Raw genomic sequence first — 69,318 nt, 5'->3', positions numbered from 1 at the left:
AGAATAGATTGGCTCAAGAGGATTTCCAAAGGAAGGGATCACATGCTTAACCACTCACCTTAAATCCGAAAGGATGCAACCAAATGCGACAACATTGATAATAATCCACTAGTCTGTATCGCAAATTAAAGAAACACATCGAATTATAAGTAGTTGAATGATCCCCTATGCTGTAACTAGTCAACAGTTAACGAATATATATACTACTAGTAATTGAATTCCTAAACCTAAAACTAGACTAACGTACCAGGACCTTTACTAATCAAATTAACTCCATTACCTGATCAACACCACATTGAAAATACCACCATCACCTCTCGCCTTCACGCACGGCACACACACAGCACTACATGCACGCACCTATCTCTCACTCTCTCCAAACAAAACTCTAATTTTTCTAATAAATGAAGAGGAGAGCCATAAGGGTAATAGAATAAAATACTTATAAGAAAAGTGATCAAAGTCTTACCGAAGAACAAAACTTCTCGACCACTACTGCTCTATTTCGAAGAACTCTCAACTGCCGCTTCTCTCTTCCTCCCTCTCGTTCTAAACTTTTTGAATAAAACAACCCTACTTCTCAAATGTTTCCTCATCCTAACAAACTGCCCACGTTCAAACTTAAAACTTATCTTGTCTATTTACACAATCAACCCAACATTATTCTTTACGTTAACTAATCACTTGCGGGGACCCATTCACAGTTTAACCAAACTTAGAATTTTAAGCGATACGTGTACCTGATGCCAAAAATAAGCAGCCCAACATATATTTTATTTTAGCAAAAAGTTTGAACAGAAAAATAAAAGATTTAATTATTTGTTTCAAAAATATTTTTTTTTTTTTTACTGAAAAAGTGGGACGTCAATCCCAATTCGTTTATCTAATATTGAGAATCTAATTTATTTATTAGGAAGTATAATAATTACACCTAAAAGTAGTATACTTTCCAATATTTACCCTTACACTTTTTTGAAAAATTACATTATATTTCAAAAAAGTAAGGACAATTTTTTTTTTTTATCCATTTAAAAGTTAAACGGACGAACAAATTGAGACAAGGCAAAGTCAAAAAATAATCAAACAAATCGGGACAGAGAGTATCTTTGTATTAACATAAATACACAACCCCACGATCGGGCATGTTGGGATCGAAGAGAGAAATTGCAACGTGCTTCCAACATTAAAGGGTTTTTATTCCTTCTTTTGAGGAAGAGTAAAATATTGATGTGAAGGTGGAGGAGAGAGTCACTCTGTAAACGACTGTTAGGGATGAAAACGCAAAAAAAGAAACAAGGCAGATGCCTTTGGGATTTACTTGTTCCCTTCTCTTTTATTGTTCATTTCAATCATTGTGCAACCAAAAAGTCAAGGAACCCAACTTAAGAACACAACCCTGGACTCAATTGTGTTCGGAGATGTATGGGGGTCCACGTTCACCAAACAACTCTATACATAGCTGTGTCCAGAGTTGAGTTTTGAAGTTGGGTTCCTGACATTGCTCTTTTGCTAATGCGCAAAATTTTTGGTTCTAGTTCTACACAATTCTGCTACCACATCTCTCATGCTCATTCGTTCCCCAGGAGATTGCATTGAGCATGAAACTCCAATTGTCAGAACTGCAACCAAGCACTCCTTGATTTTGCCTTCCCTCGCGGTTGTGTAGTCATCATCACCTCCAACTTCTGATAAAAGAGAAGGTTCAGCAATCTCCATCACTCTTTCGGGCAGTGCGGTCTTAGTAAAATGATGGAGGTTTCGACCATCCTCGAACATGGTATCAGTAGGTCTCCTTCCTGTAAACATCTCCATTAAGAGAATTCCAAAGCTGTAGACATCACCCTGGATCGATGGCTTACTTCCCATGCCATACTCTATATATACAGAACAAAGAATCGTGATAGATCATGTTAGTTGCCATAGGAGTTTAAACTTCACGTTGGTTTCAGTTCAATTGTTAAAAGAAATGATGTTGAAATTTCATAAGCATTTGCAATAAACAAAACAAAGGAAAGAGTAAAAATACACGTATGAGATAGATAAGCTTACTTACCTGGAGCAATGTAGCCAACCGTTCCTCTTATCCCAGCTGAACTTGTTTGAGAAATAGTAAGCAGGCTATCCGTCAAAAACGTTGCCAATCCAAAATCGCCCACACGAGCAGTCATGTCATGACCAAGCAGAATATTACTTGGTTTCAGATCACCGTGAACAATCGCTGCTTGGCACTGATGGTGAAGATACTCTAGTGCAGATGCCATATCAATTGCTATGCTTAGTCTCTGAGTCAGACTTAAACTTCTTAGGTGTTCAATCTGGTCACCTTCACTTTTGTGCAGCCACTCCTCAAGGCTTCCGTTGGGCATGAACTCGAAAATTAGTGCTTTGAAATCCTCCCCTTTGGAATCAATACTTGAGCATGTAGTGATTATCTTGACGAGGTTCCGATGTCGAATATTTCTCAACGCATTGCATTCAGAGGTAAAACTCTTGGCAGCTCCTTTCTCTCTAAGTTTGAGTACCTTCACTGCTACAGCCATTGCTTCGCTTCCTAGAACCCCTTTGTAGACAAAACCAAAGTGTCCCTCACCAATCAAGTTAGCTGGTGAGAACTGGTTAGTTGCTTGGACAAGCTCTGAATAAGAAACTTGTTTAAACTGCTCATCTGTTGGCAACATGATCGAAGGGCTACTTTTCGGTCTCTTGTTCCTGCATAAACAGCCCAACAAAAATGCCAAAAGAACCAAACACGAAATAGCTACTGGAATTGCTATTTTGATGGCAAGAGTTGTTCCTCTTTTCTTTGTTACAGCTATTTGACAAGAAGGAAGTCCCAAACTCTTTATGCCTCCACACAGTTTTTTGTTCCCAACAATTGAAAATGCACTTATATTTCTAAAAACCCCTTCATGTGGTACCTCACCGTCGAGGTTATTGAAAGATAGGTTGAGACTTTGTAGAAGAGTGAAATTCTGCAAGTAGGTTGGAATTTGACCTGACAAGTTGTTTCTGGAAAGATCGAGGAAATGAAGGCTCTTTAGAGCGCTCAAAGCCAGAGGAATTCTCCCTCCGAATAAGTTGTCCCTCAATCTAAGGGACTCCAGCATTATACACTTGGAAAGAGTACTTGGAATTTCACCAGACAATCCATTACTCAAAACATTCAAGAGGACGAGATTCCTCATGTTACCAACCTCCACGGGCAAGGGTCCGGTCAGAGAATTTTGGGCCAAACTAAATGAAAAAATAGTAGAAAGGCTTACAACTTCCTTTGGTATAAAACCGGTTAAGTTGTTGCCGAACAGGTGTAGAACCTCGAGTTGCTTACACTCTCCCAAACTAGGAGGAATGTTTCCACTCAAGTTATTTGTGTATAAATACAATCGCCGCAGTTTTGTGATATTTCCAATTGTTTCAGGAACTGCCCCTGAAATTCTGTTATTAGACAGGTAAATTTCCTCCAGTCTTTCAAGTTTGCCTATACCCTCAGGAATTTCACCGCTGATCGAGTTCATGAAAATCCTCAATCTCGTAAGGCCGACTAAATTTTTTACTCCTTCAGGTATGCTCCCTGAAATCTGGTTAGCTCCTATGCTAAGCCATTGTAGAGAAGTTGAAAAATTAGCAAGTGAAGCGGGTAATGCACCTTTGAACCGGTTAGATCCTAATTCCAGTACCTGGAGATTGCTGCAGTTAGTTAAAGAAGTTAGAAAGCTGAACCCTTCTGCCTCATCCGTCTCTAGTTGATTTTCGGCAACTGATAAATTTTCCAAACCGTTTAAGCTTCCGAGATTTGTAGGCATGGTTCCTGTAAAATTACAAAAACCGAAATTCACGTCTCGTAGTCCCGAGGCATTTGATAAAGAAATTGGCAAGTGACCGGTGAACTGGTTATGGCTGACATAGAGGCCAAAAAGATTGGGAAGAGTGAAGCCGATATCTTGTGGGAATTTGCCATAAAATTGGTTGCCGGCGAGACCTAAAAGAAGGAGTGAAGAGATATTGTAGATAGAAGGAGGAACCTCCCCCGATAAATTGTTTGTACCAATCTGGAAACTTTCCAAATTCAGTAGTCTCCCTAGTTCGGATGGGATGGTTCCTTGGAAGTAGTTTCGTGACATTCTCAAGTGAAGCAGAGAAGACGCATTTCCTAACCAACGTGGGATGCTGCCGGTGAGTCCATTAACAGATACAAAAAACCCCTTGAGTTTGTTTGTTGATAAAGAACTCAGCTCCTCCGGGATTTTGCCAACTAGATTGTTGTACGCCAATCTGATAACTTGAATATCCATACAATAGGACAAGTTGGTTGGGATCTCCCCTTGGAATGCGTTGCTGCTGAGATTGAGATATCTAAGCTGAGTCAAGCGACCGAACTCCTGTGGAATTATGCCTTGAAAATCGTTGTTTTCGAGATTGATCCCTCTGAGAAAGCTTAGGTTTCCCAAGTGAGGGGGTAATGAACCTGTTAACTTCTTGCCTTGTAAATCAAGGAGGGTGACTCTTCCGGGATGTCGGGTGCTGCACGAAACACCCTGCCATTTGCAGAAATGGATAGAGGTGTTCCATGAGGCTGTGAGGTTGAGTGGGTCTTGGATTATTCTGTCTTTGAAGGCAAGCAATGCGAGTCTGTCCGTTTCGTTCCCGATTGATAATGCAGCAGCTACTGAAGAAGGTTTTAAATTTGCTGGGTATATGAAGAGGGCAATGTAAGCTAGGAAGAAGCTTGTCATTAGTTTTCTCATCATGGCCGGCAAGACTGGTGGAATAGGAAAGTGCTAAAGCAGATTGCGGATGTAAGCCAACTACCTCATGCACCTGTGTGTATGTATAAACTTGTACGGTATGTAATTGTATTGGTCAGCTTTACCAGTATTTGCAGGGTTCAAGCAAACCCATTGGGATAAAAAAAAAATACACTAAGATTTTGTATTTTTTTTTATACTCCTATATATTTTGATTTTTCTTAGCTATTGTTGTACTAGGTTATTGGTGCATAGCCAATATATTAATATAAGTGAAAATCTACTTATGACAACAAAATAAAATTATTCAAGCTCAATTTATTTTTAATCAAATAAAAATCTGCATTTAAGATAGAGTTTTGCATTGCGAAAAACTTCTGCACGGTTTTTTTATCATCGTTGAACCGAAATTCTAAAACCGCCGCAACCGTCTAGGGTGGCGAGACTACAGCGGCTAGCATTTTCCAGCATAATTTGGTTCACCTATAACAATGGATTGATATTATTAAAACATGTTAGCGAATAGCAACAAGCATTAGTGGACCTGAAAAAAGAAGGTCCATCCATTGAGACTTTCAAAAGTGCCAGCGGAGGCCCATCCTTCAGCAATAAAATATTGTTTCCCTGATGCTTATCCACTGACACCGACCTTGTCCATTTTCAATTCAGATTTGAAAGAAGGGAAAAGATATTATTGAAAATTATACTCCAAGGATTCTCCTCATTTACATAATGCATGTCTCATAGACCAAGAATATTTAACAACTGAATGCACCACTTAGACGTGGGATTTAACACACCTTCATACAGCTTGGAAAGGTAAAACAAGAGGGAGAAAATTATTTTTTTATTACAATCGGTTTGGTAAACGGGAAAAGTTTTTGTCCTAATTCTAGACAATTCCGCAACCATATCTCTCATGTCCATTCGCTTCACAGGTGATTCCATTGAGCATGAAACACTCCTTTATTTGGCCATTTTCCGTCGTTATGTTTTCATCGACGCTAGGAAGCTCTGACAACAGAGAAGGATCAGCAATCTCCATCACTCTTTCGGGAAGTGAGGTCTTAGAAAACTGATGGAGGTTCCAGCTGTCCGTGAATATCATATCCGTAGGTCACTTTCCTATGAACATCTCCAGTACGAGGATTCCGAAGCTGTAGACATCTCCCTGAATCGACGACCTACTTCCCATGCCATACTCTACGTGGATGTATAAAACAAGGAATCGTGTCAAATCATGTTAGTTGCCGCAGGACTTTAGACTTCAGGTTAAGTTTCAAGTCATTTACATTTGATAAGGAATGATTTTTGACATTTCATAACAAAAAATAAAAGATGGATGCATAACCATTTGCAATAAATACATGATAGGAAAAAAAATCAATATAAATAGAAGATAGATGAACTTAGTTATGCGAGCAACGTAGCCAACTGTTCCTCTTATTCCAATTGAGCTTGTTTGAGGTTGAGAAATAGTGAGTAGGCTATCAGATAGAAACCTTGCCAGTCCAAAATCGCCAACACGAGAAGTCATGTCACGATCAATCAGAATATTACTTGGCATAATGCACATCTCACATACTCTCGTATTCATTGTTGAAGAAATTAAATAGCCATCCTATTTAAAGAACTTATTTATGCCACCATCCTAGTGGGTTTGAATCATTAAGTTCGCATCCTCAAATACAAATAAACCCCATACTGCCCTTTCTCTCTCCTAATTTTTATAACCTCCTCACCTAGAGTTCCCTCATCTTCAGTGTAGAGACCCGTATTTTTGAGGTTATATTTTTTCTTTTATAAACGTACGGCCCGTCTAAATAGACAGTACGGATATTCGGGGTGACGTGTTCGTAAAAGGATATAAAGGTAATTATGTGAGAGGTGCATGTGTGAGTGTGTGGTGCGAGAAGCGGGGGATTGCTCCCCACTTCTATAATTCTTCCCAGGAGAATTATTTCTCCTCTCTATTCTCTCATTCTCTCACGACTGTCTCTCTCTCCTCTCCTCCGAAACTTTCTCTCCTCTCTTCTCTCTTCGATTTCATTCACCTAGGGTGAGATTCCGGACAAAACCCGAGTATTAAAGTTGCTATTCGGAGTACGGGCTTTCCGAATATCCAAGAAAAATCATGATCGGACCTCGTGGAGCTACGGTTGACTGGGTCAAAGGGTCGGGTTTTACTCAAAACCCTTGAGGTAGGGATTTCTCATTTCTATTATGTGTGTATGTGTTGATTTGGTGTTTGAATCGTGCCTTAGATCGTTGTTTTCGTTGTTAGAAATGTTCTGATGGAGTCTGAAAATCGTGCACTGAAAACCCAGGTCCTACCGGTAGGAATTTTGGTCCTACCGGTAGAAAAGCTGTCCAGTAATGTCATTTTCGTGAAATCGTGGTCTCCTACCGGTAGGAAATTGTGTCCTACCGGTAGGAAATGAAAAATTCAGCATTTTGGCAAAACTTCGAACGGGCATAACTTTTTCATCCGAACTCTGTTTTGGGCAAATTTTATATCGAAATTCATGTACCGGAAATGTACTTTCCAATGGTGGTGGTCTCATCTTCCAATTCTTAACCGATAAGATTTGGCAGCCAAAATAAGATAGATATGTTCGTATACGTTGGGAAATCCTTTTTCCTTAGAATCGTTTGGGTGAAACATGGGTGTTCTTAGGTTCCCCTGAGTACTAGTTGAATGGTTTGACGAGGCTAGTGGTATTCTTAACGCTTGGTAGTGGTCGTTGGGTTCCGTATGAGTCGTTTGACACCGAAACGAGGGTTTAGAGAATATAAGGAGTATAGGTGGCCGAAGGTTGTATGTGTTGACATGCGAAGTGAAAAACGAACACATAGAATATTTCTTTGAGTTAAACAACGCTAGGCATGGATACATGAGACATTTCCTTGTGTTTGATATGTGGTACACCTCTTGCGTAACTTATACGATTTTGCGAGTTGCAAGGTGGAAATCTATGAACTCGTTGTGAGAGTTTATCTTTTGATGTGTGAGTGCTTGTATGGTGATGAGAAACTACTAATGTAACGATTGCGAGTTGATTGAGATGAAATTATCTGTACTACTTCTATGTGAATGAGTTTTTGTTGTGAATTCATTATATGTGACTGAGATGAATGGCTAAATTGTAAAGTATATCGAAGGAATTGTGGTATGGTGACCTTTGATGTGTGACTTGAATTAGCTCCATCAGTGAGGACGGAACTGGTGGGGAGTATCGGGATTTCTTAATTGGCCCGACAGGAGCTTTTGCTCATGATACAGAATGATGAGGAAATTGTGACACGATGTGAATGGAAATGGGCTATCATTGTGAAAGTGTAAGTAAGTGATACGAAAGACATTGGTGTTGCGATTCTTTGATTACGATAGTTTCATAAGTCAAGATATCGGATTGGTGATTCAAAGTGATATGAGGAACAGTGGTAGTCATGAGAAAATCATATAGATAGTAAGTCCTCGTGGTTGAATTAGAGTTTTGGTGTGTAGTCACGGTACTTCATTTATGTCTTCGACCTTGGGAAAATTACTAGTTGTGTTTCGTTTCTTCATTTGAGATACCGTACCTTGCTTCTGTTATTCATTCCACCTGTCATTCCATTCGTATATAATAGTTGTGTAGATTTCTCTACTGGGCACGTGTTTGCTCAACCTACCACTTCAGGTTCATTGCAGGTCATGGTCATGGTCATGGAGTACTTGGAGTGCATGCTGACATTATCGATTAAAGCTATTTTGGAGAGTACTTTATTCTTGTATAACAAACGACTTTGTTATGAAATTCCTACTTTGAAAGATTGTATTCGTAGACCAATTTATTGAATCGGAAATTGTATTGTATTTTGGGGTATTGTACGTACGATTGTGAGGACTTTGTATTTCAAATGGTATTGTTAATTTATGTTGAAAATCGAGGGCGTGACATTCAGCAAGACAGTTATCAACATACCCACAATTTTTGGCTTTCTCATTTACTCTTTTCAAGCCGTGAACTTCCACACCAATAGAAACACCATTTTGGTTCAAAGCTCAAACCCATTTCTGTATAAGACCCATCTCCATCAGTCAAATCTTCTAATCTTCTATCTCCTGTGTCTTTAGCATCTCCAATTATGGCATTGTCGGCTCCACCACGGCCAGTTGTTTTTTGTACAATTTTTTTACTTTTCAAACACAGTTTTTTGAAAATAGGCCAAGATAATGGCGGCTAGCATTTTCCACCATAACAAGCATTACTGGCCATGAGATCAACCACCATTTTTGGACTGAAAAAACAAAACGGTCATCCATTGGGACTTTTCAAAAGTGCGACTGGTACTGGTGGAGACCCTTCCTGGAGCAGTGTAGATAGATAAAAAAGTTGGCACCCTGTTTTCCAACATGTGAAAGGGTTGTTTCAATTTAGCTTTGGAAAAAACGGGGAAGATTTTAATGGAAAATTTCTTCTCCTCGTTGAACTAATTTGTCAAAGTTTTTTTCACAATTGTTTTGTTTGCCACTCTGAGTTTTGCAAAACAATGCCTGTAAAAACTGCACAATATCAAAATTTGCTCGATTATCATTTCCAAGTTTCGCCCAGGCCAAAAGGGGTTTAACCGTTTAAATAAAAGATGTGTCTCCATGTTATTCTTTATCGGTTATGCAAGAGTTCTTCACATTAAGCAAGAACCATGTATGAATATAGTCCACAAATACAGTATGCCAATCAAAGCAGACAGTCAAATGATATTTTGCGGGGCAATTGAACGTTGGGAGTCGTTGTTTCCTCATGGAGCGGTCATTCTGGCCAAACCACATACATTTGGTGTCTGTGTTGTGCGAGTGTAAACCACGAACCCGACACATTTTTAATTGAGAATTGTGTATGTAATTATTGGAGAGTCCGTCCACTCGTTGGGCAATAAATCCCCCATGTGTAACATATCCCCACTTTGTGGGATAAAATAACCGATGGCGATTTAATATGATCCGTACGTAATACTATTCTTTTAAGTGTCAATCAAACACTGAATATGTGATCCCTCTGAATTCTATACAATGTATTCCCCATCCTAAAATTTTGGTCGTTTTTTCCTTTCTAGCATGTTACTTAAGTTGTCCACTTTGACCAGTCAAGGAAAAAATATTAAGTTATTTTCTTTCTTGACCTTCATACTGTTGTAACGAACGCTATGAATGCAAGCTAAGAACGAGAAATTGAAAACTAAACAAGAAATTACAAAGACACAAGATATACGTAGTTTCCCAAGATGGGTACGTCCACGGGCGAGGAGAGAGAGAATTCACTAACCAATGTGAAGAAGAGATATAAAGAGCCGGCTGTAATCCGTATCTTTAGAAAAGCCACAATATGATAGCCCAAAAGATAATTCCTAGAAATTTCCCAAAAGCCCTATGTATAATAGGCTACAAAAAATGGGAACAATATAATTAACCAATGTGGGACAAAAGAATACAAGGCATTCCCAACAATTCTCTACATTGACTTGAATTCCACTGAACCAAGTCACCAAATATAGCTCTCCCCTTCTAACCTCTCACTAGCAAAATGCCCCCAAGGGGCGATCAACTGTAAATACCAAGCAAGCCCAAGCAATACTTGAACTTGGCAACCAGAACCGATTTAGTCAACATATCTGTTGGGTTATCTGTCGTACCCACTTTCTTCACCTCAACTTGTTTCTGTGAGATGATATTCCGAACGAAGTGATGCCTGACATCGATATGGTTGGTCCTTTCATGATACATTAGATTTTTAGTCAAATGCATAGCACTCTGTGAATCACAAAATACTGAACTCACACTCAGTGCAAGACCAAGCTCACAAAGCAAACATCTCATCCACAATGCCTCCTTCACAACTTCAGCAATGGCCATATACTCTGCTTCTATTGTAGACAGCACGACTGTAGCCTGTAAAGTGGCTTCCCAACTAATGGCACTTCTGGACAGAGTAAAGACATAACCTGTCAGAGACATCCTCTTATCATGGTCACCGGCAAAATCCGAATCAACATAACCAACAGCATGATCACCAGAATTAGCAACCCCAAATAATAGACCAACACCTGCAGTTCCGCACAAATACCGTAGTATCTATGTCTCAGCCTCCCAATGTGTCTTTTTTGGACGCCCCATATAATGACTAACGACACTAACTACATGTGAAATATCACGACGAGTACATACCATAGCTTACATAAGGCTCCCAACTGCGCACGAGTATGGAACCTAAGACATATACTTCTTCTCATCCTCCGACTGTGGTGACAACTCAGCTGAAAGTCGAAAGTGTGCCGCCAAAGTGGTACTGACTAGCTTCGAGTTCTGCATGGCAAAACGCTCAAGCATTTTAAGAACATAAGACTTCTTATTAAAAAATAATTTGCCAGCTACTCGATTTCTGCAAATCTCCATACCCAAAATACGTTTTGCCGCACCTAAATCTTTCATCTCAAATTCACCACCTAACTGTTGTTTCAACCTGTTGATTTCTCATACACTCTTGGCAACAATAAGCATATCATCAACATACAACAGTAGATAAACAAATGAACCATCTGGAAGTTTTCAAAAATACACACAACTGTCATATTTACTTCTTGAATATGACTGGCTTATCATAAAAGTACCAAATCACTTATACCACTGCCTTGGGGATTGTTTGAGGCCATACCAAGATTTACGAAGTAAACAAACGTGATCCTCCATACCAGAAATAACAAATCCCTTAGGCTGACGCATATAAATCTGTTCCTCAAGCTCGTCATGCAAAAACGCAATTTTGACACCAAGTTGCTCTAACTCAAGATCATAACATGCAACAATAACAAGTAAAGTGTGAATGGAACTATGTTTTACAACTGGTGCAAATACCTCATTGTAGTCAACACCCTCCTTCTGGTTGTATCTTTTCACCACTAGCCGAGTTTTGAATCGAGTGTCTTCTACACCTGGAATATTTGGTTTGTACTTGAAGACCCATTTAAACCCAACAATCCTCTTCCCTTCCAGTGGTTCTACTAACTCCCATGTCTGATTCTTCTGAAGAGACTCAATCTCCTCATTCATTGCAACAAACCATTGTACAGACTCAGTGCTCAAAACAGCTTTCGTATAGCTTGAAGGCTCCTCATACTCAACTATTTCAGCAACTGATAAAGTATAGGCCACCATCTCAGAATAAGCCGAATACCTTTTGAGAGGCTGAATCTCCTTCCTTGGCCTATCTTTAGCAATAGTGCGTGGTTGCTCAACTAACGCATCAACCTATGTGTCTGAACTCTTGAACTCCTCTTCAATTGGCTTCTCAATGTACTTCTTCCCTGAGTCAGAAGATTCACTCAAAAACTCCACCTGTTTTGGAACTCTATTCCTGAACTATATCATCAACCTGCTTAGACCCTTTAATCAGATAATTTTCATCAAAAGTCACATCCCTATTGATCAAAAACCTCAAATTATTAGAGCACCATAACCTGTACCCTTTGACACCTGCTACATAATCCAAGAAAATACACTTCTTGGCCAGCGGCTCCAATTTACCCTCATTCACATGAGCGTAAGCTAGACACCCAAAAACACGCAACACAGAATAATCAGCTGGATGATCTGACCATACCTCAAACGGACTTTTACACTCAATAGCAATCAACGAAGATTTATTCACCAAATAGCATGTTGTGGAACGGCTTCAGCCCAAAATTCTTTGCCCAATTCAGAATTAGACAGCATACAACGTGCCTTCTTTAAAAGAGTCATGTTCATTCGTTCAGCCACACCATTCTGCTGAGGGTTTTTTCTCACTGTATGATGCCTCACAATGCCCTCATCATTGCAGAACCTATCAAACTCGCCAAGACAAAACTCCATACCATTATCAGTTCTCAAATATTTTATTTTCTTACCAGTCTGATTCTCAATCAAAATTTTAAACTGTTTAAATGTATTAAAAGCGTCACTCTTATGTTTCAACATATACACCCAAACCTTACGAGAGAAATCATCGACAATACTCATAAAATAGCGAAAATCACCTTTAGAAATTACCTCTGCGGGACCCCAAAAATCCAAGTGAAAATAATCCACCGTGTCTTTGGTGCGATGAACAGCTGTACTGAATTTCACCCTGCATTGCTTGCCGTAGACACAATGCTCACAGAAATTTAGCTTCTCAATTTTCTGGCCATATAGCAAACCCTATTTGCTCAAAACTATCATCCCCTTCTCGCTCATATGCCCAAGGCGCATATGCCACAAATGAGTCAAGTCTAAATCTGAAACCTTGGATGAAGCAACCGTTGCTGCAGCACCTATAACTGTACTGCCCTGGAGTGTATAGAGGTTACCACGCTTCTGACCCTTCATCAGTACTAATGCACCCCTTGAGACTTTCAAAACTCCACATTCACCGAGCAATTTGCAACCATGAGAATCAAGAGCACTCAGAGAGATAAGATTTTTCTTCAAATCCAGAGTATGTCGAATCTCACATAAAGTCCTAATAATATCGTCGTGCATTCTAAGCTAAATCGTTCCTAAACCAACAGTCTTACAGGCCATGTTGTTGCCCATCAAAACTATACCATAATTGACCGCCTCATAAGTAGAAAACCACTCTCTATGCGGACACATATGGTATGAATATCCAGAATCCATAATCCACTTGGTATTAGAGCGAGAATCGCCCTCTGTAACTGATAACACATTAACTGGCTCATCTAAACTTTCAGCAATTCCAGCAATTACTTTACCCTCTTTCTGGTCTTCTTTTTCCTTCTCTTTAAGTTTTAAACAGTCACTTTTTCAGTGCCCGGGTTTCTTGCAATAATTTCATTTTCCCTTCTTCTTACCTGATGACCTAGATCTTCCCCTATTACTCGACTCCTCCCTTTCTATTGTTCTTCCCCTAACAAACAAACTCTTTACATGTGTATCACCCTCACCTGACACTTTTTTCCTCAATTCTTTCAAATATAGGCTAGCCTTAACATCTTCCATGGATATTGTGTATTTGCCATACAATAGGGGTATAACAAAGTGCTCTTACAAAAGTGGTAAAGAACATAACAAAATTAGGGCTTGGTCCTTATCCTCAATTTTACTGTCAATATTTTCAGATCCATAATAATACGATTGAACTCGTCTAAATGATCCTTAACAGGTATACCTTCTCGCATACAAAATGTATAAAGACGTTGTTTGAGATATAACATGTTGGTGAGCGACTTCGTCATATATATGCCTTCCAACTTCAGCCAAATTTCTGCTGCTGAAGTTTCTTCTTCCACCTCGCAAATAACATCATCTGCCAAACTCAACTGAATAGAACTCAGAGCTTTGGCATCCATATCATCTCAATCTTCCTCTTTGATTCCAAAACTAGTATTGCCTAACAAAGCCTTGTGCAATCCTTATTGGGTTATCAGAGTCTTCATCTTTACTCTCCAAAGACTGAAACTGCTGCTCTGCCCATCAAACTTCGCAATCTCGAATTTAGCCGCCATAGCCACAATCAGAAACGAAACCCTAATTTTTGCAACCTAAGACTCTGATACCAGTTTGTTGTAACGAACGCTATGAATGCAAGCTAAGAACGAGAAATTGAAAACTAAACAAGAAATCACAAAGACACAAGATATACGTGGTTCCCCAAGATGGGTACGTCCACGGGCGAGGAGAGAGAGGATTCACTAATCAACGTAAAGAAGAGATACAAAGAGCCGACTGTAATCCGTAACTCTAGAAAGACCACAATATGATAGCCCAAAAGATAATTCTTAGAAGTCCCCCAAAAGCCCTATTTATAATAAGCTACAAAAACGAGAACAATATAATTAACCAATGTGGAACAAAAGAATACAAGGCATTCCCGACACATACAGTATTCAAATTCAAACAAGAAAATGAAGGGAAAAATTCATTAGGGCATCTCCAACCCAATACCCTCTAAGACTCCATTTTAGATTATCAAAATAGTGTTTTATGATTAAAAAAAAAAGTAATTAGAGGATTTTACTTTTCATCCAATCTCCTACCACAAATCTCTATATCCGTCTTTTACATCTCCATTTCAACCATTCTTTACTTTTTCTCCAATCCATCTCTAAAACTTCAACATGGAGAATGAATGTGACATATTAAGAGGAGATTTTATAATTTATCTTCTCTTTTGTTCAACGTTTGTACTTTAAGAGGGTATCTTGGAGGGACTCATCGTTCTTTGTAGAGATTTGTTCTCCAAAATAGAGGGGTAGTGTTCATTTTTGAAGACCCAAAAAAAATTTGTAGACCAAATCTCTAAAAAAGACAATGAGTCCCTTCAAAATTCTCTCATAAAGTACAAAAAAAGAAGAAGAAAAGAGGGAATAATTACAAAATCCATTTTGTATTTTAGAGTTTTCGAGTTTAACAAACCATCATTGCATTTCAAAGAGGGCAATTTTTGGAAATTCAATTGTTTCAAAGAGTGATGATTATGCTCTCTTAAAATGTTGGATTCCCAAAGAGGGACTAAAATTTTGAGACGGAGAGAGTATCTAATATGTGCTTAATTATTCAATGGCCTTGGGGCACCGCACCTGGTGCCCCAAGCCCCTTTTTCACCACATATTGTGGTGGGATCCACACATTTTGCCTTGGGTTCCACCATAATGTATGGTAGAGAAAGGATGGTGCCCCAAGAGCATTGATTAATTTTTTCTAATATGCATATCCGGTCAAACAAATAGACCCACAAATAGACCCAAGGGCAGTACTGGCCATGAGATCCGCCACCATTTTGGACAGAAAGAAGAAACGTTCATCCATTAGGACTTTTCAAGGTGCGAGTGGTAGTGGTGAAGGCCCTTCCATTTGTTGAAATCGATATCGGAGGAGCCATTTTGGATAAAGTATGGATTGATATGGGCACCGGTGGTAGTCACACTTAAGCTGAAGTGAGTCTTTATAATGCCGATTCTGTGGGCCTAGTTGCAGAAGAGCAACGCTACAAACACACATTTAAAAACAATTTCGGACACAACCGTGTCTTGAACCATTAGATATACATGGATTTACATACGTCTAAAAGTTTTAGAAAGGGTTGCGTCCAGAATTGTGTTTTAAATGTGTGTTCCTAGACTTTTTTGATTGCGGAATGGGCAAAAGCAAGTCAAATTTATCTCTTTGTAGCCCCTTAGACTTTTGGTGGCGGAATGGGCAAAAGCAACTCAAATTCATCTCTTTGTCAAAGAGGGCAAGAAAATGCGAGAAACTTTTTAGTATACTGGGGATACCAATACCCTTGGTATCCCTTCTGGTCCGTTTTCAATTTTTCAACCATTTTCCGATCACACTTAGATGATCGACTCCGTTCAATTTGCAGAGTTCAACGAGAATCATAATCATATCAAAAATTGTGTTCATCGGACTTTAATAGATACATGATTGGCACACGTGAAAATTGAAAAAAAAAAAAACAAACTGGGTTCCGATTCAATGTGGTTTTGGATCCAGTTTTGGTTTTCTTCAATTTTCATGTGTGCCGATCATGTATCTACAAAAATCCGATGAACACGATTTTTGGTATGTTTAAGGTTCTCGCCAAACTCTACAAAATGAACGGAGTTGATCATTCAAGTGTGATCAGAAAATGACCGGAAAATTAGAAATAGACCGGAGGGGATACCAAAGGTGTTGGTATACCCAGTATAAAAAAAGTTTCTCAGAAAATGCTCAGTAAGCTGGCCCGCTATCAATTCCTTTGACAAAATGGCTGGACCTAAGATTTGATTTGATTTGTTCTGTCCTAACTAAAACATTCACGGGAAGGGGTAGACAAAATGGCTCAGTTATTGATTGTGTCCAACTGTCCATATTGATTTTGTATGCTTGTGAAATGAGAAAGTGTATATGCAATGTGTACATGTATATACCAGTACATGACAAGCAGAAATGAGAGACTTTTATGTAAGGCTTTAGACTTCAACGGGAAGAGAATGAGAAGGATGTTTCGTTGAGGCTGCCAACCATATCAATAACTTCAACCCAAAATGTCCCTGTCCAATTTGAGTTTTGAGGGAGGTTTTTGAGAGTAATGAATGAAGAGAGACGGATAGAGAAAATTTATCAGAGACCGTGCCCAGGGATTTTGAGACCCCCAAAACGAACAGTATCCACGCATATGATATCTAGAAGATCAAGGCACAAGCAAGTGGGTAGATTGGATGCAGGAGCTTTTCTTTTCTTTTTTTTCTTTTCCCTCAGCGGAAGTCCATATGTTAGTTGTAGACGTAATCTTTACTGTTAAATACCTAAATTAACGTACATAGTGAGTACAAGCTATACAAATATTAACTCCTGAATTTCAAAATAATTAAGAATACTATTCTGTCCTTACGTTTAGAAACAGTGCTTGTGAAATAACCATTATGATAACAGGACTGTCAATTTGCAATATTAAGCTATCTATTTCCAAGCAAACTGTCCCTTACTGAAAGCAGTTCCTTCAAAACTTGCTTCATGTCCATTCTGTCGTGCGGAAATTCTGCTGAACATGCAACTCCGATTTGAAAGACAAAAACCAAACACTTATTAACCTGTTCACTTCTCAGGCCACTCCTAAATGAAGTACTACTTGCAGCTTCTCCTACTACTTGGTTATGCAGGGCAGATTGATCCACAATTCCCATTACTTGATCTGGCAATGAGAGTGCGACGAAATTGTGAAGGTTACAATTATCTTTGAATTGGTCATCTGTTGGTCTCCTACCGGTGAAACCATACTGCCCATTCCATATTCTGCACAATCCGATGAGCTTCAATTATTTTTCTTAGACCGTGTTCGGATCAGCATTTGTGCAGGGAGTTACCATCACATGCACAAATCCACGATTGCAAAGAGACCATTTCATGTGCTTGTGAAGCAAAAAAAAATTTGGAAAAGAGATTATACCAATTTGAAGGGGCCACAATGTAGCCAATTTAGAAATCTGTTGTGAATTGTTCCATCTAATCAATGGAAGGTGCATTAACCTTTTGTTTTACCGAAAAGGCACCGCAATAACAATATATAATAAAAAAACATGCACTTCTCAGAAGAGTGAATCTGAAACTTACCTGGAGCAGCGTATCCAATCGTCCCTTTCATGCCGAGTGAGCTGAACTGATTGAAGTTAGCATCATTGTTGAACTTTGTAAAAAGCCTTGCCAAACCGAAATCACTCAAGTCAGCAGTCAGATCATCATCTAGAAGAACATTGTTTGGCTTTAGATCACAATGAACAACGGGAGTTTGGCACTGATGGTGAACATAATGCAATGCAGAAGCCACGTCGATTGAGATGTTTATCCTCTGGAGAAAGTTTAAGCTTCTATTTTGAGTCATTACACCTTCTGGATGCAGCCACTTCTCCAAGCTCCCATTTGGCATAAACTGGTATACTAAAGCTTTGAAATCGTTCCCCTCAAAATCAATAGATGAGCAAGCAGTTAAAACTTTTACGAGGTTTCGATGCCTTATGTTTCTCAAGGCTTCGCATTCGGCCATAAAGCTTTCGGATGATCCTCTCTGTTGAAGGTTGAGTACCTTTATTGCAACACTTGGTTCATCTGGACCAAGGAATCCTTTATACACAATCCCAAAACTCCCTGAACCAATCATATTAGTGGAAGAGAAACCACCAGTCGCATTTCGGAGCTCTTCGTAAGAAATTTTAGGATATAAGAGCCCTAAAGAAGGAATAGGATGAGGTTCCTTCCTCAAATTTCTTCTCCAGATAATTGGGAGTAAAGCTAGAAACAGAGCTAAGAAAGAAAGTAAAATGGTAAATGCCAGTATCAACTTATGAGCAGTATGTTTCCTTGGTTTCTTAGACTGCTTAGGGCATGGATGAAAATGCAGCTCTGGAATTCCCCCGCAGAGGTTCTGGTTGCCGGAGAGTTCAATGGCACTAGCATTTGCGAACACTCCTCCTGCTGGAACCTCACCCCCAAGGTTGTTATACGAAAGATTCAAATTCTGTAAAGAGGAAATATTGACCAGGTAAAGTGGAATTTGACCATCCAAGCTGTTGTTGGAAAGATCTAGCTATTGAAGGCATGTCAAATTACCTAGGTAAGGAATGGTTCCTTGAAACGGGTTGCCCTGCATGTAGAGTTGTTCCAAGTCCAAACAGGACCCTAGCGCACTAGGAATCTCTCCAGACAATTTGTTGTAAGAAACATCAAGTCCAGTAAGAAATCTCAAATTTCCAACTTCCACTGGTAAGGAGCCAATCAAGGAGTTGTAATACAAGACACCCGTCAAGAGGGAAGAAAGACCCATAAGTTGGGTGGGTATGGTACCATTGAGTTTATTGTAGGAAAGGTCTAGGTACTGCAGATTTTTACAGTTTTCAAGACTTGAAGGTATGCTTCCTTCTAAGGCGTTGTTTAGCAGAACAAGATCTAACAGAAGGGTGACATTTCCAAGGGAAGGGGGAATCTCCCCTGTAAGCAAATTTGCATCCAAAGAAAGTACTTTTAGCTTTGGAAGTTTCCCAAATGAAGCTGGAATTGTACCTGTTAACAAGTTTAGCGTCATGCTCACTATCTCCAAATTGATCAGGTTTGCAATCTCAGGAGGAATGCTTCCATGTATATAATTTCCGTCAATTCTGAACCATATCAACTGTGTTGACAGATTTGCTATGGAAGATGTTAATTGACCTTCAAACTGGTTGTTAGCGATGTCCAAATGTTGTAGATTGCTGCAATTCGCCAAAGAAGTGATCAGGAAACTCAAATCATCAACACCACGAGTTCCAAGAGTGTTATTATAAATGTTGAGCAACTGTAAACTCTGCAGGTTACCAAAACACGAAGGTATGGTGCCAATGAAATTATTACAATTCAAGTCTAGTTCTTCAAGAGATGAAGCATTCGACAGAGAACTCCTAATGTGACCAGTGAATCTATTCTTCCCCAAAATAAGTGCCTGAAGGTTTGGAAAAGCAAGACCTATGTCGGTCCTTAAACTGCCAGAGAAGTTGTTTAAAGCCATACTTATAACAATGAGTGACGACAATACTTATAACAATGAGTGACGACAAGTTGTAAAGTGAAGCAGGAAATGAACCAGAAAATTTGTTCACTGCCACCTCAAATACCATCAAACTTCTCAATTGGGCTACTGCATCTGGAATATCTCCCTCCAAACTGTTGTATGTTAAAATAAGCTGTTGAAGTGACGAAAGATTTCCAAGAGAACTTGGGAACCTTCCAGTGAGGTTGTTGTTTCCCAGATAAAGATATACAAGTTTAGACAATGACCAGATTTCAGAAGGAATTTCACCTTCAAGATAGTTCTGCTCCAATTCAAGATCTATGAGATTGGAACACCGAGACAGATTGACAGGAATATAGCCTCCGAGATAATTGTTGCTCAGGTTCAAAGTTTGAAGCCTGCGCAAGTGACCTAATTCTGGGGGAATGCCACTGGAGAAGAAATTTCCACCGAAGTTGAGGATTCGAAGGAAAGATAGATTTCCTATACTGGGTGGTATGGTTCCAACCAGCTCCCTCCCTTCGATATCCAAAACGGTGACCCTTTTGTGTTTTAGGCCACATGTGACTCCAATCCACATGCAGAAAGGGAGCGAGTCGTTCCAAGAGTCCAGGACTCCAGTTGGGTCCGCAGTTACACTGGACTTGAACTCGAGCAACGCAAGTTTGTCTGTTTCGTTTCCAATTATGGCTGCAGAAGCATGCCGTGAATGTGACAAGCTGAGGATTGAGGCAAAGTTGGCATAACAGAGAAAAAACAAGAAAAGGCCTAAATTTATCACATGAGGCTTCATTTCGGAGGGAGACAAATGAGAAGTTTGGTTATACATGCAGAACAAAAAAACTTAAGGCCTTCTTATATCAGATGTCCGGTACAATCACTACAACGTGCAAAGAAAATTTGCAAATAAATTATTTGAATTGTCACATATCAGATTGTAATATCTTCAAGTCTACCTCTTTGAAGGAACATTTTTTACCTATATTTGACTAGGAAAATTGAGCTAAACCGCAATCCTTTTCTAATTTTATTGCACCCATCAGTCGGTCGCATGCGTCAAATTAAGAATAGTCACCATTGCAACCCTGTAGATTCCATCACATATAGAGAGAGAGCATTTTAGCCGATCACAAACCTACCATCCCGGAGGTTGACTCTGATAAATTCGTACAGGCCCCTGTTTGTGATCGAGATACGGATTTGTTTGAACCAGTCAACAAACAAATCAGTAACAAATTTCTATCAAATCACAGTTGCCCAAATTTTTGATATTGTATTTGTCTCTTGGGCACAGAAAAGGTAAAAGTTGTTGAGCTTTTCAAAAAATTGGTTTGTGTTTTGGGGATTGCCTGGAGAAACTTTTAGGTATCCCGGGGATACCAAGCTCCATGGTATCCCTTCCGGTCCATTTCTCATTTTTCGACTATTTTTCGATCACATTTGGATAATCGATTTCGTTCATTTTGTAGAGTTCGACGAGAATCTTAATCTTGTTAAAAATCGTGTTCATCGGACTTTATTTGATACATGATCAGCACATATGAAAATTAAGGAAAACCAAAACTGAGTTCAAAACACACTGAATCAAAACCCAATTTTGGTTTTCTTGTAGTTTTCACGTGTGCCGATCATATATCAAATAAAGTCCGATGAACACAATTTTTGACATGATTAAAGTTCTCGTCAAACTCTACAAAATGAACGAAATCGATCATTCAAATATAATCGAAAAATGACTGAAAAATAAGAAACAGACCGGAAGGGATACCATGGGGCTTGGTATCCCCGGTATACTTAAAAGTTTCTCATATATATGAGTGGAGTCCTACGTTCGAAGCTGAGAAGGAAAGGGTTAATTGTTCACGCACGCTTGTTCGCAATGTGCTGCGGACTTGGCACTTGTGCAACGTGGCGCTACATCATAGCCGTTCATTTTTTGCTGTACAGAACAATGATCAAACGGTTGGTATTCAAATCAACCCGATAGGATGGCTACGATTAAGTAGGCAGTTAGTGGCGGTTGTAACGCGACTGTTTGAACAGTTTCTGACTGTTACAAATAACTCAATTCACGAATTACTCCAAGTATTTACTCACAATAAGGCCAGTTCTAGTTATTACTTTTCTGGGTTCTAGTATCTGCAGAATTAGAATTCCAGTGCTTGTTTAAGTTCATGTATCCAAAAGTATATTTGGTGGTTCGTTTTCGTTTGTGCAAACGCAGATGAAGGACTGCATTGGATCTTGAGAAACAATTTGCTGGAACCCAGTGAAAACCGGTTGGTGAGGGCGAATAACATCTCAAGGATTCCTAGACATCTACTCCGAGGCTTGAGCACCCGAGGCCTCGTCAAAGTGCCGCTGTCTCCATCCTGATGGCTGCCGCCGATGGGTGTGAAAAGGTGACACCCAAACCCTTGCGATGTTTCTTTTTATGTATACGTAGACCTCGTGTGTTCGGCAAGCAAAATTCCTTTCCTTTCAATAGTTTAGTGGGGCCAATTTATAATGGCCGAAGTCCCTTTTAAAAAGGGAAGTCAGAATTCTATTTTAGTAATAATATTGGGGAGGAAGCTATGGTACACAGGGTATACCGTATGTTTAAATTATGACAATTTGTGATTTTCATTATGCCGATTTTTGGTTTTGTAATGCATATTTATGATTCTAGTTACGACTTGTACATTAAAATTTACCTGTTGAACAGGTCATTAGCAGGTTACCCATAATTAAAAAATATTATTATTTTGTAACCATAATTATTCGTACCGAAATCTATAATACTTGTACCCTAACCAAATATATGCGTACAATATCAAAAATTAAATAATGTTATCCACAAATGTTATAACAATATCATAAATTGGCATTATCTTACCACAATGAATCGTACCAATTTTTTTTTACTCGTATGATATTCCGTAACAAAATCAAAATATGTCGTACCAGAATCAACAATTGTTATAATCAAGCAAAAAATATTTGTAAAATGCCACAAATTTTATAAAATAACCACAATTATTATGACAACACCTAAAATTGTCATTTTTTTTAACACAATGTGTCATATCAAAAGAAAACATATTTAAATACCACAAATTATATAACAAACCATAATTATTATGACAATACCATAAATTGACGTTTTCTTACCACAATGTGTCGTACCAAAGGAAATTAATTAAAATATTCCGTAATAACACATGTCTAAAATACCACAAATTCAGTAATATAACCAAATTTGTTATGACAACACCATAAATTGACGTTTTCATACCCACAATGCGTCGTATAAAAAAATTCAATCAGAATATTCAATTAACGATAGTTATAATCAACAAAATATCATACCACAAATTCAATAATATAACCAAATTTGTTATGACAACACCATAAATTGGCGTTTTCATACCCACAACGTGTCGTATAAAAAAAATTCAATTGAAATGCTCAGTTAACGATAGTTATTATTAGTAAAATACCATACTGCAAATTCAATAATATAACCAAATTTATTATGATAACACCATAAATTGGCGTTTTCATACTCACAACGTGTCGTATAAATTAAATTCAATCGGAATATTCAGTAAACGATAGTTATAATTGGAAAAATACAATACCACTAATTATTTTCAATTCCCGCCACATTATTTTTTTAAATTTTAAAATTTTCACCATATTATCTTAATTTTTGATTCCCTCTATACTATTTTTTCAAATTCTTATTTGTCCCTACACAATACCACAATAATTTAAACTAAAAATGAAGTTCTCGCACAAAATTTTCATCCAACAAATTCACCAAAAAGTAAGTACTATACCCAAATTTTTGAATACAACCACAATTTCCTCTCAAAATATTGTCTAAATCAAATTCTTTTTCTACAAAATTTAATTCAAAAAATAAAAATTCCTTCGTGGAAAAATGAGAGGTCACTAAAAAAATAATTATCATACTGTCTCAAATGCATACACTTTCGACACTAAAATGGAGTACAAAAAAATAAGTGTGAATATTAAAAAATAGAGTGTGAAAATTACTCCCCTTTTTGTAATTGGTGAAATTAATTATATTAATATTCAATCTTATTAATATTCAGGGCGGTGCACTTAACAATTGGCACTATATATTTGACACATGGATCGGTGTCAAACCTTCACCCTATGAATACCAATCAAAATTTAATGGTGGTCCTTGGAACTAGGTCGTGAAAGTAAAATCTAAATAATTTTGTAAATTTATTGTCATTGTACTTTCTTTCAAAAAAAATTATTATAGTCGATATATTGATTTACACCAATGACATAGGCTACAATATGATCTACAAGTGTAGGCCCAACACTAAGACGGAGTCATTTGAGGTCTCTGTCTTCTCAAATTTTTAGCCTGAAAATAAAGCCCCTACATACAAGAAAATATTATATAATTAATAGCATTTAGAATTACAAATTCTTAATTGTGTACCATAGTGATAAAGTATTGGAGTTTGGACATTTATCTAAAAGATCTAAGGTTCATGTCTTACACCCTTCGTTCCTTTTTTTTTTATGTTGTTATTTTTTAAGATAAATTACATAGTTAGTCCTTAAAGTCTCATACTTCAACAAATCTCGTCGTTCAATTTCAATACAATAGTAAAATATAATAATGCACCATCTGAGCCTTACGTAAGGTGTTTTTTTATTTTTTATTTTTATTTTATCAAAATCGTCTATCTTTTACATAATATTAATTAGGTCATTCGTATCAAAAATGAAGTTGATGGCTTATAGCTAGACACTTAATTGGATGGAAAATATCATTCTATTATTCAATTTGTGTGCCGATGATAGAGCTTTCTAAACCTGATTGAGACAAAAATTTACGTAGGTGACTTAATCAACAAACATAAAAAATTCAACGGATTTGATCGTCATTATTGTGTCATAGTCGCATGACTACGTTACATTCAACTACAACAGAGAACTAGGTTTCATACAAAATACTATAAATTGACTGTACAGTCTAAATGTCGTTAGTGAGTGTATTTTTAAAATGATCGATCAGGACTGTTAGGATGTTAAGTTATACAATATTTAATTTGTGATATTTTAGATATGTATCTTGCTTGGGTATAATAATTATTGATTGTGCTACGATATATTTTGGTCTTGTATCTAGTATCTTTTGATCGATTTCTTTTGGTATGACACATTGTGGTAAGAAAGTGTTAATTTTTTGTGTTCTCATAACAATTGTGGTTATGTTAAATAATTTGTAGTATTTTACACATGAGGGAGAGGGAGAGAAAGTCAAGAGGAGCGAACAACCTGTTACCTGCTAAGCCATTTTTTTATTTTATAAATTGATTTAATAAATGAGTGGTCCGGATTATTTACTTTGAAATCCAAGAGTTTAAAATCATGATGCGTACGGTACACCCCCTAATAAGGGGTGTGTGCCATAGGACTACCCTAATATTGGACCACTAATTAGCTAAATTAGCTAAATCAAATCCTCACTTCGCACCTTCAAATTTCGGCCAACTTTAAATTCAAGGGCGATGTCGCACTTATTATTACAGATCAACGGCTGGAAATTTCGGCCAACTTTGAATTCTATTTTAGTAAAAAATTGCTCAGTTCGCCCTTATGAATCAAAAAGTAATACTTACCGATATCCACTGGAGCTAATTTTTTACAAGGCCTTATAAATAATATTCAAAAATTTATGGATATTTTTCTAGATTTTTTTGGGATCCGAAATGGGGCCAAACGCGTTTGTCTCTGCATGGTTCTCTGCAAATTGTCTCTGCTCATAGTTTTTTGTTTGTGGTGGTTGTAACGCGACTATTTGAACAGTTTTTGACTATTACAAATAACTCAATTCTCGAATTATTCCAAGTATTACTCACAATAAGGCCAGTTCTCGTTATTACCTTTAGGGTATGTTTGGTTGGATGGAATCAAGATTGAAATGAAATAGTTATTCTAATAACTTACTTATTTCAATGTTTGATTCACCGTTGAATAATGGAATGATAATTTCAAATGGAATCATTATTCACCTTAGTAAAAGAATTGTCATTCCATCCAAAAAACTAAAGAATTATTATTCCATTTCTTTATCACACCAAAATTACTTATGCCACTCCAACATTCATTATTGTCACACCAAAAATTATTATTGCCTCTCCAAAAAATGTTATTGCCACTCTAAAAATTACTATTGTCACTCTAAAAATTGCTATTGCCACGCTGTTCCATTAGAGATGAAAATTACTATTCCTAAGCACAACCAAACATGAGAATGAGAAAGATTATTTCATTCTCAATTCCTCCAATTCTATTTCATTCTTAATTCCATTTCTATTCACATTTCATTTCATCAAGCGAATTGCAGCAGAGACAGCAAGCATAGTAGGAGGAGGAAAGAGCATTGCAAATGAAAATCGCACAATGGATGAGGTAAGACTAACTTCTCCAGCAACAATAAAAATTCACTCTATGGGGATCCAAAGGCTATATTTCACATTTTCTGCAATTTGCAGGACACAGTAGAGCTGTCAACGAAGTTACAAATGGGAATGACAGTAATCTTGTTGAACCCAAAATTCACATTGCTTGACAACTCCAAATGGTGATGAGGAAAGGATACATAACTGGGTATCACATGAAATGAATGTCTTGTCTGATGGCAAGGATACAGAGGTATCACATGAAAAGACCATATCAGCTTATGAGGTCCCTAAAGACGCAAAAGAGCTAGAGAAAGGAGTAGAATATGGAGAAAGAGAAAAAACTGGGTGAAGGATGTCAAGAAACAGCAGAAAGGTCCATATTGATGGATACCGGCAAAAGTTCACTAAAGAAATCTCAGAGTATACTTTCAGGTGTTGGGTCAGAAGTGAAGCATTCAATTGCAAAGGTGAAGAAAGTCATAACTGGTAAATCTTCTCATCCAAAGACCTCATCACCGCCAAGTTAAGAGGAAGAAAAAGAGCTGCACTCCACTCCAGGAGTTGAACCAGCTTTCTAGTTGGTTTAATATAGTAGAATTCTACCACGAAGGGCTTGTTTGTCGTCCCTTTTTTTTTTTTTTGGTAAATGCTTGTTTGTTATCTTTCATCTGTGCTAAGATCACCCGTTTTAGAATGTGGTTGTGTATTTGTCCAATTTGACTAGTTCAGATTGATTACTTTTAATACCTTCTATTTTTATATTCAACAATTTGTGCAGGAAGGACTTGTTTGTAATATCATTTGTGCTAAGATACCAATTCTGGAGTGTGGTTGTGTCTTAGTCCAAGTTGAAGTAGTTCAGAATAGTTACTTGTGAACAGCGAGTTAAACGGTTACAACAAAAAAATGGTTTATAGAAAGGCACAAGGTCTTCCTTTTTTCTTATTTGGTTAAGTAAAATGTTGGGAATGGGCGACGTAGCTTCTCCCTATAAACGTGGCCAACTAGTTACCCATCCATTGTGTAATGTTCAAGGCTAACTTCCTGTCCCGATTAGGATCGTCAACACAGGGCGCTCTTGCAAGTTAGTTCATCACTGAGAAAACACAGCCCGTCACCATTGCCCCACCTAGGTGCGATTGGGACTAAGGGCCCTCCTCACAACAAAATCCTTGTCCCCTGTCTCATTCACTCTCAATCTCATGGCATTCTCTTTTTGCTTTCAAGGTTTTCTCCAAGCATATGATCCAATATTTCATTATGGTTAACCTCTTTTACAAAACAAAACAAAACGATACCAGATAATACAAGGATACTACTGATTGGTAAGAAACAAAACAAATAGGGAAATAAAATAAGAATTCAGAAACATGGCAGTGTAAAAGTTCATTAGATATCAATTGAAAAGTAATCTAATAATTCTTTTATTACTGGCAAAGGAGAGAGATGCACCTGTTGTTGTCGGAGAGAGAATCTTAGAGAGAGAGAGAGAGAACTGGGCAGTTGAGGGACGGCGGCCGGCAACCAAAACGAACGGCAATAGAAAGCCGGAACACGATCTTTATTTATGTCGAGAGACACTACGTCGTTTCATTCTCCAACCTCCGGCCTTCAAGATGCGAGGTTTCTGTTTAACAGAACGACATCATTTGTTTTCAATACTTCGTATCCTGAATTTGCGTCGTCCCACTCCACTAACCTCCAAATTCAAAATCCGAACATCAAGACCAGTTTTGTAGGTCTTTCCAAGCTGATTTTAAAGATCGAAACAGTTCACCTTTTAGATCTCGTCGATTCATTATCAACCAACAAAACTGAATTCATCGGATGGTGATTGATATACGTTTGGAACACGTATTTGTTGCGAAACAATGGAAAAATTAAAGTGTGATACACTGAATCAGGACGGGAAGATCGCGTCTTCACTCTTCAGTATGTTTGGCATTGATTCAATGTAGCCAAACCCATTATTATAAACGCAAAAACTTAAATTTACTTCTCGATGAGATATTGATTCTAATTTGATTACGATGAATTTCACTATGTTTAGTTTTCTTGATGATTTATACAGTATGAACAATTTAGATCTAAGAAATAAACCTGATATAATTCAATATTTGATAACTAAAGGACCATGACTGTGTTAAATAGACTTCGCAGGTTCAACCTGCGAAGTGTAATCGACTGAAACTCGGGCTTTACAAAGGCGACTATGCTTTGGCATATAGTTCAACCTTTTTCCCCATTGGTTCGTCGAGCTTCGAATCAGAAGGGGAAATCCATGGCCAACCCAATCACTCCAGAGCCCGACCCATCTCTTCTTTCCCCCACAAAAGTCAAAATCCTTCTCTCCTCGTCTCTCTCATCTTTAGCATCCAACCCGATTAGTAGGGATATTTCCATTTGTTCTTGGGCTCCACCTGTTTCACACCTTTTGTTTGCCGATGAAAGAAGGGAAAGTCTTCAATACACACCCCTTTAAGGTGTGTACCATATGCACCTATTGTGTGGTTCATATTGTGCCACCTCATAAAATATTACTTGTAGGACCAGGCACCTTCTATTGGTTTAAAGAGAGTTACTTGAGAAACCAGGCACCTTCTGTTTCTTCACTAGATTCTGATGGACCTAAACTTCAGGCTTGGATGAAATGATCTCCAGAATTATTCTACCATAGGGCTTGCTATGTTGACTGTTGAAACAAGCAAAATATGTATAGGCCGTTCTCCCGTTTACTTCCCATCGTTGCTGCATATGAGGTCATATATGAACTTAACCTCAAAGGGCTTATTTGGTTGTTACTTATTCGTAGTAATGTAAGTCGTCCTGTTTGATTTAGAGAACCATTTGAATTGTGAGTGATAGAAATTTATGTCCATTTTCTGTCTCAAACAACCTTTATAGTGTTAGTGTTACTTTTAGAATGACAGTGTTAATGTCTGTTGCATAAATTGATAGCTTATATGACAATCTCATGGTACCTTCTCATTTGTTAAGAGCCATGGAATGTGTATACATAGACTGTATCAAGAGCAACTGTATATGTAATGTACATTTTCTCCTCATTTTTGTCAAAATCCCTGTGTACATGTATATATGACCAGCAGAAATGAGAGATTTTTATGTAAGGCTTAGACTTCAACGGGAAGTGAATGAGAAGGATGTTTCGTAGAGGCTGCCAACCATATCAATAACTTCAACCCAAAATGTCCCTGTTCGGTTTGGGTTTTGAGGAAGGTTTTTTAGAGTAATGAGTGGATAGAGATAGATAGAGAAAATTAATTGGAGACCGGGCCCAAGAATTTTGAGACCCCAAAACGAACAATATCCACGCATATGATATCTAGAAGATCAAGGCACAAGCAAGCGGGTAGATTGGATGCACATGCTCTCTTTTTTCTTTTTTTTCTTTTCCCTCGGCGAAAGTCGGTATGTTAGTTGTAGATGTAACCTTTACTATTAAATAGTTAAATCAATGCACATAGTCATGACTACAAGCTATACAAATATTTACACCTCAATTTCAAAATAATTAAGAATCCTATGTTGACCTCACGTTTAGAAACAGTACTTGTGAAATAACCAATTTTATAACGAAATTTTATACTAATGAACTAGATAAGAAGAGTACAAAGTCTGTTATTTAGAGATGAAACACGAAGCACTTCGAGCCCTTGCTTGTTAAGAGAGTTGACTTTGATAGAATATTGGAGTATTTTCAATTTCATATTTCAAAACCCAAAATGGGTCTTCATTCAAACCAGCAAAAAAAAAAAAGGGAAAATTTCAAAAAAACCCCTGAACTTTCTGACAACTCGCAAAAAAACACCTGAACTTTCACTATTAACAAAAAAACACCTGAACTTTCTGACAACTCGCAAAAAAACACCTGAACTTTCACTATTAACAAAAAAACACCTAAACTTAGCATTCCGTTAACAATTAGACCCCTGCCGTCCAATTCCGTTAGTTTGTAACGGATGGAGCTAACGGAAGGCGTTAACTTTTTTTTTTTTTACTTTTTACATTAAAAAATTACTTTTAACTCTTTTTTTTTATTGGTATATAAATATGCAATAAAGTTCTTTTTTTCTTATTATTTATCGAAAATTACTTTAACCCTATTTTTTATTTTCAAATTTTACCTTTCCCCCCTCTCTCTCTCCCCCTTTTTTTCTTATTAGAATCGACTCCACACCACCAATTAACCCCACAACCAACCGCCTAAGCCTTAGCCACAATTTCAGAAATTCAAAAGTTCTTTTAACCTCCTCTTTGTAACCTTTTCATTTTTTTACTACTTTTACTTCCAAAAATTACTTTTAACTCATTCATTTTTTAGTCATAAATAAATATGCAATAAAGTTCTTTTTTCCTTTCTCTTTTTCAAAAATTATTCACCCCCATTTTTTAACTATTACGAAAATTATTTTAACACCCCCTGTTTCCCCGCACCCCGCCCCGTTTTTTTTTTTTTACTTTCAAATTTAACCCCACAACCAACTGATAGAGGAATTTTGGGTTTCTCCAAACTGATCGGTGGAGACAAGAGGAGGGAGGATTTTCATCAGTGGAGAGAGAGAGTATTTGAAAGTAAAAATGGGTCTTAAAGTTATTATTATTAATAGTAAAGATTACAGTTAAAGTAATTCTTGATAAATAATAAGAAAAAAAACTTTATTTCATATTTATTTACTACTAAAAATAAAGAGTTAAAAGTAATTTTGGAAGTAAAAAATATAAAAAACAAGAATGCTGAAAAAAAGGAGGTTAAAAGCAATTTTGAATTTCTGAAATTAGAGCTAGAGTTTTGGCAGTTGATTGGTGGAGTGGGGTTAAAGTTCTAAAAAAAAAAAAGAGGGAGAGAGAAAGAGAGAGAAGGGGAAAGGTAAAATTTGAAAGTAACAAAAAAGATGGTGGTTAAGGTTATTTTTGTAAATAGTAAAAAATAGAGTTAAAGTAATTTTTGATAAATAGTAAGAAAAAAAAAAGAACTTTATTGCATATTTATTTACCAATAAAAAAAGAAAGAGTTAAAAGTAATTTTTTAATGTAAAAAGTAAAAAAAAAAAAAGTTAACGCCTTCCGTTAGCTCCATCCATTACAAACTAACGGAATTGGACGGCGGGGGTCTAATTGTTTACGGAATGCTAAGTTTAAGTGTTTTTTTGTTAATAGTTAAAGTTCAGGTGTTTTTTTGCGAGTTGTCAAAAAGTTCAGGTGTTTTTTTGTTAATAGTGAAAGTTCAGGTGTTTTTTTGCGAATTGTCAGAAAGTTCAGGGGTTTTTTTGAAATTTTCCAAAAAAAAAAAGAGAAATCAATAAGACTGGGTTTTCCGACCCATCCTTTTGCAGTCAGCAATGTAAAAATACTACACTTTGCACTAGCTGTGAACTCTCTATGGGCCTCGACACAGATTACGACATCGAAGTAGAATTAAAAGGGGGCGAAATTTCACATCAAAAATGAGCATCTAGCGTAACAGAAAACCTCATTCACATTAAAGAAAACCGGAAAATGCAAGAGTTTTAAAAAAAAAAAAAGAAAGAAAGAAAGATTTCGAAACGTGGTACAACATCAAATAAACTCTATGCACATTGTTGGATCAAGTGCTAACCAACTCACCTAGTAGCAGTTGCTGTTAGGGGAAGGCGCAACTTAATCTTTAAACAGCAGCACAAAGACCTGCACTAAGTAGTAGTCGGATATGAGGCGCTTCGCAATGCTTTTCATGCAGTACTGATGGGTAGAGGCGGTTAGTCCTCCATGTGCTTGCCTCTCACCAGCGGGGGCGTCTCAAATACAGGGTGGATGCTAGCCCCATAAAGTCAACACACATGATACAGTATAGATCCATTGGAACTTTAAAACCTTATTGAGGCACACTTCCACGAAATTGTCCCTTACTGAAAGCAGTTCCTTCAAAACTTGCTCCATGTTCATTCTGTCGTGTGGAAATTCTGCTGAACATCTAACTCCTATTTGAAAAACAGAAACCAAACACTCAGCCTGTTCACTTCTCAGGCCACTCCAAAATGAAGTACTACCTGTAGCTTCTCCTACTACTTGATGGTGCAGAGCAGCTTGGTCCACAATCCCCATTACCTGATCTGGCAATGAGAGTGCGACGAAATTGTGAAGGTTACAATTGTCTTTGAATTGGTCATCAGTCGGTCTCCTACCGGTGAACATTTCCAACAAGAGAATTCCATAGCTGTACACATCTCCTTGAGACGAAACCATACCACCCATTCCATATTCTGCACAACCCGATGAGTTTCCATTAGTTTTGTTAGACCATGTTCGGATCAGGATTTGTGCAGGGGGTTACCATCACACCCACAAATCCACGATCATAAGACCATTTTCTGTGTTAAACAAAGGTTACATATTTGGAGAGACTTATACCAATTTGTAGGTGCACTGATGTAGTCATGTAGCCATATAAAGTCCATTGGAATTTCCTTTTGACCAAAAAAACAAAAAAAGAAATTCATTGTGAGTAGTTCTATCTAACCAATGGAAGCTGCATTAACCTCTTGTTTTACCAAGAAAGGCACCCCAATAACAATATTACTAAAACATGAACTTCTCAGGAGAGTGAATCTGACATGTACTTACCTGGAGCAGCATATCCAATCGTCCCTTTCATGCCAAGTGAGCTGAACTGATTGAAGTTAGCATCTTTGTTGAACTTTTTAAGAAGCCTAGCTTGCCAAACCGAAATCACTCAGGTGAGCGGTCAGATCATCATCAAGAAGAACATTGCTTGGCTTTAGATCACAATGAACAACGGGAGTTTGGCACTGATGGTGAACATAATGCAACGCAGAAGCCACGTGGATTGCGATGTTTATCCTCTGGAGAAAGTTTAAGCTTCTATTTTAAGTCATTCCATCTTCTGGATGCAGCCACTTCTCCAAGCTCCCATTTGGCATAAACTGGTATACTAAAGCTTTGAAATCGTTCCCCCCAAAATCAATAGATGAGCAAGCAGTTAAAACTTTTACAAGGTTTCGATGCCTTAAGTTTCTCAAGGCTTCGCATTCGGCCATAAAGCTTTCGGATGATTCTCTCTGCTGAAGGTTGAGTACCTTTATTGCAACACTTGGTTCATCTGGACCAAGGATTCCTTTATACACAATCCCAAGACTCCCTGAACCAATCACATTAGTGGAAGAAACCAGCAGTTGCGTTTCGGAGCTCTTCGTAAGAAATTTTTGGATAGAAGAGCCCTAAAGAAGGAATAGGCTGAGGTTTCTTCCTCAGATTTCTTCTCCAGATAATTGGGAGTAAAAGTAGAAACAGAGCTAAGAAAGAAAGAAAAATGGCAATAGCCAGTATCAACTTATGTTTCCTTGATTTCTTAGGTTGTGTAGGCCCGGTAGGGCATGGTTGAAAATGCTGCTCTGGAATTCCCCCACAGAGATTCTTGTTGCCATAGAGTTCAATGGCACTAGCATTTGTGAACACTCCTCCTGCTGGAACCTCACCCTCAAGATTGTTGTACGAAAGATTCAAATTCAGTAAAGAGGAAATATTGACCAGGTATGGTGGAATTTGACCATCCAAGCTGTTGTTGGAAAGATCTAGACATTGAAGGCTACTCAAATTACCTATGTAAGGAATGGTTCCTTGAAACAAGTTGCCCTGCATGTAGAGTTGTTGCAAGGCCAAACAGGACCCTAGCTCACTAGGAACCTCTCCAGACAATGTGTTGTAAGAAACATCAAGTGCAGTAAGAACTCCCAAATTTCCAACTTCCACCGGTAAGGAGCCAGTCAAGGAGTTGTAAGACAAGTTAACACCTATAGAGAGGGAAGAAAGACCAAGAAGTTGGGCGGGTATGGTACCAGTGAGTTTATTATTGGAAAGGTCTAAGTACAGGAGATTTTTACAGTTTCCAAAACTTGAAGGTATGCTTCCCTCTAAGGTGTTGTTTGCGCTCCGAAATCTAATAGTAGGGTGATATTTCCAAGGGAAGAGGGAATCTCCCCTGTAAGAAAAAAAATTTCCAAATAAAGTTCTTGCAGCTTTGGAAGTTTCCCAAATGAAGCTGGAATTGTGCCTGTTAAGATATTTTCTCCCAGGCCCACGACATCCAAATTGATTAGGCTTGCTATCTCTGGAGGAATGCTTCCGTGAATGTAGTTGTCTCCTATATCTAACCATGTCAACTGTGTTGACAGATTCACAATCGAAGTTGTTAATTGACCTCCAAACTGGTTTCTACTGAAGTCCAAAAATTGTAGCTTGCTGCAATTTGCCAAAGTTGTGAGGAAACTCAAATCATCAACACCACGAGTTCCAAGAATGTTACCAGGAACATTGAGCCTCATAAACTCTTCAGGTTTCCCAAACTGAAAGGTATGGTACCAGTGAAATTATTAAAAGTCAAGTTGAGTACTTCAAGATATGAAGCATTTGACAGAGAACTCCCAATACGACCATTAAACCAATTTTGCGCCAAAGCAAGCACCTGAAGGTTTGGAAATGCAAGGCCTATGTTGGTCCTGAGACCGCCAGAGAAGTTGTTTATAGCCAAAGATATGATACTGAGTGACGACAAGTTGTAGAGTGAAGCAGGAAATGAACCCAAAAATTGGTTCGCTCCCACCTCGAATATAATCAAACTTCTCATTTGGGATACTGCATCTGGAATATCCCCCTCCAAACTGTTGTATGCTAAACTGAGCTGTTGAAGTGACGAAAGATATCCAAGAGAACTTGGGAACCTTCCAGTGAGGTTGTTGTTTCCCAGATAAAGATATACAAGTTCAGACAATGACCCGATTTCAGAAGGAATTTCACCTTCAAGATAGTTCTGCTCCAGCTCAAGATCTATGAGATTAGAACACCGAGACAGATTGACAGGAATATAGCCTCCGAGATAATTGTTGCTCAGGTTCAAAGTTTGAAGCCTGCGCAAGTGACCTAATTCTGGGGGAATGCCACTGGAGAAGAAATTTCCACCGAAGTTGAGGATTCGAAGGAAAGATAGATTTCCTATACTGGGTGGTATGGTTCCAACCAACTTCCTCCCTTCAATATCCAAAACGGTGACCCTTTCGTGCTTTAGGCCACATGTGACTCCAATCCACATGCAGAAAGGGAGCGAGTCGTTCCATGAGCCCAGGACTCCAGTTGGATCCACAGTTACTCTGGACTTGAACTCGAGCAACGCAAGTTTGTCTGTTTCGTTTCCAATTATGGCTGCAGAAGCATGCCGTGAATGCGACAATCTGAGGATTGAGGCAAAGATGGCATACGAGAGAAAAAACAAGAAAAGGCCTAAATTCATCACATGAGGCTTCATTTCGGAGGGAGACAAATGAGAAGTTTGGTTATACATGCAGAACAAAAAAACTTGAGGCCTTCTTATATTAGATGTCCGGTACAATCACGGCAACCTAGAAACAAAATTTGCAAATAAATTATTTGAATTGTCACGTGTCAGATTGTAGTTTCTTCAAGTCTTACCGCTTTGAAGGAACTTTTTTTTTTTTACCTATATTTGACTAGGAAAATTGAGCTAATTTGCAATCCTTTTCTAACTTTATTGCACCCGTCAGTCGATCGCATGTGTCAAATGAAGAACAACCATCATTGCAACTCTGCAGATTCCATCACATAAAGAGAGCATTTTAGCCAACATCACAAACCTACCATCCGGAGGTTGACTTTGATTGTAAATTCTTTCAGGCCCTGTATGTGATCGCGATAGGGATTTGTTTGAACCTATCGCAATCTTATACAAGGGCTAGAAAGAATAACATAGTTCCATCTTGGTTTTTGCCCAAAAATTTGTTGGGAGTCTAATCCGCCTGAGATCTTCCTTGTGCGCGCAGGCCCAATCCGTTGGGGAGTATCTACAAAGTCCACACCACATTGCTTAAACCCAATATACATTGAATGGTCTGATCCGCCTGAGATCTTTTGTGTGCGCGCAGGTCCAATCCGTTGGGGAGTATCTACAAAGTCACACCACATTGCTTGAACCCAATATACATTGAATGACCAATATCCACTTAAAAGGCTAAGCCTTGTAAGTGGTGAGTCATTCAATTGTATATTAAAGTTCAACTCTTTTTCTATTTATCCGATGTGGGACTCAATTTTTCACACATATTCCCAACAATCTCCCCCTCATGTGTGAACCATCCATTGGGCATAGCTCCCCCTCAAGATCCTCTTGACTCCCCCTCATCCATGATCCTTATTCTCCAACACCGATTTAACCCCGGACTTCACCACACCTACTTCATCTTCTGCTTGCATCTTTGCTCCATCGAGAGCCAATTTGGATTTTTCTCGCTCCACCGAGAGTTTCCGTGCAGGTCCACCAAATCAATTTGAGTCCGTCCAAAGATCGTCAGCCATCGGCTCTGATACCACTTGTTAGGAGTCTGATCCGTCTGAGATCTTTCGTGTGCGCGCAGGCCCAATCCGTTGGGGAGTATCTACAAAGTTCACACCATATTGCTTGAACCCAATATACATTGAATGACCCATATCCACTTAAAAGGCTAAGCCTTGTAAGTGGTGAGCCATTCAATTGTATATTAAGATCCAACTCTTTTTCTATTTATCCGATGTGGGACTCAATTTTTCACACATATTCCCAACAGATGTTTTGTTGGGGTCCACCCATAATGGTGGGGTTATTTTGTGTAACACCCTTAGTGTTGGGTGTTGAGCGTATTTACCCTTGGAGTCCCTTATATATAGTTGTAAACCCTATTAGGGTTAGTGCGTGACATAATGTGAAGGAGAGGGTGAGGCGAGCGTGAGGGGCCGGTCTGTGGCCTCCCGGAGAGGAACCGGTGTGTAGTTTCTGGAGAGTTTTTTCATCTTTATTGTATATTGTGTAAATATATAATCAAATGGAGTTTTTCTCTGAAATCACTGCGTTATTTTTGTTCATGGTGTTCTTCACGGTCCTAACAATTAGTATCAAAGCGAGATTGAAGAAGAGGGTCACCGGAAAAACCACGGGTTCGATTTCTGAAAAAAAAGTTGCTCACGAATCTCGTGTTTTGTCACCCGAGGAAGAAGCACGAAGCAAGGCCTAAGCTGGGTTCTCGGCCGAACCATTTGAAAACTCAATCAGACCAGTAAGGGTTGTGCACCTCATTGAGATGAGTCTATAGGAGGTGACGAGGTCGAGTTTCGTCACCGGATGAAGGCTCGGGAGCCATTCGATCGCAGCGGGCGAACTCGGCGACGGGTAGAGAAGCTGTTTTGAAAAGCCCGAGGTCATGGATGATCGAAGATGAGTTTTGAGCACTGGGTTGTGTTCACCTCGAGGAGAAAATCACGGATTGGGCCAGCACGTCGCCGGAGGAGCTCGGAGGTGGCAGCAATGGCCGTTCGAACGGCAGAGGCGAGTCTGCGTAGAGGCGGTTCAAGGGTGGTTCGTACCAGGAGTCGTCGGATGCGAGATTTGAGCACGGGGTTGTGTTCATCTCGTCAAGACGAGCTCAGGAATGGTCGGAAAATCACCGGGTGACGCCGGAGGGAGCCACACGCGCCTCTGGAAGCGGCGGGGCGTCAGATCTACGCGCGCGTGTGTGTTGCACGCGTGGGATCGTGGCTGGCACATGCCAGCAGGTGGATGGCACATGCCAAGCGTGCGTGGTCAACGCCCAGTCAGCGGTCAACGCTGACGGGGACTGCCACATCATACGCCATGTGGCAGACATGTCATCGACACGTGGCGCTGCCACGTCATCAGAAGGGATCCGTTTGTGTTCCACGTCATTCGGTCAACGATGACGTGGCTGGTCAAACGGCGAACGGGTCAACTGGTCAACGGTCAAAGGTTGACTGGTCAACAGAGAATATTTCGAAAATATTTCAGATTGGTTTTTCGCACTTTTCGGAGCAGTTCGAACTCCGTTTTTCACGAGTGAGTAGTCGATTTTGACTATTTCGACGTACCGGATGCAACCACGCGCTCCGTTTTTGGATTGGGGGCTCCTAAGCTGATGCGAGTGCTTAGTGGAGCATGAAATCGCGTGTTTAGAGACGATTTGGGTTGCGAGGAGGCTTGTCTGAGCAACATGGATGTTCGGGGTGATCTGTTGCGGGGCTAATAAGCAGGGATACTTTACATTCGGGCTAGATTGCTCGTTTGGTAATGACACAGGCGTTTATTGGAGTGATAGATCGATTCCGATGGACATCCTAGATGCTGGGAAAGCTAGGAATGGATCGAGGATGGACTGAGTGACAGGAGAAGACCCGAGAGAGATGACTGAGAGTGGTAGGATGCACTGGGAGTGGCAGATGTGATGAAGACCTATCATCAGGAGTTGCAGTTGTGATTTGGGCTGCATGAGGAGGATGATGATGGGCGACCGATACATGCTTGTGGATAGTACAAACACATGGAGCTGATGTTTGGTACTAGACAAGCAGTATGAGTTTTTGTGACGGTGAACATGTGAAGCAACAGTTGCGGAGACACACAGGAGGGGCACTGAAGTACGGAAAGTCATGACCTGAGATATACAGGAGTGTCGGTTACCAAATCAAATTGTGTGTGGAATAGTCTGCAGACGGCGGGCAATTGGTTGTTTGGGAGATGTTCACGGAAGCTTCGGACAGAGGAATGGAGATGGAGACCAGACGATGCATCACTGGGATCTCTTCCTTTGTGGATATTGTCACTGGATTCTCTTCAGGATGTTCAGCCGCATAAAGAGAGATCGAGTCACGGATCGTGTCCTGCGAGGATGCGAGCACTCTGGTCAAGAGGGTGCTGGCAGCGCTATGGGTTTAGCCTCAGAAGATCTAGTCTTGCAATGAGACATTCAGTCAGGCAGGAGTACTTCAGTGAGGGGGTGCTGGCAGCTAGACTTGGAGTGACACAGGCGCTTTGCTAGAGAGGCTGGACAGATGCAATGATTGCCCACTCTAGGTAGAGGGGGGGTGATTGTTGGGGTCCACCCATAGAGGTGAGGTTTTTTTGTGTAACACCCTTAGTGTTGGGTGTTGAGCGTATTTACCATTGGAGTCCCTTATATATAGTTGTAAACCCTATTAGGGTTAGTGTGTGACATAATGTGAGGGAGAAGGTGAGGCGAGCGTGGGGGGCCGGTCTGTGGCCTCCCGGAGAGGAACCGGCGTGTGGTTCCGGGAAAGTTTTTTCATCTTTATTGTATATTGTGTGAATATATAATCAAATGGAGTTTTTCTCTGAAATCACTGCGTTGTTTGTGTGCATGGTGTCCCTCACGGTCCTAACAAAATTAAGATGGGAAAAGATAATGGATAGTACACTGGTTCATAAATGTATTCACACCGGGCACTCTCTGTTTGAAGCTAATAGTTAACACAGAACAAGTTATTTAAGGAGTAATGAATTGTACTATCATTGAAGGAAGTATCTGAGTAACAACTTACGAAATTGCATACCGATCAGCTGATGGTCTTCAATAAGCAGGATACCCCGGCTCAAGGAGTATAGCAATCCGTCACTGCAACTGATCAGCAGATTAATAGAATTCATTGTTGACTTGTCTTCTTGAAGCTTAAAATAAAGGAAAAACCATGGGTTATACTTATAACAAAGATAAAGAAAATAAAGAGAACAATAAAATACTTCAGCTGAGTACGTACGTTCGTGTTCCTATTTAATTTGAGATTTAAAGGAAGAGAAAAATAGCAACAAAAAAAAGTATATTGTGCTCAGTAAAAAAACGTTCACACCTTTCTCATAATGTTCCTTCTTACCGAATGCAAAGTTTCTTTGGCCAACATGGAAGAATGGGCTTTTTCCTCTTAAACAATTGAATTATGTACTCTTTAAGCTTTATTTAATGCATGCTCCAATTCAACACCCAAAAAAAACAACTTCTTCAAGGAATAATTGTGTCCGGAATCGTTCTATGTACGCAAATCTACGTGCATCGAATGACTCCAAATGCATTTGGAAGCTCTGTTTCTAGCACCGCCGGGGAAAAAGAAATTCAGAGTGCTAAAGAGTTCCTTCTTTCGCTTCTTTTCTTTTCCTTTTTCCTTCGGGTTTTGGCGGTTTGTTTCCCAAGAACATTCACACTGCTAGGGTCTTAGGGACACTCGCACACCCAAAAAAAAAATGTGCTTTCAGTTTTGAACCTTTGCCAAGTTTACCTATGAGATGAGAAAACTATTACAGCTGTAGTAGTATAGACAAAAAGTATACGAGTACATACACATAGGTACATAGATTAAGGGACAGATTCAAGAATATAGCGTAGTGGAGGCACCTATTAATTATAATGACGAAAATTTATTTTTGTAATCAACCACAATAAGATCGTACAAAATTAAAACATGTATTACAACTACAAAAGTTTATAACGCATATTTTAAGTTAAATTAGGTAAAAATGAGCACAAAATCTCATACAAAATTTTTAAAGTATGTTTTAAATAAACATCGACAAATTTTAGAATAACGGAGCTAGTTTTGTTAATGACTTTGTTTTACAATATTTCTCTCAGACGGTTAAAAATAAAGAGAATTAAGAAATAATAGCTCCAAATAGACAAACAACTCGTAAAGCAACAAGTATAAAATACACCATATGATGAAATTCAGACATAAAACTAATTATATATGTGTTTTTTCAAAATATATGCAAGTATGTCTGTTTATATATTAGCACACTTTTATAATTATGCTAATTTATATTATATATATATATATATATATATATATATATATATTAATTTTGAGCGGGGTACGCGTTCGAATGGGGGCACGTGCCTCCACTTCAGTCCAACCCTGCATATATACGTGTTTTGGACCCATATCAGGTCTTGAGAAAATGATCTGAGTTTGTTTAGAATTCTTGAAAAAATAAACTCAATCCGATATCAGTTAGATTATTTACAAAAACATCCATCTTTGTTTCCAGGCTAGCCTAGATTATGAAGAAAAGTTGAAATTTTGTTAATGTCTTTCCCAATTTCTGATTGAGTTTATTTGTTACAAGGACCAAAACAAATCATTTTGAACAAAATAAGCGGCTCAGATAAATATTTTGGACCCGAGACGGGTCCAAAATGCATATGTACGCGATATATGTACATATGTGCATGTATCTATAGCGAAACTGATAGTAGTATAGAAGACCTGAAAAGACGGAGGAGGAAAAGGGCTACGTACGATTTTCGCCACAGAAATGATTCAAAGAATAAACAGATCCCTACTCAAAAGCTAGATCCAATCTCTCCTCTCTGTCCTGCACACTTACCTATATATTGTCATCATCACACCCAGCTCAAACCATTGCCCCTCTCTCTCTCTCTCTCTCCCTCTCTCCATCACTGAACCTGCAGAGCTTCGAGTGATGGGAGCAGCAACGGAATGGTCCACCAGGATCGTCGCCCACAACCTCACTGGCAATACTTTTGCTCCTTCGAGAGCTCTTGTCAAGAAATCCCAGATCAACTTCTTCCGATTCTCGAGTATTGGGGTTGGGTTCTTCTCTCTCTCTCATCCCATCTCACTCACACTCAAGACAGTCCAAAGCGTCGCATCCTCAAAAACAGAGGTAGTAGGAGTAGTATTTATCACGTTTCTCTTACCCTTTTTCCTTGCAATGGGATTACTCATAATCATCATCTTGTTTAAATCACAGGTTTCCACGGGCTTCGACTCTGCTTATGCTGGGACCCAAACCATAGGTATAAACCTTCTCTCTTTCGTACAATTGTCTTCGAAAATTAACGAAGTCGTTAAACAAGCAAGCGATGTTGTGTCCGTTAAGCTGGGAATCGTATCCATGTTTTCCCACCACGACTTGCATTTTGTGTGCTGAGTGCCAAGGGAAAAAATAGGACGGCGTCCAAAAGGGTTATATCCGTTGATACTTGATAAGTTGGGAAAGCTGCTACCTTAGCTGCATCTTTGACTCATGAAAGATTATGGCTTTCCCTACTTTCCCTACCCGGGGATGCTGCTGAGCAGCATCTTGGTCTAACGGGGCCAAGTGCCGATTTGACCGTTCATCTCGACACAGACGGCTCAGATTGAATCTGAGCGCGTACAAATCTGAGCCGTCGATTGCTCGGCAAAGATCCGAGTTGTCGATTGCCGAGATGAACGGCCGAATGGGGTGCTCGGCCCTGCTGCCAAGCACCCCCGCTTGACAACACCTCCCATTCCACTTTCCCTTGCCTGGCTTTCTTACCTGGTGGGAACTGTGTCTCGTATAGCTGAATCATATGCATTTGGGGTAAGAAAACAAATATTGGAATTCCAAACGATAAAGACATTGCAGACTAAAATCTAAGTAAGTTGTTTGCCTCATTTCCAGAGCCATCAAAGACAGTTCATGTGAAGTTCCAGTTGCAGCAGGAGTGTTTCTTTGGGGAGCAATTCCTTCTTGTGGGAGACGACCCTATGCTAGGTTCCTGGAATCCCTCAAATGCTATTCCCCTGAACTGGTCAGATGGGCACTTGTGGACTGTTGAGCTGGTGAGAAAATCAACTCTTCTGAAACAATCATACCTATGTTCCATTTATGTTGTTAAATGTGGTTTCCCCACAATATGTTCCATTTATGTTGTTAAATGTGGTTTCCCCACAATATGTTCTTGAATTATGAATAGGATTTACCTGTGGGGAGATCAATCCAATTCAAGTATGTACTCAAACGAGGCACCGGCGAAATTTTGTGGCAGCCGGGTCCAGACCGGATTTTCCGCGCTTGGGAAACGAAGAGCACGGTTACCATCACAGAAGACTGGGCCAATGCCGAAGTTCAGAAGATGACCGAGGAGGAAGTACTCAGTCCGACCGAGAAACTGATCCATGACGTCGGAACTGAATGTGATGAGAATTTGATTTCAGCTGATACCATTGCATATCCAGGGGATGAACTGACAGTCAATGGAAGTGGATTCACTGCCACGGAGAAAGAAACTCGTGGCGAAAAGGGGACCTTTGTGAATGCCAAGAAGGAAGTTGATAGAGCAGATCGTATTGGAGATGACAAGACAGAGAACATCGGCAGAAATAAATGGAAGGCAGCGACGACTCCGAAGAAATCACCAAGGGTGGAACCAGAGGAGCCAATCCTGACATACGGAGGAGGTCCTGTTTTGGTATCTGGCTCGAATCCAATGCCAGTTGTTTCAGCTAACCAAGCTCCTCACATTGAGAGTTGAACGTCCATCGGTGTCTCGGCTAAGGCTGAATACCCAATTGATGAAGCTGAGCTATCTGTCTTGCAACCAGTTCTACGAGCACGAAGCTATAGAATAAATATGCATAATTGGCAAAATATGTGTGAGAAGACTTGAAACAGGAAGTAGGATCCCATCGTGTTGTCGTAGAAAAGATTATACGAGTCCCTCGTGCAGGTGTCGATGCAGATGAAATCAAATCTTTTTCTTTTTTCTTTTTTTTTCTTTTTTCTTTTTTTTCTTCACGTTGTTGCTTGGTAATTGGACTCAAATGGAATACTAACGCTTTTCTTTTCCTATTGTATTAGTTTCATCTTTTATCTTTATGTTTATGAAATTTTCTTGTGCTGATCCAAAAAAAATTCTGATGGAATACTAAATCTTTAAATTGCACTGTGTGGAGGTGTTGTTCTTATGCAAGCTTGCAGCATGGTTGATACTTGATACTCTCTACTAGAACACCAACAGGCGATATTACTTATTTCTACTAGTATTTTTTTTTAAAGTTTCTCAAACTTTTTAGACTGTGATTCGTCTCTACAAATCAAAATAAGTCAAAAAAATCAAAACTAAAAAGAAATTTGAGATATGACAATAGTAAAATCAATGATGCAGTTGTTTAAAAAAAACTCGTACATCTAATAATTTTTTCTTCAGCTTTTTGACGTAATTTCTTTACTTTTAAAATTTGTCACATCATAAATTCATAAAACTTAAAGCAAATTTATAAATTACAAATAAAAATACGGAACGCAAAATTTATTACAAAGCAATAAATTTTTTGGTGACAATATTATTATTCTTTTTTGTTGGATGAGTGGGAGACAATGAAATGATCTATCTTGAGTGATAGCAATATTTTATTTTGAAAGAATACCATACTGTATTATATGCATTCTTATAAACTTATAAGTCTGAAATTTATTTCGGCATTTCTTATTTTTTGTAACCTTTTATTTAGCTTTTCGTGATAATTTTTGGGATTAATCGTTGAGACGAATTAAAAAACTATAGAAATATGAACAAATGTTAAAAAAATTCAAATAAGACGACAGTTTAAACAAATAAGACAGCTATTTGATACTTTTTTCGTCTTTAGTGATTTTTTTTATTTTTGATTATAATTTTATACTTTTTAAATTGCTCCCATTGAGACTAGCGATCAGTCCAAAAAATATCTCGCAAATCTAACAAAAAATTCACAAAAGAATAAAACACCCGAGCGAACAAATAAGGTGCAAGTAGAACCAACCTAATTGGCCAATTCTCTCTGTGCCGAAAACGGAAACCACATAAATACGTAGAGAAAAACAAGAAAACGGAAAGTTACCGTGCGCGGCGGAGAATTGGATTTCCAAATTCTTCTCTCTTTTTCTTCCCCTCCTTCGGTGCCCACCGTCCAAGATTGAAGTCCGTCGAAACAAGTAGCACCGATTTCCAGTTTTCCCCCCGTCAGACATCTCGCATGGCGCTTGACATGCTGCTGTTTTCGCAGACCCCAGAGATAGGTCGAGGTCGGCATTCCTCCCCTTATTTTTCTCTCACATCGGAGACAAAAAGCTCCGTTACGTGGGGCCCCAGTCCGGTGGTCGAAAACAATCGTTCCTTTGCTTTCTTCAAATCTTTCGCTACCCCACTTGTCTCTTTCGACCTTTCCACATCTCCGTTACTTTTCATTAACTTATACTCCGTATTTTTTCGGTTTGTCTTTAATGGGTCAAAAGAAAATTGAGAATATGCTCCCTTTTCCCTTTTCTATCAAACCCAACTACCCTTTTGGATCTTCCGAGGATTTCCAAAGCTTCAGTTCAGCTCCTCACTGTGAATCTTCAAGAAATCTTGGAAAGATACAAGAATAGGTAACAAGATCTGGTCAAACTGGTTTGTGCGCCCTTTTGGTTTTCAGTCTGAGTTGTCTTCAGCTGTTCAATTTTGTTACTTGTTTGTGATCATTCGACTATATATCTTTCCTAGGTAGAATTCTAAAGTGAGCATGTAGTTTGTTTGTACATGATCTAATGCAAATCTGGCAGAGTTGTCTCGTTTGGTCTTTTTGGTGTGTTAAGTGATCTGTATCTTTGCTTACTTCTGTCTACCTGTGATTCAGTAAGTGTGTTGGAAATTTGTTGAACTTATGGTCCTGACATCTCATGAAATGAGATAGTCGTGTTGTGAGTATTTATTTGATTCTGGAGGGCTGAATTGAGGCCTTATACAACAGTTGACAAGAAACAAGTACATCTTAAGTAGATGGCATTATCTGCATAAACGGTGGGAATCACACGGAAGCATATTCTGGATTTTCAGTTTATCTGTGTTTTTTTTTAATGTGCTGTACTTGGTAGTATACAAATTCCACTAAAGATGGGGAAACATCAGCATCTTTCAAGTTGTTTTACCTGTGATGTGTGCTGTTGTCATCTTATAGAGATATAGCTTATCAGTTGTTAGCCATAATACATGAGCCCACCATATGATGTAGGAATAACTGATATCATGTGTTTACTGCAGAGTATATGGCAAGATCTAGCGGAGTGTATGCAGAAGGATTAGTTAGATAGTGGAGAATGGCTTATTTTAGTAAAGCTATAGACACCACATTGCTGGGTGCAGGAGCAAAGGCGTATCCATACTATGTTTTTTTGGTTAACCGTGTCTGTGCATTTTTATAAATCAAATAGAATGTATCTGTCGGTGCTTTTCGATCAACAGTGGTTGTTTTCTCTTCTGTGTTAAGTTACCCACTGTACCAAAAGCTCAAGTGGTTAGGAAATTGGCTCAACAACGGTTTTGAATCTATTCAGCATTCTGCACCCTCTAATGTCTTATTTTGATATGGATAAGGCCAACTACATGACTCAGCTCTATTACAGTTTGAGGATTCAGAACAGGAGTGAACTTAATCGGAGTGCTCACGTATCAAATAAGGTTTTCAAGATACTACTTGTTAGACCATTGTTCTGCAAGAGATTCTTAATTCTTTCATTCAAAGAAATTACCAGTCTCAAAGCATCTTCTGTTGGTCCAAGTAAATTCACCACCTGGATAAACTTGCAGTTTGCTTAGAAATGATAAGTAAAACATTTTACTGAAATAAGTAGTCAATAAGGGGAGTTGACTAGTATTTAGATCCATATGATATACCGGTACTCATTTTGATACTGGTGAATGGACACAAATACACTTATGTTTCTCGGGTGTATTTGCTAGGCGTTCATAATTCTGATCATGTTTATGCTTTTACAAGCTAGTCAAGTTCTGATCGCATCTAAGGCGTTAAGTATTGCTACCTGTATCTTTAACTGCTCTTTAGTGGTGTAGAAATCTGGTGCTTAGAGAACCTCCAGTTGGTTCCTGTCCCAAGATCTTCACATGGGAAGTTCTTTTCTGGAAGTGCGTATATCATTTTGAATGTAAGTCCCTTGGAGGTTATATCCCAATTTGTTGGCAAGTTATGAACAAATTCTGTAAACTAACTCTCTCAAAATTGGTAAGCTAAGAGTTTAGCATGGAAAGTCTTTTAAAGCAGATCTGACTTGTATCGCGATTGTTCAAGCCTTGTACATTGATGTGTGGAAGTGTGTAAACATCAGTATTACCTCTTTTGTGGCAACAAACTTGACTTTATTCCTTGCATTTGCTTGAGACAGACCGTTTTGCTCAAAAGTGGCAGCCCAGAACATGATATCCATTATTGGCTTGGAAAGGATGCCAAAGAGGTTTTTACTTTCTCTTCTGATTATATCTTTTTGCTAAAACGGCATCATATTTGTAACTAAACCTGCAGAGTTCGATACGATAGATGTATACAGTCAAGGGAGTACATAGACGAGCTAATTAATTGGACCTGTGATGGGAAGAGTCTCTTGATAAATCTGGCTTCATACTTTTCATCATTCAGTCCACTACTTGATAACTTATATAATTTCTGCGTTGAGTAGAGATGAGGATTTGGGTAGAGCTATGAATTTCAGCTAAAGACGTGTTATTTAATAATTTACTTCAAGGTTTGGTGTTTTGAAGTTGCTCTTGGAATTTGCAGGTGGACTCAGCCCTTGCGTCGGACAAAGCACTTGAATTGGATGAAGCCCTTGGGTCCCATACTGTGCAATACAGAGAAGTTCAAGGTCAAGAAACTGAGAAATTCTTGTCATACTTCAAACCCTGCATCATCCCAATTGAAGGAGTGTTTTCTTCGGGACCCGGGCATGTGAATGCTGAAACATACCAAGTCACCCTGTTAACATGCAAGGGAGATCGTGCTGTTCATGTTAAAGAGGTGAGCTTTTTAACATAGTGATTGAAGTCTACGTTTTTACTTTGAGCCCAGAGAGTAAACTTTCCATAAGGTATTTCATATATGCTGTCAAGTTGCTTCGACCTCCAACTTGGATTACCAATCTATTCTGTTTTGCTTTTGTTTTCTTATTTAACACCTGTAGAGTGTTCTATCTTATATGTCTGCTCACGTACCAAGTTAATATGATCCATATCGTGTGTTTTGTGACCAGGTGCCTTTTACTAGAACATCATTGAACCACAATGATGTATTCATACTCGATACTGCATCAAAAATATTCCTCTTCAGCGGTTGCAATTCCACCATACAAGAGCGAGCTAAGGCTTTGGAAGTTGTTGAGTATATCAAAGAAAATAAGCATGGGGGGAAATGCGAGGTTGCCGCTATAGGTTGGAATTTTGTTAATGCTACTTTTACTTTGTGTTGGAACCTGTAGAAAGAAACGAAAGGAAGAGAAGATAAATACTTTCCCACTTCCCTCTTTTTGGAACTGAAAGAAGTAAGAACCAAAGAAACAAAATTTTCTGTTCCTTCCTCTCTGATTTCTCTCATATTTTCTCTTCTTTTCTCTTTCTTTACATGGCATCCAAACACAGCAAGAAATTGGTATTGGAAATTTACCTGCTTTGTTGCTTCAGATGATGGAAAGTTTGTTGGTGATCCCGATGTTGGGGAATTCTGGAGCTTGTTTGGTGGTTATGCTCCCATTCCCCGGGACTTGGCCTCTGCTGTTCCGGAGCAACCTGATATTTCAACTGTAAAGCTATTCTGGTCAGTTTTACCCAGAGTTCTAGAGACATATCAGCCTTTCCCTTTCCTGATAATTGTCAAGTCCGGTTTTTGGTATATGTCTGTTCTCATTCAACTGCATAATGGAGTCAACTCATCCACCAAAAAATTGGGGAGGGGGGGGAGAGAGAGAGAGAGTGTGTGCGTGTGTTAATTTTCAGTGTTCATAATTTCGAATCAAACCAGGTATAGAGAGAGAGAGAGAGAGAGAGAGAGAGAGAGAGAGAGAGAGAGAGAGAGAGAGCATCCTATCAAATCTGCAAAGGTGCTAAATCTTAACTTTCTCTCCATAACTGCAATGCGCATGGATTAGGGTAGTGTCGTTTAGATTTTTGAGTAATCTGAGACATCCTTGACACTCAGCTCAATCAATCTTCCCAGATTCCGAGTTGCATGTGTTTCCTTCCATTTTCCCCTCATTTTTTCCTTTTCCATTATCAGAGTGTGCCTTCCTCTTTAGGATTGCTTTAAAGTTCTCCGATTGACAGGATAACTACTCAGGGAAAACTATGTCAAATTGAGACTGACAATTTGAGTAAAGAAATGCTTAACTCAAACAAGTGCTACATGTTGGATTGTGGTGCTGAGCTTTTTATCTGGATGGGAAGAAGTACCTCGATCACTGAACGGAAGACAGCAATCTCAGTTGTGGAAGTAAGAATTCCTTTCTCCTGCTATCTTTGTCTCACTACCTCACGCAAGTGGATTTGCACTACAGAAGCTCTCACTAAACTAATAGCTATGATTTAAAAACCAGACCGGACCGGTCAGTCCAACCGGCCCTTGGTCAGGTCCAGAATCACCCAAGAACCACTTCATTTCAGAAAACAGCCTAAAATGTGAAAACCGTTCCGGAATAGCATCTGAACCGCTAGCCCGTCTGAACCGGGCACGGGTTAATCAACCTGGTTGGAAAATTTTTGTACTCTACTGCTATCACGTTGACGCCACTGCTGGTGCATGAAACAAATTGAAGCTTGGTACTTACTTTAGCCCAAGCTAACGCCTTTAAAGCCTTGTGAACCTTTTAGAGAACCCGAAAGGCACCACTTGTTCTACTTCCCACCGATGTGGGATGGAGTAAAAAATGTCCGGAATGCCTCTCTAGGCCAACACCTTATCTTTTCATAAAAAAACAAATGATACTTTTATTTTCTTAAGCTATATATACATGTATTTTTTAATATGCTCATTTTAATTAGTTACTCCCTCCGTCCCAAAATGTTTGTCCGGTCCGCAAAACAGGGTGTTAAAAATAATACAATTTTTGCAAGAAAAAATCAAAAGTTTTTTAACAACTTACTAGATATCAATGAGTATTTTTAATTTGTGAAAAAAATTTGAATGCATTATTTTTATCACTCCGTTTTGCGGACCGGACAATCATTTTGGGACGGAGGGAGTATTTAATATTGTTTTTTTTAATATAATTATGACATCATGGTTCAATTCCGGTTCAACCACGGTTGAACTGGTGACCCATCCACCCAATCCCTTTTCCGGTTTGCTTACCAGTCCAGTTTTTAAAATATTGACTATTAGTGTTTTTATACTTGTTTATTGTTTTGTGTTTGCAATGCGATGCATTTATACTAAATTACAAATGTGCTGGTAGAATAGAATTTTAGAGTTGATCAATGATTGGACATTAGAAGTGCAGCTAGGAGATAAGTAGGGAAAGTGATTTCAAATGGTTCTACACGTACTCAGTATATTGATGGTGAAAATGGTGCGAAGTCTGAATGTTGAGGAGATATGTAACTTGCGATTGCAACCAATATAGTTTGTGGATAATGACTGAATCTTACAATTTAGTTTAAGATGTGAGAGAATGGACACTCTGTCTGGTCATAGATTTTTTCTTTATCACTGGGGGATTCAATGATATTTTGGCTCTGGACAAGACCTCTGCTTGATAGCAACGGGAATTGCTGTGAAAATTACCTCTGTAATGCCCTTGTATGCATTTGTGGAGGCTAGGTTTTTAGGAACTTAAAAGAACTAGCTAGCTAGAGCTGATGTTAGTTCTGCCTTGAGACTGCTATTAGTGATTTACGGTTGTGTTATCTACTATCTGAAACCATAATTGCAGACAAAAAGTTGTAAAAGAATATAAGTGTCAACAATTACTGTGGTCCTCAAAGGATGTTCACCAATCAACTTTTGAGTTATCAAAATTATACCTCTGTTCTCTCATTTTTGTAGCATGCTTATATTCCTGAAGTGTATTTTTGTGCAGTTTTCTAATCCATACGTTTTTTGTTTGTGACGAAAGCAAATATAGAGATGCAATATTTTGAAAGGTGGTAATCTGTTGAGAGCTGTCCTTTTTGTTACTGTGAATCCCACCGCTTGCACTTTCTCAAATGTGCTTTTAGGGCTGTGTTTCCTGCCTTATTATTGGTTTCTCTCCACAGGATTTTGTCAGATCTCAAGGAAGATCAGTTGGTACCCATATAACTTTCTTAACAGAAGGATCAGAAACCGCGTTATTTAGGTCATATTTTGATAGATGGCCTCAAAAAGTTGAACCAAAGCTTTATGAAGAAGGCCGAGGGAAAGTAGCAGGTGTGTTCGTCATGCAACAATCTTATACAAAGAAAAAGTAGAGGGGGAAGATTTGACAGTAGAAAATAGAGAAAGATCGTTATAGGGTATTTATAGTGGTAAGTAATTGTGTTTTTTTACCTTTTACTGTCCTTTCTATAATCAGCAATATTTAAGCAAAGTGGTTATGACGTCAAAGAGCTACCTGAAGAAGACTGTCAGCCATGTATTGATTGCAGTGGCACACTAAAGGTGAGTTCTTTGAAAACATCCATTGTTTTGATGTGATAACTATAAGCTGTTTTGATGTGATGACTATAAGCTTATGTCATCCACATTGTCTTGATAGCTAAAACGGCCTTAACACTTTAGGTTTGGCGGGTAAATGCTGATGAAGTATCCCTTATTCCTGTTGCGGAACAGATGAAGTTTTACAGTGGGGACTGCTATATTTTGCAGTATACTTATGCTGGCCTTGAGAGGGAGGAGAATCTATTCTATGCATGGCTTGGTTGCAGGAGTGCATTGGTTAGTGTGGTGTATGTACTATTAGGAATCTCTGATCCTATTTTATTTAGAAATACTTCACCACAATCTAATGATGAGGTTATTCAAGTTTACCCGTCCTTTCATACTCTATTAAACCGGAAAGATCTGTCCCTGGTAACACTGGCTATGAGAAAGTGAAAGCAAGAGTAGCGGATTTGAAAAAGAAGAACTTTCATCATGTATAAAATTGGCAGTTATGTCCATTGTCAATGGCTTTTGGCTTAACAGCTGATGAATTTCTTTTCCTTGAACTGCTTTTATCTTCTTTTTACTTCTCAAAGCTTGTGGTGGGAATAGTAGCACCTTTGTTGATGAAAGAGTGTACTTCAATCTTTCGGTGCTCTACATTGATGCTCATAAGTAGTTTCTCATATTTTGTAGCTGTTGTAGTAGTTAATGTTCACTAGTCTTTACTGATCTTGTAATTCATCAGCCTTTCTTTTTTTTCAACACTCAGGGTGTCCGGGCTAGCTAACATGCACCCTGTCTAATCCCTGGGGGGTGAGCTTTTCTTCTTTTATTCATTATTTGTTGTCATTGCAGGAAGATAAGGCTGATGCTATCTCCCATATGGACACCATTGTTCATTCAACTAAGGGAAATCCCAGTGTGGTTAGTTATGCATTGTTATCAGTGCTATTTATTGATATTGCTATTACAACTTTGATTCAACTGACACTTATGTGTATCATGCTGATTTTTCAGTTACTTTGAGTTTTTCTTCTTAATCTATGCTAGTTTGTGTTTTTGCATAGTCATCTGTACTGGTTTCCTCATTTGTAAAGTAAATGGCTTATTGAAATACACTAATTTGGTCATAAGGTTGTGACTTGCCTCCAAACTCCAAGGGATAAATTAGACCTCCTTTTGTTGGACCTCTTTTTGTGTTGGATGTGCAACGTGGAAAGCATTGGTTGTGATCCTTTTTTTGGCACTTGAACAAGAAATGAGTAAAACCGTAGCAACAATTGTTGAACCTCAACTTGCGTTACATGGATGACTCAGATTTCAACTCATGTTTTGATCTCAGGCTCAAATCGTCGGGGGAAGGGAACCAGAGCAATTTTTCTCTATTACACAGAAATTGATTATTTTTAAGGTTCACCTAACTAGTTTGTTTTTCTTGGACTTCAACTTACAGTCTTTATATTCAATAACCCTACTGCTAAGCATTGGCTATGGTTCTGATTGTTTGTGGCTGCTACTTTACATAGGGAGGTATGAGCATAAGGTACAAGAGATCTACAGCAGAAAAAGGTATTCCCGATGAAACTTTTGATGGCACAAAGACAGCTCTTTTTCGTGTTCAAGGAAAGAGTTTGAACAACATGCAAGCCATCCAAGTTGATCAGGTTAGTTCTACTGTTGATTGTTGACCTTATGTATTTGTCTTGTCTCTTCTATTTCCTAGGTTTGACTTTTCATATCAAGCTGGTAATGAATTCCCCATGTCCTCATGTTACTTTGAGATTTAAAACAGTAGATACATGTAGTCAGCATTGGCTGCATGGTCTTTTAGGGATGTAAAGTATCTGACATGGACGTTTGTTATCCTGTAATTTTGTAATATTTTGAAGTAAAAAGGTATTCTCTCGCTACCTCAATGAAGTTATGTCTTAGATGTAGTATGTTTGTAAAGATTTACTGTTGGACCAACCTTCCATTAAGCGAACGGCCCATTGTGTTGCCTGTCCTATGAAAACCAAAGGTTCTACTTCATGATCATATGTTCGTGTTTTACCCTTCGTAGAATACTTAGATGGATGATTCGGGTTTTCATGTTAAAAGATCCTTAAAACTCCTTTGAAACTATGTTCTTAATTTTGTCTAGACAAGGGTTTGTTGAGTATGCTATTAACCTAGTTGGGATACACTTCTTTGACAATGATGCTATTTTCCATTCTCTTATTAGCTTGTTGTAATATCTACTGATTCTACTCAAGACAATAAAATCTTTGTTTCCTGTAACAAAAATTAGGAAAAGGGTCTGTTGAGTTAATTGAACATCAAAACACAAAGTCAAGATCCTTTGTCCACACAAAATAATCTAGTGATCAGCTGTCATAAAAACATGCGATCTCTTAGTTCATCCTCGCTTCAGTAACAAAATTGGGGCTGGCATTTTTGTATTCATTGCTAATGTGATTGCAGGTTTCAAGTTCTCTTAATTCATCCTATTGCTACATCTTGAAGACTCAGACATCTGTCTTCACTTGGGCTGGAAATCTCTCCTCAGCTAGAGATCAGGATCTCGTGGACAGAATGATGGACCTGATAAATGTGTGCATCTCCCTTTTTCTTACAGATCTCGTGTTGATTCCTGCTTTTGCGCAGCTAATGTCATTTGCCATTCCATTTGCAGCCAACATGGCAACCCATATTAGTCAGGGAAGGAAGTGAACCTGAACTTCTCTGGAATGCACTGGGTGGAAAGGGGGAATACCCAAGGGAAAAAGAGATTACCAGATTCACAGAGGATCCACATTTGTTTACATGTGTTTCTACTGAAGGTAAAGAATATATACTTCCTTGAAATATTCTCTCAAAAGGTGTTGTGGTTCTGCCTTAATTCTGAATTATCCCAGCTGTGAATCATTGTGAAATCATGTCTAATGGCGGTTTCTGGATAACTTTGCTATCCGATCGGGAAATCACTTGCAGTTGATTTCAAGGTACATTTCTGACATTTCCACATTGTTCATAGGTTTTTATAATTGGTGTGTATCGAGTGTTTGATGTAGACTTAGTACACACAAGATAACATATGTGAACCTCCATGCTTTTAAAATTTTACATGGGCTTTCTTATTTCCAGGTGAAAGAGATATTCAACTTTTCCCAGGATGATTTAACTACTGAAGATGTTCTAGTACTGGACTGCCACGGTGAAATTTATGTTTGGATAGGACGCCATTCCAATATCGGATCAAAACAAGAGGCCTTTACTATTGGTCTCGTAAGCACTGCAAAATGATCTTAAAATTCCATTACTTCCGCTCTCTTGAGATTTGCTTTTGTAAAGTGGAGAGGACATATCCATTGATTTGTGTGCCATGGTTCTTATCATTCCACTCATGACGTGTTCACATTATGAATCCAGTTTATATAAGGCAAAAACTCTTTGTTTTGTGCCTTATATAGTATTCTTCAGTTGATCCTTGTCACCTATTTCAGTTTTTTCAGATATATTTTTATGATTTTATGGTATATGGTTTTAGACTATTCTGTTATCTCTTCACTGTGTCTTTTATTAATCCTCTTACTTTTAAATAACAGAAATTCCTGGAGACTGACATCCTGATTGAAGGCCTATCTTTGGAGACTCCAATATATGTTGTTACAGAAGCGTACGAGCCACCATTGTTCACTCGATTCTTTGATTGGGATTCCTCTAAGGCCAATGTAAGTGAATAACAGAAAGAAGAAATTTAGTGAGCCTTGTTTAAGCTCTCTTGTTATCTCCTCTCTCTTCCATTTCTTTGTGTTTTTATTTGGAGTCACTATCTCCCTTGTCTCAGGATTCCCATATTCTCTGAAACGTACTTGCGCGAACTCTTTTAACTGTGTGAAACATTCTCTCCAGGCTTGAAATTCCTGCTTTCCTCTCAGAAAAGCAGTGAGAGAACAAATACAGTTTTCAAGAAATACAACCTAGTGAAACAACATGAGCATATAGTTGTAGAACTTGCTAATATGGGGATTTGAATTTACGTAACAGAGGGAATGACAGAAACCAGAGTTCAACAATTCAACTGTGTTCCTCTTTCATGATACTTCAATATTGAATCTAATCTCCTATGCAGACTCAGACAAGCACATACCTGCATACCTAAAGAGTTTTCCTACGAAATTACTTCAGAAAAGTTCGTTCACATGTGTTATACAACTTATTACTGACAATGCAGTTTAACAATTTTTACTCCATTGTTTCACTTGTAGATGATCGGCAACTCATTTGAGCGCAAGCTTGCTATTTTAAATGGACGAGCAAAGAAAATGGAAGTAAGTGACTGCCACGACATTTTTAGTAGCAAATGTTATAATTTTTCTAGTAGATACCAAAGATTGAACTATATCCTGTATATGGTCTTTTATTTTCGTATTCCCTTCAAACGAAATGTCAGATTTTTCTTTTTCCAGTTGGATTGTCATGCCATTTATATGAAACAGTTCAAATTTTCTGATTCAGTAGGCTCTGCAAGGTTTTCCATTGTTGAAGCAACAATTCTACAATTATTTGACTTAGGCTTCGCTCAAGGAACTTTATAATATGCAGGCACCGTTAGGAGGTTCATGGAAAGCATACTCCATGGAAACTACCCCAAATAGTTACAGAAGCCAGTCTGTTGGGCCCAATGGCGTGGCAAGAAGTATATCTCCCACATCAAGTGTTCTAGGATCAAGGTTGAAGTCTTCAGACAATCGCCGATTTTCCAGCCCACCTCCAATTCCCGCAAAGCTCTTTTCTGGATCGTCTCCTGATCTTGGTGATACTGGTATGGAATGATCTTGTATTGCCCAATGACATTATTGATCTTTTTGTAACTTGGTGTGGCATCTAGTTGTTATGATATTACTACTGTAATCATGTTCAAGTTTTTAGATGGCTAGAGGTGTACTGTTGGCTGATTTTCAAATAACTAAGCTCTTCGGACTTTATGCGATCTTATATATTAGAGCTTTGGTTCTAGGAGGTCTTGGGTTCAAGTCTCTCCGTTTCCATTTGTGCCTTGTTTGAATTCTGTTTCTCCTAGCTGGTTTTGTTTCAATCTGTGTTCACATCTCCATCTGGGAAACAAAGTATAGGGGAATTATGAATAGATTGCTACACATTGTTTGCCCTTACCTCACAGCTTGAGCTTTTGGGAATATGGGTGAATGTGATAGCTTGATATGTATTGCTAGGCCTATTTTCTAACAGCTTGAGCTTTTGTGGTCTAACAAAAGCATGTCGTTAAAATCCTCATGGGATCTATTATCCTCATGAGTTTTTTTATACCTGAGCATTAGTTCAATGGTTAAAACTCTGCCTACTAACCTCTAGTCACTCGTTAATAGCTATTAACTTACTTTTTTTATCCATTGTTTCTCTTATATCCTTATTTTTTAAAGTCACGTACGTCTGTGGTTCTCTGACTTGGCTAATCTGTCCTGCATAAAATTTCTTTCTGACAAATGGTTCATTGGCATCTACTGCAGCAAAAGGGCCACATGCTCCTTCCATAAATACGAGCCCACAGGTTCATGAAAGTCAGGATGGTCCAAACTTGAATATCTATCCTTACGACAGACTGAAAGTGGTGTCAAGTGATCCAGTAACAGGCATAGATGTGACCAGAAGAGAGGTACTCCTTTGATTATCATCTGGAAGAATTTTCTATATTCATGCTTCAAAATAGAAATCATCGACTCTCCACAGAATCTAAAAGACTGAGGATCTGAATATCTTGAATGTTCTGATTTACAGCCGTTTCATATATTCTGACTCAATCCCAAACAAATATCACTTTACCAAGAATATCTGTTTTGTTTCTAAGAATAGAGAAGAAGCTAATCAAGTAGAAGCTTATATGGTGTAATCCAAAAAGCCTCATGGATACTAGTTTATCCCGTTACTTCTGTTTTCCTTTGATGTTTGCTGTCTGAACTTGCTACTTTCAGATTTTGAAGTTTGAAAACATGCATCAAAACCTTTCTAGATTTGGGTTTAGTGCTATCTCAGATATCACTTCTATGACTAAATGCATTCATATCGGTCACTGTTTTGATCAATTTAACTTTAAGATATTTGCATTTTCTGGGTGTTTTGATTTCTAGACTTACTTGTCGGATGAGGAGTTCCAAGATGTATTCAAAATGACAAGGAGTGCCTTCTATGAGCTTCCTAAATGGAAACGGAACAAGCTGAAGATGTCCCTCAATCTTTTCTAGGGTTCATCGGCTTAAATCCCTGGAGCAAGTGTATTGGCTAACCTGGTCCTTTCATCTTGCTTAATACTGTGAATCAGGCTTGGATCCCAAATCTTGCCTTTTGTCTTCGTTTTGATGAATCGTTGAGCAAGGCTATTGTTAGCTCAAGCATACTTGGTTTTGTACTTCGTGCCAAAGTTTAGCTGTTATATTTGCTAAATGTGAAACATAATGCCGAGGTTATTTTACTTCCTGTTGTTCTGTTATCTGGTTAGCTGTTTGCAAATTTCCTGTTGCATGGAATTAACTTTGTAATTTGTGAGAACTATGGTTGAAGTTAACCAAAAGACAATATCAGACAAACTGTTAAATGAAAATCGAACCCTAAACCCATTTCAGCGCACCCACGAAAAGGAAATTTAAAACCCATTTACGTGCACCCACAAAAAGGAAATTTTTCTCACATTCTGCCTTCCCATGAAGCTTGTTATGGGTTTTTGACAAAAACCAAAATAAAACCAAGATTTAGAAACTCCGCAGAGATCTTGAATTGACAAAAGGTCTCAAGTTGGAAGCCCCGTCCTGGAACCCTTGACTAGGGGCTTCAGCTATGTGGAGATTTTCACATAACCTTATCATTGAAATTGCAAGGAAATTGGAGTACACCATTTTCTTAGCAGAACCTGGCTCCATTATATATCCAAACTGAAATCCTTACAGATATACAGTTACGCGAGTGGGTGGTGGAAATGGTTCTTCAAAATTAGTTGAGACGCGCGCAATGCAAAAGTAACGGGAAGCTATCAAAAACAAAGATAAGGCCACGAGAAACCATGCATAACCACAAATAAAACCATCCAAAAAAAGATACCATCAATGAGTTACGGACCATATATGCAATGGTGGTGGGGTCAGTCGGTTTGGAGATGGGTGTAAATCAATTGTAATTGGACAAAACATTGAGTGGAAGTAATAAACTTGTAATCGACAACCTGAGAGTCAACATCATCCTTGGGCCAGCCAGAGTTAGCAGCCGCCTCTGATTGGAACTCCACTAGGAAATGCCCCTTACCTTTCTGGTCCCAGGTTGGTGTTGGCTGCTTCCACTCCATCAAAATCCAAACCAGAAGGAAATTCATAACACTAGGACCCACCTAACTCGTGTACCCTTTTGGTCCACGATTGGACACCAAATCCTATCTTACTGATACGTCGATTATTTTTATTTTCGGTCCGGTCAAAGATAGGTCATTCATGTCGGGGCTAAAAGATTCACAAGAAATGTTTCTCTTGTGGTCTAATCCTAAAAAGTTGTCAAGTTTCGAACTCAGAATATTTAAGTTTACACTTCATCTATGTTGTCGCTCGAACTACTCCTAGGTACTCTGACTGACCCGATCCTTTTTTTTATTTTTATGGTAAATCAGAAATTAGATTTTTAGATTTTTTTTTTTGAATCAATGGCTGGCCCGATCAATTGTGAAGATATGCATGCTTTTTTCATATTGGTCGATGGTAATAATTTATGCACATCTCGGTAAATTTCATGACTTTAAAATTAATAACTAGGCAAACCTCCCAAAAAAATTTATTACTACTTGCTTCGATGTGCTCACTTAACCAACTCCGTCGGATTGAAATATGTATTAGTATACCTATTGCATCTGCAATCTTCTAATGGAGATGATCTCATGGCACCCCCTTTGAATTGCATAAATCATATATATGAATAAACTATGGGAAACTAATTAAGATTAGTTCAATTAGTCAGGACTCTTGTATCTCACTAAGAGATTAGAAGTTCGAATCGTTCCATCTGCGTGTGTGTTCTTTTCTTAGAGAGACTCTTTCTTTCTTTCCTTCTTATGATGGACTTATTTCTCGAATTGGTTGAGTTATTCAAATAGCTTTTATACCTGTCCCATAAATAAAGCAACATGTTCGTAATCAAAAAATATATTTTTTTGTCATGTTGATTTTATTTCACCTTCTAATTTCCTTCTTGAATACTCAAGTTTGTCGGCGAATTACGTCACACGTGCCACGTGGCCAATGTCAGGAATACCATTTTCAAATACAACTCCGAACACAATTAAATTTTCATTTATTTGACATACAATGTGACGCAACGCACATTAAACAAACAGCTCCGAAAACAGTTGTATCCATAGCCTTTTGATTCGCACACTCCCACTTGCATTCTACTATTATATACACCCAAGACTCTCCTAAACGTATAGTATATAATATCCCAAAGCATATACTCCTCAATCATAGTACTATTCCCTTGTCTTTCACGTTACGATTATATCATACTCCCCACACCCAATTCCTACCTTTCTTTAACCAGTCAGAAGACGACTTTACCCTTCACCGAATCCCCCGCCCACCACCCGCCGGCGAAAAACCATGCTCCGCCGGCGCCCCCTCCTCGCCGCCGTCTTCTCTCTCTGCCTCCTGACCTCCTCCCTCTCCTTCCCCTTCCCAACCCCCAAACCCAAGCGCAAAATCAACGGGCCCATCAAAACCCTAGTCGTCGTAGTCATGGAAAACCGCTCCTTCGACCACGTCCTCGGGTGGCTCAAGAAGACCCGGCCTGACATCGACGGGCTCACCGGGAAGGAATCCAACCGGATGAACGCCTCCGATCCGGACTCCCCGGAAGTATTCGTCTCCGACGACGCCGTCTTCATCGACTCCGACCCGGGCCACTCCATTCAGGCGATCCGGGAGCAGATATTCGGGTCGAACGACTCGTCTCTGAACCCGGCGCCGATGAACGGCTTCGTCCAGCAGGCGTTCAACATGGAAGTCGAGGGCATGGCGAGGACCGTCATGAGCGGGTTCAAGCCGGAGCTGGTACCGGTCTACACCGAGTTGGCCAACGAGTTCGCCGTGTTCGACCGGTGGTTCGCGTCCGTCCCCGCGTCGACCCAGCCCAACCGGTTCTACGTCCACTCGGCCACCTCCCACGGCGCCTCCAGCAACGTCAGAAAAGATTTAATCCATGGGTTTCCTCAAAAAACCATATTTGATTCTTTGGACGAGAATGGCCTCAGCTTCGGGATTTATTACCAAAACATCCCCGCCTCTCTGTTCTTCAAGAGCCTGAGGAAGCTGAAGCACGTGACGAAATTCCACAGCTACAGTTTGAAGTTCAAGGCGGATGCCAAGAAGGGCAAGCTTCCTAACTACGTGGTGCTGGAGCAGAGGTACTTCGACGTGGAGCTGTCGCCGGCGAACGACGACCACCCGTCACACGACGTGGCGGTCGGGCAGAGGTTCGTGAAGGAGGTGTACGAGACGCTGAGGGGCAGCCCGCAGTGGGAAGAGATGGCCTTGCTCATTACTTATGATGAGCATGGTGGGTTTTATGATCACGTGCCTACCCCTGTGTCTGGGGTTCCTAACCCGGATGGGATTGTTGGGCCTGACCCGTTTTACTTCGGGTTTGACCGGTTGGGGGTTCGGGTTCCGACGATATTGATCTCCCCTTGGGTTGATAAGGGCACAGGTTTGATTTCATGATTCATCGTTTACTGGTTTGGTTTTGTTCTTATTAGCTACTGATTTGGAGATTTTAGTTTGGTGTTGTGAACTGGTTATTGATTCGTTGAATTGAACTGTTAGAGTTGCCTTTTGAATTGATTGAAAGTCCCTAGTGGATGGGGGATTGATTCAGTCTCAGATTAGTCGAGATGCGCGTAAGCCGGCCTGAGCACCTGAGTTATCAAAAGAAAATCTTTAGGTTGTTTGTATCACCAATTTGTGAGGAGATTCATCATGGAAAAGGAAAATAGTAGGGAAGGCATGGAATAGATTGCCCTTTTCATTTCATCTTTTCCTTTCCCACCATATATGATCCTGTCAATCCAGATCCAAACCCGATAGTAAAGATTGTGGGTGCTCCCTATTGGTGGAATTGCAGATTAATTTCACTTTTTGATGTTTAGTTGAGTTGGCAATCGAGGAAATATTTTTAAAGCAGTGGCATGGTTATACTAGTTCATTTAGTTTTTCTATTCCATTCAGGCTTGTTCCACTTGGTGTTGCTGGTACAAGTAACATATGTAAGAAGTGAAAATAGTTTGTGCAGTTGAGAGGAAAAAATTGTGGTGGTGCTATGAGGGCGAGAGGAGCGTGAATTGAGGTGGGGTTTTGGTGTTGAGAAAAGACTTCATGGCCGATAGGCGATAACCTGTGGGATTGAGAATAGGATGGAATGAATGAGCTTAGAATTTTAATCTAAGGACTTCAGCTTCTAGTTTTTGTTATTGTGCTGACTATTAACGAGTGTAGTGCCATCCGCACATCTAAAAATTTTGTACCCGTGTTTTCATGTTCCGATCATGATTGGAGAATTACACTAAAGTTTGTACACATGTTTGCATGTTTAACTCCTAGTTTCTTAGTTTTACTTCAAGATTTGATTTATTTGTCTTTGAGATTGGCTCTTTGGTTGTTTGGTGCAGTAATCCATGAGCCAAGTGGGCCAACTCCAGATTCACAGTTCGAGCATTCTTCTATTCCTGCAACTGTTAAGAAGCTTTTCAAGCTGAAATCAAACTTCCTGACCAAAAGAGATGCATGGGCTGGAACTTTTGAGAACTACTTCAAGCTTCGCCAGACTCCTCGCGATGATTGTCCAGGTTTGAATCATCCCATAGTTTTTGTCTATCTATGCTCAACGTTATTGTCTTGATGAAGCTTGATTGATATTCCACTTAGTTGATTACTAAAAGCTTCTTAACTACAAAGCCTATATCCTGTGTTCTTGCACTTGGCTCGAGCTTTCACCATTTACTCTGTACTGGCCCTTAACCCTCTGTACCCATATGTTCTTGTTTTCTTGATGAATATATGACATATGCTGTTTTTCTATAGTAGCCTTGTGTTGTATCAGTACTGGAATAATTGATCCAATGGCAGTTAGGGTCTATTGTTGGAAGTTTTGCTGCATTCCATCTCTTGGGCCACCCCCAAAAATACTGATCCTCTCTCCAATATGGAGCCACATTACAGTCTTGAAAACATTTTTGCTAATTGATGCCTGGCGTGTCCTTGTCGCTTTTCATTGGAGTCCGTGTTTAACATATCTTTCCCACCATGCCATGAATATGAAACCAAGTACTACCATATTTGTTTTCCATATTTTCTTGGTGCCTGCTTCTTTTGAGATCTTGCATTACCATACTCGTGTTCTATGGCACGTTATGGGTTTTTCAAAGTTGAGTCTCTCACGGTACCTCAATTTCTCCAAACATGTTTATTCAAAATGGCAGGTCAAAGCTAATTACCTTGGAGTTGTTCCCCATAAGGGATATGTCAACACAGTCCATATTGAGGATGTCTTCAAAATGCATTTCGCCCTTACTGGTTCCTGAGTTGGTCTCAGCTAATGATTTAAGGATAGTTTGACATAATCTGCCGCATCTTCTTCTTCGCCTATTGTGGGATTTGTTTGAATTTAACATTATTTTTCGTGTGCAAGTCTATCAGTGATTATAGTTTTGCAGTGAATATAATCTTTCATGGTATTGTGAATATGTTGGTTGAACAGAAACGCTCCCTGAAGTTAAGATATCACTTAGGCCACACGGACCAAAGGAAGATGAGAAACTCTCCGAGTTCCAAGTTGAGTTGATCCAACTTGCATCCCAGCTAGTTGGTGATTATGTACTCAACACATACCCCAATATGGGAAAAAGCATGACCGTGGGTGAAGCTAACCGTTACGCCGAGAATGCAGTTGAGAGGTTCTTGGAAGCCGGGAGGGCGGCTCTGAGAGCTGGAGCCAATGAATCTGCTATCGTCACAATGAGACCGTCCCTCACTACCAGAACTTCAGCAGAGAGTATAGCAACTGCTTGAAACATATACATACCACCCTCTTCAGATGCTGGTTAGTGAGACCTTCAGCAGAGAGAGTATAGCAACTGCTCGAAACCTATCCCTACCTCTTCAGATGCTGGTTTCTGTAATTGAATGTCTATATAGATGCATGTAAATATTGGGTCTTATTTGAACTTGTTGAGGCGAGAGCGCATGGCTGTCCCGTTAATGTTTCACTTGAAACACCATGCTCATTGTTGGGGTTCGAATCATAGCCTCCCCTTCCCTGTCCTGTAGGTTTAAAATTAGTGACGATATTTTACCTTCTTTTCTTTTTTTGTATACCTTCTTAAGGTGTAAAGAAGACCTGTTGGCCTCTTACCATTCTCTAGTCGTCATGATCATGGGTAAACCTCCGTGTACTATAATGTGATATAAAGTGCGATCTACATTGAGCAATTGCCCCTCCTGGTTTATATAAGCAAATGACAATGTTTGGATAGTATACATTTATAGGCAATGAGTTTTTAGTCTCAATTCTTTTTTGTGTACAAGGTAAGAAATCTATTCTACTCTAATTTGAGGGATTCAGGATGGGGTGGGTGAGGTTTGAAACCATCACATAATGCATGAGACTACGAGGTGGCTACCAAAGTTACCCCCATTTTCAATTCCCCCTATTATGTCCATGTTAATTATAGTTGACACTTACGCTAATTTTCTATTGAAAGAACTTTGAACGTTAAATTAAGCCCCCTTTGCCCTAAATTTTTCGGTAGTTTTGACTTTTCTCTCTTAGATATGCATAGATTCCGGTCAAATTAACCAAAATAGAAGGGGGAAAAAAAAACAGTCATCAAGAAGACTTTAGCAATGTTTTAATATTGGCTTTTTTCATCTTTAATGTACTCCATGTTTTTGTACTTTTCTTATTTCCTTTGTCGAGACAACTGCCGAAAGGTAACAAACTAATACCATCAGCCTTAACCAAAAAAATAATTTAGTCTAAACGCACCCGTAGTCTTTCCAATTGATTATGAATAGAGTTTCACTAAGGAAAATGAAAAATAATTTAGCTCATGAAAATTTGCCTTGAGAATTTGCGCAAGATTTTTACAGCATGCTCACGGAGTGATCAAAACATCTGCATACCTAGTCTTAATAATGCAGCCCAGCATTGCCATGCTCTACACAAGCTTGGTCCACGGGAAAAACACCATGACACCGAGCTAAAAAGCCATCAACAATATGCTCACCAAAGTCTCTCATGCAGTTATTCGTCAAAAAGGGAAGGAACACAGTTGCAACTGCACTTGCTGGTTCGACTGTCAGAATCATGACCCTATGCAGGTGGTTCCCACTGCCAATAATTTGGGTTCTTTCCAGCGCTGGTAATTTATTCACTGCGATATCTAGGCACTAAAACTGAAATTCAAAGATCCATTCCAGGTGACACGGTTACAGGGCAGACGTGGTCCATGTGGAGCTTGGCGTCTGATTCTTTTCACAAGGTTGTTTGCTACAGAAGAATTTGTTGTTCAAGTCTGACAATTATGAGAATGGAGTTGTGCAACCCTATGGACTGTTTTTGGATGGGGCTGGGGTTTACTTGGAGCTCAAGTGGTGGCGGTGTGAGTTGTCATTTACTGTGAGCTGGGTATCATGATCAAATCTATCTCTGTCGGTGTGTGTGGGTGAGCAGGAGGGGATGGTGCTGAAGGTCAAAAATTACAACAGTGCAAACAGATACGTACCTGAATCACATTTGTATTGATAAGAACAATCCAGAGATCAACATGATCATTGATACTAAATCCACAGGAATATACAATTCTAACTGTGAAGCACATTTATATATAATATACATTTGAACTTCCATCAGCAGACTAAAACCAGAGTCAGTGGTCCTTTACTTGAAACGAGAATCATAGGACACAAACACATGATCTGGAACAATAAGAGGCAACTTCTCTATGTACATAAACAGCCTTTGTAAGTTCTCTCTCAAGATTATGGATATGTCACTGATGTCATTGTTACCTATGCAAATCCACAAATCACCTGAGTTCACCCGTTTAAGGCTATCCCGACAAAAGGGGCAAGATTGGGACCGCCCACGCCTGAAGTAAAAACACCAAAAAACCCATCAGGTCCAAATAAATTACTAATAAACGGAAATGCTGGAATTGACACTACGGAAAAGTAGTACCTATCAACAACTAATATGTCAGAAGTCAGAACGATGGTTTAAAACGGATAGGCATACGATGCAGCAGACTAGACAAGCTTATTTGATCAACTCGCAGAGAACACACTTCGCATTCCAGTTACCATAGGAGAGCAAATACGCTTCCCTATACACTACTTTTAAAGAACACTTCTAAAGATCATAATTCAGCTATAGAGAAACTGTAAGCAGAATGATGCATGCAAGTGGAACCAAAGTCAGGTCACCAATTAGTTTGGTCCAACTATACCAATATTTCCCCAATAAGTTGGCCGGTACCCATCATATTAGTTTTGCCAAAACATTTCTTACAAAGTGAACCGTGGAAAAACCAAAACTTATCATGGTCAAAGGCAGCAAAGAGGAATGGCATGGTTGGGCAGAGTTCTTAAAATTTATATTGTGATATCTAACGGGAAGAAAAAAACAGAACTGCATTCTGTTTGATTTGTAATTCATAGAAAATCTTTTCACAAAATTGAGTTACAAGTTGCAGCTAATGAAGACATAATTTTCAGAATATCATATACTGTTTTCTCTCAATCCTTCATTTTTTGTTTGCTAGTTAGGTATAGAAGAACGACAGTAAGCGCCAGATTCTACTAACCTTCAGAGTTTTTGAAGGGAAAAAAAAAAAAAAAAACATGCTTCCAAAACTGAATTCTGAGACCAAAAAAGAGAGGATGAGTTTCAGAAATCAGAACGAGGAACTTACCAATCCTGATAACACTTCATGCACAAGGTATGGCTACAATTAGGCAACACAACCTTGCTGTTCATTTCCATGCAAATTCCACATTCATCTTCTCTCTCAATGTCGGCCTCAGTGAGTTTTCCCTTGTCTAAATCATCCTTTTTAGAGAATCTGAGTGAGCATATCTCTTTCTGTTTTCTATCATCCAAATCTGTTATCCCGCTTTGCAGTAGCAATAAAGAAGGAAATATAACAGCTGTTGATAGAAGATAATTCAGTAAGTAAATACGTGTCCAACATTGAAGGCTTGAAGCTTACTTATATTTTCTGAACTGAAAAAAGTAATGAAATAGTGGGGAGGGGGGAGTGTCCATTTCATAAATTAATGACTTGAATGTAGTGTTTGGTTATGAATCTGTGGAGGATTTATGAAGGAAAGAAAAAGACCAAAAAAACGACAAAAAGGTAATGAATTGAAGAAACTAAATTTACGTAAGTTTCCATTCATTTTCCTTTGACCCAAACACGCTTAGTTCTGCATCAAACCTTACCATAAAATTCCCTGATACTAGCTTTTCTCTCATAAACAGACATCGTGGTTTTGCCATCTGCATAGGTCTGCATCAATCCACCAACGTTCGACACGCCGTCAAGAAAGAAGTAATAGAGGAATTGCTTTACTGACAAAGATAAGTGACTTTTAAAGTAACTACAGAAAGAACAAGAAATACAAATCTGAGAAATAAAAGGGAGCGGCTTGAAGCCTTCAACCTCCAAACAAACTATGAAAAGGCAAAGATTCAAAGACCATAAAACAAGGTAACTGATGTAGTATGTAGGAAGGGTATTTATGTCTTTTGTATGGAGTCTATATATAGGTGTTGGAGTCCTTTCTTTTGGCAACTTTTTTATCATTTTGAACAAATATTATTAAGAGCTAGTCTCTTTGTATCCCATTTGGGAGTTTCTCTCTCTACATTATCTATGGGTATCTTTGGTTGCATCAGTAACTGTACACAATGTAGAGGAGTTTACCATATAAATAAGAACTCGAAGCAACCCAAGGGTACCAGCAAGTTGACAATCTGCCCACTGAACAAGAAATAGAAATAAGTGTGCAACTGGACTATAAGACAGTCTCAGTTGAAGGCATGCTCCATCATTCAGCCTCGGACAACCTAGAGCCCTGGAGTAACAAGGCAAAAGGAATGAGGAACGAGAACATATAATTCAGAGTGTCTAAACACTGTGTCATGAAGATAGTAAAAACACATTAATTTCAGAATCTCACTTTTAGCATATTACTCAAGAATGTACGAACCAGAATTGCATAACAAGGACTCAGGAGACTAGGAGAGCATAAATTATGGATTGCAGAACTTAATACATTAATGATTCTTACAAACAACATAAAGCAATGGCACGTTAAAATAGCTAATGTGTGTCTCAGAAGAGTTTTGTGTAATTTGATAACTGTAATTAGAAAGAAAAAAAAAACAAATTGAAAGTTTGAAATACTGATGAGTAATGAGTGTACTAAAGGGAGTCTCAGTCCAATCGACCTCGAAAAATACCCCCAAGTCAGACAGTTGATGTCATGTCTAGCACAACACTAGCAAAATGACTGCATCACAGCTTCACATTTTGGAGAATGCATCTAAGCTGAGATCCCTTCCTACAAACATGACCCCAAGTTCCCAGGTTAAGAAATTTAGTTTCCATCTAGTTAACATTCGAACGAGGGAGTGTGACCGCCACTCGTACATACTTAACTGAATCTCTATTTTAAATAACCCGGCTGTATGAGTCCATGCTACTATCTCTACCCAGCTCTGATGTAAGTATGAGCATTGTGCATTGGTCACGTATGCTCCGCACTCCACCTAGAGCTAGATCACTAAATCAGCACCATGAATTCTTTTACGACAATATATAAATACCAAATGCAGAACGCTGGTGATAATAAAAAAATTAATGGCTACACATTGCGCATCAGGAATATCCCACATTCCTCTAAACAACGATACGGTACAGAATTCGCACGGTGACACGGAGATAAACTATATTCAAGGAACGCAGTGGAACATAGTACTGAATTTACTAATAATATAAGCCAAACAGGAAAATTCCCAAGCCAAAACCAACAAGTTACTCCAAAACCCAAAAGTAATCACGAGCCACGGCACTAAAAAATTCAAGCCAAAAATCAATCAATTAAATCGTGAAGAGATGGAGAGACAGAAAGAGCGTTATACAGAGTGTTGGCGTGCTGAATATCCGCTTCGAGAGCTTTAAGAGAATCCTTGAATGACTTTTTCATGGCCATGGCTTTCTCGGGAAATTGTCACTCCCATCCAACAATCGAAGAGCGCAAGAGAGATAAGACCAAATTGCGTACCCTACTTGAATTATCCACCTAGGTTTTCTCTCACACTGATCGAAGCCGCCTCCCAGACTTCTTTTGATGCACTGCACACAGACCAAAGCAAAGTCCTCTTTTTCTACACTTTTCTTTGCATTTAATTATTCGGTTTATCTTGTTCCGTCTTTATCCTCAATTTGTACTTCTCTTTCATATACTCCTATCCGGTTAAATTGAGATCCTCTGCGGCCCAGATTCCTATACCATACAACAGTAGTAGTAGTATTTTTTTATAATTGGATGTTCAGGTTAGCTTGCGCGCGTAATTCGACTAATTCTGAAACATAACCCTCAGTGGCACCAAGATTTGGAATGTTTGGCCTCCGTGTGAATGGAACTTGTAACCTAATTGAGGAGCATTTATTGTTTTCATACAATCACTTAGTCAAACTCCGTGGCTACTTTGGATTATACGATATATATGGTGGTCAGGTGTAACATAAGTCACATAATGTGCAAGCAGATGCGAAAGCGCAATCTTTTAAAAACTTTTCAAGTAACTAAAAATTCGTGATGCGAGAATTGAAGAGCCCGGCTAAATACAAATGCGAATTTACTACATGTTGTCAATTTATAAAAGGGAATTCAAAAATTTTCTTTTATGAATTAACTACATGTAGTAAATTCGCAGTTGTAT

At 38.9% G+C, this 69,318-nt stretch overlaps 9 protein-coding genes and 1 long non-coding RNA gene across 13 annotated transcripts; 4 read left to right on the top strand and 6 right to left on the bottom strand.

The window, feature by feature from the left end:
- Nucleotides 1-1,444: 1,444 nt before the first annotated feature.
- On the bottom strand, nt 1,445-4,748 carry LOC131313836 (putative receptor-like protein kinase At3g47110). The gene is made up of 2 exons (XM_058342337.1): nt 2,054-4,748; nt 1,445-1,874 (listed from the first exon to the last, which is right to left on the bottom strand). The coding sequence occupies exons 1-2, from the start codon at nt 4,746-4,748 to the stop codon at nt 1,510-1,512; spliced, it is 3,060 nt and encodes a 1,019-aa protein (XP_058198320.1). The 3' UTR covers nt 1,445-1,509.
- A 1,995-nt stretch (nt 4,749-6,743) lies between these two features.
- LOC131314330 (uncharacterized) lies at nt 6,744-8,607 on the top strand. The gene is made up of 2 exons (XR_009196339.1): nt 6,744-6,946; nt 8,429-8,607. It is a non-coding gene; the product is annotated as an uncharacterized LOC131314330 (long non-coding RNA).
- Nucleotides 8,608-17,133: 8,526 nt separating this feature from the next.
- LOC131314328 (probable LRR receptor-like serine/threonine-protein kinase At3g47570) lies at nt 17,134-18,792 on the bottom strand. The gene is made up of 2 exons (XM_058342878.1): nt 17,863-18,792; nt 17,134-17,544 (listed from the first exon to the last, which is right to left on the bottom strand). Exons 1-2 carry the CDS (start codon nt 18,404-18,406, stop codon nt 17,435-17,437), a joined length of 654 nt encoding a protein of 217 aa, XP_058198861.1. The 5' UTR covers nt 18,407-18,792; the 3' UTR covers nt 17,134-17,434.
- Nucleotides 18,793-18,832: 40 nt separating this feature from the next.
- Nucleotides 18,833-19,804, bottom strand: LOC131314326 (putative receptor-like protein kinase At3g47110). The gene has a single exon (XM_058342877.1). The coding sequence runs from the start codon at nt 19,784-19,786 to the stop codon at nt 18,833-18,835; it is 954 nt and encodes a 317-aa protein (XP_058198860.1). The 5' UTR covers nt 19,787-19,804.
- Nucleotides 19,805-28,807: 9,003 nt separating this feature from the next.
- Nucleotides 28,808-35,860, bottom strand: LOC131314323 (putative receptor-like protein kinase At3g47110). Of its 2 annotated transcripts, none has more exons than XM_058342874.1 (2): nt 33,017-35,860; nt 28,808-28,911 (listed from the first exon to the last, which is right to left on the bottom strand). In XM_058342874.1, exon 1 carries the CDS (start codon nt 35,582-35,584, stop codon nt 34,568-34,570), a length of 1,017 nt encoding a protein of 338 aa, XP_058198857.1. In that variant the 5' UTR covers nt 35,585-35,860; the 3' UTR covers nt 28,808-28,911; nt 33,017-34,567. The 2 variants fall into 2 exon arrangements, with proteins under 2 accessions (XP_058198857.1, XP_058198856.1); XM_058342873.1 differs by lacking the exon at nt 28,808-28,911 and adding an exon at nt 32,062-32,492 and having other exon boundaries at nt 32,854-35,860.
- On the bottom strand, nt 33,117-34,404 carry LOC131313835 (putative receptor-like protein kinase At3g47110). Its single transcript, XM_058342336.1, has 2 exons — nt 33,417-34,404; nt 33,117-33,364 (listed from the first exon to the last, which is right to left on the bottom strand). Exons 1-2 carry the CDS (start codon nt 34,402-34,404, stop codon nt 33,117-33,119), a joined length of 1,236 nt encoding a protein of 411 aa, XP_058198319.1.
- A 5,502-nt stretch (nt 35,861-41,362) lies between the features above and the next one.
- On the top strand, nt 41,363-43,826 carry LOC131314322 (uncharacterized). 2 transcript variants are annotated; one of them, XM_058342871.1, is made up of 4 exons: nt 41,363-41,779; nt 41,864-41,909; nt 42,542-42,702; nt 42,837-43,826. In XM_058342871.1, the coding sequence occupies exons 1-4, from the start codon at nt 41,573-41,575 to the stop codon at nt 43,392-43,394; spliced, it is 972 nt and encodes a 323-aa protein (XP_058198854.1). In that variant the 5' UTR covers nt 41,363-41,572; the 3' UTR covers nt 43,395-43,826. The 2 variants fall into 2 exon arrangements, with proteins under 2 accessions (XP_058198854.1, XP_058198855.1); XM_058342872.1 differs by having other exon boundaries at nt 41,364-41,776.
- Nucleotides 43,827-45,026: 1,200 nt separating this feature from the next.
- Nucleotides 45,027-57,754, top strand: LOC131314321 (villin-1). The gene is made up of 22 exons (XM_058342870.1): nt 45,027-45,271; nt 45,924-46,035; nt 46,726-46,825; nt 47,063-47,131; nt 47,455-47,691; nt 47,924-48,101; nt 48,351-48,483; nt 48,990-49,155; nt 50,919-51,069; nt 51,215-51,300; nt 51,421-51,576; nt 52,141-52,209; nt 52,628-52,696; nt 52,812-52,949; nt 53,749-53,877; nt 53,960-54,113; nt 54,407-54,552; nt 54,873-54,998; nt 55,536-55,598; nt 55,873-56,092; nt 56,796-56,941; nt 57,414-57,754. Exons 2-22 carry the CDS (start codon nt 45,980-45,982, stop codon nt 57,525-57,527), a joined length of 2,706 nt encoding a protein of 901 aa, XP_058198853.1. The 5' UTR covers nt 45,027-45,271; nt 45,924-45,979; the 3' UTR covers nt 57,528-57,754.
- Nucleotides 57,755-59,661: 1,907 nt separating this feature from the next.
- Nucleotides 59,662-63,797, top strand: LOC131314320 (non-specific phospholipase C1). The gene is made up of 3 exons (XM_058342868.1): nt 59,662-61,020; nt 61,979-62,155; nt 63,067-63,797. The coding sequence occupies exons 1-3, from the start codon at nt 59,916-59,918 to the stop codon at nt 63,375-63,377; spliced, it is 1,593 nt and encodes a 530-aa protein (XP_058198851.1). The 5' UTR covers nt 59,662-59,915; the 3' UTR covers nt 63,378-63,797.
- A 1,292-nt stretch (nt 63,798-65,089) lies between these two features.
- On the bottom strand, nt 65,090-68,802 carry LOC131314319 (E3 ubiquitin-protein ligase AIRP2). Of its 2 annotated transcripts, none has more exons than XM_058342867.1 (5): nt 68,515-68,802; nt 67,295-67,445; nt 66,811-66,877; nt 66,281-66,515; nt 65,090-65,458 (listed from the first exon to the last, which is right to left on the bottom strand). In XM_058342867.1, the coding sequence occupies exons 1-5, from the start codon at nt 68,583-68,585 to the stop codon at nt 65,248-65,250; spliced, it is 735 nt and encodes a 244-aa protein (XP_058198850.1). In that variant the 5' UTR covers nt 68,586-68,802; the 3' UTR covers nt 65,090-65,247. The 2 variants fall into 2 exon arrangements, with proteins under 2 accessions (XP_058198850.1, XP_058198849.1); XM_058342866.1 differs by having other exon boundaries at nt 66,811-66,934; nt 68,515-68,780.
- Between the last annotated feature and the right edge of the window lie 516 nt (nt 68,803-69,318).

This window comes from Rhododendron vialii, chromosome 13a (genome assembly GCF_030253575.1).
Source record: "Rhododendron vialii isolate Sample 1 chromosome 13a, ASM3025357v1".
NCBI lineage: Eukaryota > Viridiplantae > Streptophyta > Magnoliopsida > Ericales > Ericaceae > Rhododendron > Rhododendron vialii.
Note: the sequence above shows the minus strand (reverse complement) of the source record. Positions and strands in the feature narration are given on the sequence as shown.

Coding starts and splice junctions, on each gene's coding strand:
- LOC131313836 (XM_058342337.1), bottom strand. CDS start 4,748: ATGATGAGAAAACTAATGACAAGCTTCTTCCTAGCTTACATTGCCCTC. Junction 1,875..2,053: donor GGTTGGCTACATTGCTCCAG/GTAAGTAAGCTT, acceptor CTGTATATATAG/AGTATGGCATGGGAAGTAAG.
- LOC131314328 (XM_058342878.1), bottom strand. CDS start 18,406: ATGATTGGTTCAGGGAGTTTTGGGATTGTGTATAAAGGATTCCTTGGT. Junction 17,545..17,862: donor GATTGGATACGCTGCTCCAG/GTAAGTTTCAGA, acceptor CGGATTGTGCAG/AATATGGAATGGGCAGTATG.
- LOC131314326 (XM_058342877.1), bottom strand. CDS start 19,786: ATGGCTTTAAACAACTTCTCTGGCAGTTTAAGGACCGACATAGGTCTT.
- LOC131313835 (XM_058342336.1), bottom strand. CDS start 34,404: ATGGTTAGATATAGGAGACAACTACATTCACGGAAGCATTCCTCCAGA. Junction 33,365..33,416: donor GCTCCGAAACGCAACTGCTG/GTTTCTTCCACT, acceptor TTGTGTATAAAG/GAATCCTTGGTCCAGATGAA.
- LOC131314323 (XM_058342874.1), bottom strand. CDS start 35,584: ATGTATAACCAAACTTCTCATTTGTCTCCCTCCGAAATGAAGCCTCAT.
- LOC131314322 (XM_058342871.1), top strand. CDS start 41,573: ATGGGAGCAGCAACGGAATGGTCCACCAGGATCGTCGCCCACAACCTC. Junction 41,780..41,863: donor CATCCTCAAAAACAGAGGTA/GTAGGAGTAGTA, acceptor TTTAAATCACAG/GTTTCCACGGGCTTCGACTC. Junction 42,703..42,836: donor ACTTGTGGACTGTTGAGCTG/GTGAGAAAATCA, acceptor AATTATGAATAG/GATTTACCTGTGGGGAGATC.
- LOC131314321 (XM_058342870.1), top strand. CDS start 45,980: ATGGCTTATTTTAGTAAAGCTATAGACACCACATTGCTGGGTGCAGGA. Junction 48,484..48,989: donor TCAACTGTAAAGCTATTCTG/GTCAGTTTTACC, acceptor TCCGATTGACAG/GATAACTACTCAGGGAAAAC. Junction 54,553..54,872: donor AGGCCTTTACTATTGGTCTC/GTAAGCACTGCA, acceptor TTTAAATAACAG/AAATTCCTGGAGACTGACAT.
- LOC131314320 (XM_058342868.1), top strand. CDS start 59,916: ATGCTCCGCCGGCGCCCCCTCCTCGCCGCCGTCTTCTCTCTCTGCCTC. Junction 61,021..61,978: donor TTGGGTTGATAAGGGCACAG/GTTTGATTTCAT, acceptor TGTTTGGTGCAG/TAATCCATGAGCCAAGTGGG. Junction 62,156..63,066: donor TCCTCGCGATGATTGTCCAG/GTTTGAATCATC, acceptor TTGGTTGAACAG/AAACGCTCCCTGAAGTTAAG.
- LOC131314319 (XM_058342866.1), bottom strand. CDS start 68,585: ATGGCCATGAAAAAGTCATTCAAGGATTCTCTTAAAGCTCTCGAAGCG. Junction 66,516..66,810: donor TAGTATCAGGGAATTTTATG/GTAAGGTTTGAT, acceptor TTCTATCAACAG/CTGTTATATTTCCTTCTTTA. Junction 65,459..66,280: donor ATGAAGTGTTATCAGGATTG/GTAAGTTCCTCG, acceptor TTTTTACTTCAG/GCGTGGGCGGTCCCAATCTT.